Here is a 72,089-nt window from a genome sequence, read left to right as displayed (position 1 = left end):
ACAAGCTTCGGGCATTTGGCAAGATGTTATCCAGCAGCAGAGCTCATCTACAGTTCTGACAGCTGCAGCACCTGCCAAAGGATCTTCTTACCTTCACTATCTGCTGTGAGTGAACAATGCTCAAACGCTGAGGGAACTGCTTCAGTCTCCCTCATGCTGGAATTTTTCAGCTTGTTCCTGTGTTTCCTTTCTCTTTGATTAGACAGAGGAAGCCGAGGAGATAGTTTCATGGATAATGAGACAATGGACAGAGGTTTTATTTGTTTCCCAAGCTAAGGTCTCCATTGGTCTGTTGGCAGATGTGCTGAGTCTAGACTGGCAAACACACTGTCATTATCCTGCTTTTCTAATCATTAAGAGCAGACTGTTGCAGTAGATGACAGCATTGTCTTTCTATTGTCGAGAACAAGCATAACACAAAGACTTACCTCTGTACTGCTAGGTGCTATTTTTTTTTTTTTTGACTGATGCAATCTGCACACAGCTGAGGAGGTAGATGAGAAGAATTTAATTTGCTCTCCTTTCTACTTCAGTGCCTGCAAACTTAAGGTCTTATGTCTAATGCAGTTGTGACCATGATAGATAAGCCTGCATAAGTCTACAAAGCCGGCTTCAATGCATCTGAGATTAGCACATCTTCTCTATCTGGAACTTCAGCAGCAGCGGGGACGACCCTGGCCTTGGCGACAGGACAGCTGGACATAAAAGTCTTTGAGAACCCAGGCAGTTCCTCACATGAGCATGTGCCATAATTAGAGCCATAATGGCATCTGAATGCAGTGCAGGTTAATGAAACTCTGTCTCTGCGAGGGAACCAGGAGCTTTTGGGTAAAGAAAACAGCAGGGTTCTGCCAGGAGCCCGATGATAGCAATTTGCAGAGTGAGTTATGTCCTATAACCTCGAAGCAGCGAGTACTTTCAGCATGTTTTGTTCTTAAATGGGGTATAGTTTTCCATTTCCCATCCATTAATATGCATAGAACAGCTAATGAGGCTGAACCAACTAAGATAATAAGATTCTGAGGCTGCAGCACCACTGACTGCATTAATGGTGTATGACTTTGTGGTGACGCATTTATCTCTGGATGCCTTTGGACATAAGCACGAAATGGAAACCTAAAGAAACCGTGTTCAATGGCACATGGACACGATGAGGTTTTGATCTGTTTTTTGCAGTTATTGCCCTGCTGAAATGCTCCAGAAGAGAGGGCCTTTATCCATTGAGATTACATTTTAACGAGTATTAAAGGACTCATTTAATAAATTAATTTTGTTTTTACATTTTAATTTGTGCATTGCCCATGATCTGTACAAACTGTAATCATAAATTAAGTATGTCTATTGTAATTTTTTTTTGTTAATCTGAGTATACACGTATATATATATATATTGTTAGCATTATTTAGCTTTTGTGTCAAACAATCTTATTACACAACTAATGTAAATCATTTTGAAGAGATCACTTTCATCTTTTATATAACACAAAATGACCTCATCAACATCAATACACACTTACTGGATGGGGAAAAAACAGTGATTTCCATTTCCTCAAATTGCCTCTTTGTATTTGAACCTGTAGTGAGAGCGACTTTGGAGGTAGTCTAGAGGTGTATTGGCAGACTGTGGCATGTTATTAAACATAACTATAAATATAAAGAAGTGTAACGTCCTCAAAGAGGGAAAACCTATGATTTTTGCCCTCTTCCCGTCAGCAGTTTTCTGCTGTGGTGTATTAGCGTTGTCTCCTCTCAGTAAATAATGTGTCCTCATTCAGTCACAGTGAAGAGAGAGAGCATATGACTACAATGGGCTATTATTGGCTATAATAGGGATGAAGCAGACTCTCAGGAGAGACTGGGAGACTTGTGAACTGGAAATGTCTGCTGTTCATCACAGCATTTTACAGCCAACATTTTCTCTGCAAGAGCAGCATCACTGCCCCAGGATAACTTACACTGATGCCTCACTTCATTTACACAGGGCAGTTTTGCTTCTGCTTGAACAGAAACTGCTGTTAGGTGTTGGAAAAACTAGACAACTAGACCACTAGACCAGCCCCCTGTATGGATCCAAATACACCACAGAACAGAAATCTCCCTCCCCCCAAAAAAATATCAACATCTTCACCATCTTTGTGAATGAGGACTCTCATCAGTCTCTTACACTGACTGGACGTTCCTATTGTCTGCTTTTTGTACGACTTAACCCTGGAGCCATCTTCCTAATCTCTCATCTTTCTCCTCTAGCGTACCACCCAGTAAGTTAGCGTCACTCACTGTCGACCGTGTTTCATTTCTTGCGTCCTTCTTTCATCATTGAGGCCTGTCTACGTTTTCTGTCTCACTTAATGCAGCTGCGATCACAACACAACTCACCGCTGCGCCCTCTTTAGCTGTCTCTCATCCCTCCCTATTTTTGAAGCCCCCCCACCCCCACCCCCACCCTGTTACAGAACCCTCTCCCTTTCTCACCTCCCTCCCCCCATACTGACCCTCCTCTCTCCACCCCCCCTGGCTGGACCCCTCTCTCTGGTGCGGGGCCTGGCTGTCAGGCCCTCTCCTGTGAGTGCGGCTGCTGTGATTTCCTCTGGGCCATCAGGTGGGCTGCTGCTAACTAGCCAAGCCTGAGACAGGGTGACCTCAAGCCTCAACATGATGGGTCTGAATCAACAATGTGTTCGCCTAAACAGGGAGGGAGAGACCAAACAACTTAGAGGGCTGCCTGCCAGCAAGTAAACCAACAACGCTGCATCTCAAAGTTATCTACCTGCAGAAATTTTATTGTGCAAGTAAGCATTTAATTCTTTCCCTTAAGTGCCTATTGAGTCTAACTTATGGCTTTTTAGTCTATACTAAACTGTTTTCGCTTGGGTGTGTTTGCTGCAGTGTTTGTCGCAGTGGTGCCTCACAGTAGGTGTATTGTAAATCAACTGGGTGCAGCGTGAACTGTCATTATAGTGATCATTAACACTCGTGATATCATCAGCGCATGGCAGACACTTAATTATCGGATCCCTTCTTCTGTTTCAGAGGCCCTAGTGTATTTTTCTTTTTCAGAACAATTTCTGATGTCTGCAAAATCCATATAAGCCTGTCTGATTAAAACAAGCTCAGTTTAATGAGTTTCTCCTGTGCCACCGTTTCAGATGGATCTCATTAAGGGTAATCATACTGTAGTATGAGTTCTAAGGAGGACTTTATACACAAGCCAAGGCTATCTAAATTGATTTTCCCTCTCAGTATTGAGCATTTAACAGGTGAGATTCTGTTGGTCAGATGAAAAAAGTCATTCTGCTAATCAGATATAAAGACTGATGAAGTAAATGTTTCTGTCAGACTCCACTGTGCTGTGACTGTACAGAGCATTTGCTAGCATTTAGGTAATAATCAAATTTAATGATGGCATTACTGAATAGCTGAGGCTTGCTGCAATCGCTCTTTTCTCTCCTGGGCCCTTCCTCTGCTCCTCAAAATGTTTCAAACTTTTTCTCTTCCACAATTCCCTTGAGCTAGCCTCCCATCATATCTGAAATGCGCTTACAGCAGTGGCCGTCTTTTGCTTGAGAGCTCTTTGCCTTATGCTTCCATCAGAGGAGACTGAGTCTCACAGATGCACTGCTTAACAATGCCATCCCCTGCTCCCATCAGAGGGGGGAAGGTTGCAGAGCTGCGCCCCGCAGAATAAGGGGGGCAGGTCCCCTGTGATTGGCGAGAGCTGAACATCGATGCCAGCTTCCATCTGTCATGATAGCCTATCTCTGAACCTTCAATCTGTCAAAAGCTTGCTGCCTAGCTGAAGGCTCCAGGAGATTTGGCGTGCTAAACAGATTTGACAACAGGCATTATCACTGTGAGGGGCCCGGCGAAAAACGCCATCAACGTGTTAATTGTGGCTGTGGATGTAAACTGTCACTTCCCATCTCATTTAACACTTGCTTTGCCAAATTTTTCTCACCTCATTTTCTTCTCTTTAGAAAACATATGGAAATGTTTTGGCTGACACTCCAATCCTCAGATAACAATATATGCTTTATAACTTTCACTTCTAGTTTTTTTCCTCCAGGCAGTAAGGCCTAAACACCAAGCACTGTTTTGTCCTTTGGTCAGCTGAAAAGTCAAGACAGACGCTTTTACTGTTCGTTCAGAGATGTGCAGTCTGAAAACAGCTGTGATGAGTTAATGTGATGAGCAATTTAATGTAAAAACTGCTGCAGTATAACTGAGCAAGGTTAACATTTGCTAGTTAACATCAAAAGTATTGCCATTTAGGTTTCAGCTGAGCTTACATATGACCTCAAGTTAAAACACAGTCTTCATTTTTAACCTCATCAATACATACTCATTAACAGCGGAAGAGATATACTGTATAAAGATAATGACATTGTGTGCACACACTGAAGAATTACAGTTTAATAAACACATTTAGTATTTATTATGGCTCTGATATCACATGTGTCAATGAAACAGTCAAAAAGGGAAAGTTGAAAAAAATATAATTTTTATTTTTTTATTTAATGATGCTCCCCCTAAAAAGAAGATTTAAGGCAAGCTGTTAATAAAATTCTCTAATTTTTTGTTTCTCTCACACCATTTGTTGTTGTCATTATGTTAAGATTTGTCCCTTTCAGTAGTATCTCTAAAATGTCAAGCCGCTTCCTATTATCACTAATTGATTATCCTCTATCAAAGCACCTTATTATTTGTGAGTTGTAGCAATCAGCCCTATTATATGTGGGCTTTCCCCTGACAGGCCTATAATGGTGATGGTTGGTTTAACCCCCAGGCCTTGCTAATAGGATTTAGCAGCAGGTGACTGGTAACACAGACACACACACCCCTCTAACCCCTTCACCCCCAGGAATATCAGACCCTCCCACTCCCTGCTCGCTGAAAGAGGCATACAAACACTGTGCCATTGAAGCCTCGTCATTCCCTCTGAGATGAATGGTTCTGTATGCGCTGTAGCAAGGCAGGAATGTAGTGTCACTCCTGGCTCTTCGCCCTTTGTTTTGAATCTGTGGAGTCAGGATGCATGCAGCAGCAGCAGCGCAGACGTATGCAAAACCCAATGCAAATAAAGCTGAGGCAGACGCGGCGCCATCTTGGAGATGACAGACGACGACCAGACGAAAAGGCCACGGCCCCTATACTCTGGTTGTCTCATGAAAGCAATGTCATTACAAGCCACAAGGTTTGCAGTGTCTTGTGATGTACATTTTAATGTTTACTACATTTCTGGAAGCTGGAAGTAATTTATAGATTAGACAGCAAATGGATTCTAAGAGAATTCAACTATGATACAAGGGGTAATAATTATTATTAAGGAGTAATCAACATACAGTATTTCACCAGTAATTGTGTCATTAGCTGGAGACCATCAGTGGTAGTTGGCTGGTCTCAAGGGTTTCCCTGTGTATATGGCTAACAGGGCTGTCAGAAGTGCTAGTTTAGCCAGGTGAGGCCTCCGTGTCATCATAGAGCCCCTGTCCATCACGATCAGAGCTGCTAACCGAGGCAGGACCATTCTCTCAGCTTTTATCACTTTATTTGGTGTCCATCCGTCCACTGTCTGCAGACAGCAGCAGAAGCTATCCATTTCTACACAGACACTGATGGGAAGGAGGAGCGCAGGAAGCCTGGGTGGTGCCGATGTTGGCGGGGGGGGGGGGGGGGGGGGGGTAACACGAGGAGCAGCACCATGAGGAGCGAGGAGGGGATGGGTTTGTTATCCTGGTAATTAAGGACAGAGTGGCGTCCATGCCGGGTGTGCGGACAGGATGTGGCAAATTACTGGAGTCTTTGTGAAGAAAAGCTGCACCCTCTCTGCTCTGTCCATTCTCAGGGGACCTCATCATCTTCTCTAACAGTCAGGATGGGATTTTGTACCCTCTATTCCCTCACCTTCCCATTCTCTCTTTCTGTCTCTCCGTTCATTTCCTTTCACTTCCCTCTTGTCGCTTTCTTCCTGAAATGCATCTCAAAGTCTAAAGCAACATTGCACCTTCAGAATTGTAGATGAGCATGCTTATTGTGGACCTTTTGACAGAAGTGTAAAACTTCCGATAGCTAATTGTGTTAATTTTTTGAGAAAGATTTCAATTAGCCATTTTTCTAACATCATTAGACATATTTTGATAATTAACTGTGTGTGTTTCATAAGGTGATTCCCCTGACATGCAAAGGCAGATAGAAAAACAGGCAAACCAGAAATGGTAATTTATGTGCACATCTCGCTGTCACAAGCGACAGCTCACCAAACACCACTGAGACCATAACAAAAAGTGTTTTGTTACTTTGGCACCGTTGTATAATTTCTGTTAAAGAGGATATGATGCTTTTATTTTTCTCTTGACGTTTTGCTCCGGGTTCTTCAGGCTGTGGTACTCAGGTGGGGCTTGAGAAAACAGTGGCCCTCACAGCGACACACGATTGAAGCAGCCGCATGGCAAGACAGCAAGAGAACACTCTGGGGTTTAAAAGTACCCAAAGCATCCTGGGTAATTAGCCATTACGGCGCTGTCACAGAGGGTTCTGCAGTCAATACAGAGATAATTTGGGCAATGGTGAATGACAGTGCTGTCCAGGCTTTTGGGATGATCAAGGACAGATCCAGCTGCACCAGGCATCTGTCAGGCCCATGAATCACTCCTCCAGCCAGCAGCTGGGTGAGTGGAGCAGAGAGAATCGCTGGAGAGGCATGTGCAGACACACAAATAAACATGTTCCCCCTCTCTCCCCTCACCACACCGGGAAATGGCTATTAAAGGTCTGCCGTTACAGAGCACAGAGTGGAAAAGGCTTGTTACCTTCAGTGGCAAATGAATGACATTGGGAATAAGGTGAGGAATAAAAGTCAGACCAAGGGGACATTTCTCATAGTTATTTGGGCTGCATAGCTAAAACCAAGGAATGCAGTTGGCATGCAAAATTGGATCGTGAAAACGTTTTTGAACTAATATCTTTACACAAAAACAACAAGGTTTCTTATCTTGATCCGCTCCCTGCTCTGTTTGATTTACTTATTGACAGTTGAAAACAGTTACTGTATTTAGATTCCAGCAGGTAGTATGATTTTATATCTGAAGTAATATGGCACTCAAACACTTTATTGTGAGTATCGAAATCACAGAGGGCTCAGAGGTACAAAAGGGCACACTTGAAACGTCTTAAGGTGGTGTAGGTGAAGTATGTGAGACCTGATCTCACCATGTTTCAACATAATCCTAAGGATGTAGCTAAGCTAACCTGTAGATCATTACTGACATTTTACATTTGTAGTTGGAAACATTTGGTTGTGCAAGTAAATATAAACATACATACATTACACACGTTATAAAAGTCCCATTTCATACATATGACTTCTGCACAAAGCGCTGTAAATAAACTCGGATGGATGTATGTTGGATTTTTCAGGCTGTGAGGTTGTGTATTCAAAATGTGCAAAACCATTTTAGCACTTGTGTGGGATAAGAGATAGTAGTTTGCTACTATATAAATTATTCTTTGGCATCAAAATATATTTTGAACATTAATTTACCCTTCACAAAACCTTGTTCCTATTAATATCATAGTATTTATTAAAATATCTACTGAAAACTTGATATTGTATGTACATGAATATGTATACAAACTTTAAGATTGAAGGCCCAGTTCAATTGTGTGGCGCCCCCTGTGGAAATGTTGTTTCCTGCTGTCTAACTATTTACATAATTCAGTGAACTTTTTTGTACTTTGGTCAGTTATGAGCTAGCACAGCAAAAATATAACTCCATTAATATTTAGGTAGTAAACTTAATTTGGATTGGATTTTTTTTCAATTCCTGCAATTGAATTTATAGAACCTAATTTCACTGTGCTGTTCCTGTCAGTTCAGTACTCTCCATTGCTGCAATCATCAGGCTGAAAACATCTTTCAGTCGTGAGATTGTTGGACCCACAACTCCTTATTGTAAATAGATTCCCCACCTGTAACAGAGTGCTGCTTCATGTTAAGTGACTTAACTTAAGACACTTAAAACTTGCATGACATTCAAAATAATATCACTCTGGAGAAGCCAGTGTTACAGCAACTTATTTTTTTTTATGTGTGTCATTATCATGTAAGATTCACTATTGTATGTTCATTTTTATTTACTGTGTTTGTAAAATGCCTTTCAAGGGTTTGTTGAGGATTCGTCTTTGATGTATGTTGGCCAAATAAGCTCTGCACTGCATCTGTTTTATTAAAAGCGCTATAATTAGGATCTCAGAGCTCTTATACTCTTTGATTCGATATTAGCAGGAAAGATAATTTGCTGTATATAGATGCACAAGCTTCTGTCTGAGATGTAGGTCCTACCTCGGTGCAGCGTACTTAATCATAGCTGTAAAGGCTCTGCCCTGGGACCGGAGCTTCTTCTTATCATACTTTAATCAATACCTCTCTCACTATGTTAACACAAAGCAGCCCTCTCTACACTGTAGAGGTTCATTGTCTTTGTGCTGTGGATGATGAGTCTCCAGAAATACATGTGGAAATGAAATGTGATTTTGTGACCTATTCAAATGCTGGGTTATTTTATTCGTGTATATATTTTTTCAGATAGCGATGAGCTAGTTTTTAGCAGGCATTTAAACAATCAACCTCTCTGTATTCATCTTGTTGATATACAGAATATCTTTCATTTCACATTAGATGATTTCCATAGTTTAAATTGTGATTGTATATTAAAAAAAGCAACTACCTATTACAGCAAAGGTAAGCAGATTTAGAGTAAGTCACCTCCCTTCAGCATAATCACTATCATTCATCTAAGAATGGAATTAACTTCATGATAGGCGGTGAACGTACCTATCCATCTCTGATACAATGAATTCAAAGATGCACAACAGTGACAGTCAATTAAAAATGAAAGATAATCCACTCCTTCCTTTGAGTGAAATGCTTATATTCAATTTCACATATGCACTATAAATACCTGCCATGATTTTACATCAGTTTGGCTATTTATCTGTCTTTTTATTATTATGTTTTTTTCTAAAGTGGAGAACCATCACATCTGAATATTTACCTGCGTTTCTGAAGGGCTGCTAGCTTCTTGGTGACTGTTGTGACCATATTTTAGTAATCCTCAGGGATCCATTCCCGTATATATGCGCCTATAAAGGGAATTTGCAGAGAGCAAAGTGAACATGTTATGTCGGTCATTTGCTGTGCAAGGATATTCTCCTCCAAACTGCGTTTTAAATGCTATGTTTCTCCCCATTACTCTGCGCCGAGAAACATTTAAATGCCCTTTAATTAGTGTGTCCTTCCTCTCTATCGATAGGCCACTGGTAATCACTCAGAGGACTAATGACTCCTAATTGAATTGCTTTAAAGTGAAACACAATAGGTCCTGTCATCAGTACCCAAACAGCAACATTTAAGGAGTGAATCCAAAACACAGGTCATTTTGTTCAGCATTTCACTAATCGAAGTTACATGTTTTCACAGGAGCTGAGAAAAGCCCGTTGTTACTGTGGTGATGTCAGATCATGCTCTCTCAATAGAGCCCGGGGAGGGGGGAACTGGATGGGGGTGGCTTGTGGATCATCAAAATCTCAGTAGATATTGATTTGATCTTTTCGCATTGTCAAGGAGAAATCTAATCATAATAGAGCAACATAGCATGATATCTCCCTCAGACATCTTTTAACAACTATTGCGGCTCATTATCTAGTTTGCCTGCATCAGACCCTCTGATGCAGTAGGAAGTCCTGAGCAATCCAGACCTGTGTCCTTTTCATTCACATGATAATGTTAAAAAAGAAGCACAGCTTTTATCTGCCATACCTACATTTCAAAAACAAGACTACTGGATTTGCGGGATAATATAAGTGGGCAGTCTTGCAAAAGGACAAGAAGTATTCATGTATTTCTCCGGCAGGTCAAAGCAGTAATTATGCTAAATATATTCACAGGTAGTTATAAAGATAGTTAAAGTGGCTACATTCTGACATGTCTCTAAAACAGAGGTAAGGGCTGCACCTTAAGTTAAACAGAACTCGGTTGTAATGAAATGAAAAGTTGTAATGAAAAGGATGAAGCGGACGAGCAGTTTTATATAGATACACTGTACATAGAGAGATTTTATATAGAACTTAATGATCCTATTTCCTGTAGAGTGTCATTGGCATCGCAGAAACTTTCTGTCCTAATTATCCATTTCAGCCTGTCTGTTTCGCATCTCTGCAGTCCCTCATTATCCCCACAGCCACCTCACAGTCTGCTCAGTGTTACATTAGTAAAATAGAGCCTTTGATTTGTCCTCAACAGAACAGACGTTTGAAAAACAGGAAGGTATGGGAGCGAGAAAGTGAAACAAAGAAAGAGAAGAGGGGAGAAAAGTCTTCTATATTAGCCTAGACGTGGCCTTGCGGGTTGAATATATTGACTGTGTCACCCTTCGGTTTTGGGGGAGAAACTAAATTCAATGCCACACAAGGGATTTGATGCATCACAGACATAATAGGGGATATTTTGGTTTGCTCTCTGAAGTATGAGAAACATTTCCCCCTGCTCTGTTGTAGGGAGTGTGAGCTGCCGGAGGGCATTTGTAAAACAAAATACTTTACTTGACTGTGGAAACAATGAGTGCCCACACCACCCGCGGTTGTAATGATGCAGTGAAAACCAATTAAACTGTTCTTAAATCTAAACCGCCCTGATTCAGAGAGCCTCACTCTGTGATGTGACGTTCTACATGTTAACCTGTGTTTCTGAAACCAAGACGTACCACACACAAAAATATCTCTGGGCTACATTTATGGTGCACTAGCTGCCTAGGGCTCACTTGCTGTGACATTACGTCGGTCTTATTAAAGCACTCGTAGTACCTAACCGGCCATATTTCAGCACAAAAATGACAGCAATAAGAACCTGATCATGTTGGGTCACTCTGTTTGAAAGCAGCTCCTGCCTCTGCTTCCCTTAATTAAACCCATACAGCGCGCTTTCATCTTTGCATATTCCACGGCTGGGACATTGATACTCATTATTTCTTAAGTCTAAACACCAAGACTGTGTCAAGAATGCATCCATCACCGGGAGGCTGTTTGGAGTCAGCAGAAAATTTTCCACTCTGTCAGCAAATTTGGCAATTTGCAATTTTCTTACTGGGGTTCTGACATGTTTTTATCGCCGAAGATGACTTTCAAATGTAGAGATCATGAGGACGGTGTCTTGTTAGTCCTCTCTCCTAGCCCCTGCTCTAATGACAATAATTAACAAGGCCACATTAGAGAGCCACCTCAGGAAGCATCCGACTGTTCATTTGCATGCCGTTAATACAGGAGGATGCCGTGCAGTGAAAGGCTTGCCATGAGTGCAGCAGTGCAGCTCTGCCTGTTTGGCAAGCCCTCCTGTTCTTAACAGCGCCAGGGCCCGTTCTCCCATTCATTATGTGCCTAAAGCTTGAGTTATCCTCTCCTTGGTACGGGGATGAATGTTATTAAAGGCATAGCTGTCTGACACAACTCTAATGAAAAATAGGATGTTTCTGAAGGTTATGTTGCCAGCTAGCTCACAAATGCCTGCTTCATTTTCCCACCCCCGGCACAGGGCAATGTAATTCCCACCTCTTGATAGATCTTTTTTCTTAAGTTTTTTGTGGCTGTGTGCAGGAGCCTCATCATAAAGAGACCTTTATTATCTGTGTTTCTTCCTCTGTAGATGCTCAACAAAGGGCGAGGCTGGACTTTTTGGCAGATCATACAATTGTGAAAAACGACATCTATGTGTCTTAAAGTGGTGGCTGCTGCTGTGTGGGTTTAATTGAGAGGCAGTGCAGATGAGGGACTGGTTTTATTTTGCTGCGCTTTATTATCAGAATTTTTTCTTTCTTTTTAGTTCAATTCCATTTAAACTCATATGAAAATTGTAAACTGATATAAAAAGATTGTACTATACAAATTGCACGAATAGACACTATAAATAGAGTGTTATGGCGGTCTTCATTGAGATGACGCAGGCTTGTGACAGAGAGGGACGACTGCTCAGCATTTAGGGTCAGATTACACGTTTCAGAGTTCCATCGGAGGTGGCAGGTCACGCTAAAGACGACCCAAACCGCCCACGCTGACGGATCCCAGCTCTAGCCTTAAGTATAAATCCTCCCCTCCCCCTGTTGTAGCTCCCTGCCCCGGTTTGGCCTCGCCAGTCCCTTACAGCCTCAGCCACATGGGAGGCCTGTGAAAGACATGCAAGATACTGGGCTGCTCCAATTTACTCCTGTATTCAAATAAATGACTTCTCTGCAAAGTCCCCATGTCAACATCAAAGATCGAGAGTGTTGCCATTGCCATGAACAAACTCAACAGTGACGTGACAAATGTAACTTTAAATTGCACCCAGAGACATTTTATATTCCTTATTAGAAATCAATGTTGGAGATATTTCAGGGCAACAAATGCTGTTGTTGAGCCTAAACAACATAAAACCAGACTGGCTCCCTTTTCTATAAGGGTAAATGTACTTTAAAGAAATCACATATATATCTTCCTTCCTCTGATATTATCTTCTCACTATCTTAGATGTTTGAACATGTTGCAAAAACTTGAAAAACGAAAAGAAAAACTAAGCTGACAATTGTGTCACAATCTGATCAAGAATGACACTAATTGTAGTATTTTGGAAAAACACATATTAGCACTTGATTATTTATTTTGTGAATACAAATACTGTACATTGGTGTGCAAACTTTGGGGGTAGAAGATGTGGATGGCAGCAACAATCAGCATTTTTAATGGGGAACAAAACATTTTATCCCCCTTTAAAGAAAAGTTTTAAATTAACGTGCCTTGGAAATTTGGAAATTTGAAAAAATATATCAGATTTTGAGTAACAAGGACGATGCTCTGTAAATGAACAGGAAAAGTGTGTTCATGGGGAGACTGGATTACATCAAGTTAAAAAAAAAGCTCTGTAAAAAATGACATTATGAACTTTGCAACTCTGAAAACAGCATGATGAATTTTCATTATAAAATAAGGCTTGATATTAACATTCTAAGAAATATTTAAATTAGCCATTTTTTGCACCATCATTTGATCCATCATTTGATCATTGATACCTGTGAATTTTTCAAAGAAATGCTGAAACTAGGAACAATTTTTTTTAACTTTCTCACTAAAATGCTTAAGCTTAAAACCTATAAACTGAATTTTTGTCTTAAAAAAATCCATCACTCAAAACTCTTTGAGGTACTTTTCAACAAAGCCAAAAAAAATGCATCATTTCTTCACTGCCTGTGGAACCCTGGGAATATTTGCCTGTTTTGCCACAATATTACGTTAAAAAATATATAATATTCACACATTATATGTTGCTGCCATTCAAGTAATTTTTTTCAGGCTTTTTATATTGTCCTCTTAACAACAGACCCTAAACACAGATGTTTCAGGGTCAGCCAGCAAGACCTCTGACAATTGGTCACCACCTCTTACTGCGTGTAAATCACAGCCAATGTCAGTGTCCCCCCAAAACCATGGGTGTGTGGTTGTTCCCCTTGCCAAAAAGCATGAGTTATGTTGCGATAGTGGTGCCACTTTAATGCGTAATCTTTGGAACCGTAAATATTGGGGTTGTGACCCACATGAACCTTTTGTGCGTTTTGTAAATAGTACGTCCTCTGGAGTGCAAACCGGGAGTTGGTACTCATGAAATATTCAGAATTTTGTTCTAATACTGTTCATTAGCACTTTTTGGCAAACAAAGCTATAACGTTCTCATGTTAAATACCTGACTAATTTCCTTCGTTGACTTGCAACTGGCTGACATCACAGCACAATCACCTGTGGAGCATTTGAAAACATGCAATCGTCGTTGCTGTTGTCTGGCATCGTGGTTTGTTAGGGATGTTTTTGAAGCAGCGACTCGCCGTGTCAGATTATGCCACATATCCATTTGACTTTCATAAGCTGTTTACGCTTCAGAAATTGTGGCAATGGCTTCTCTCTTGTGCAAAGGCTTTTACATATGTTGTGTGTCTCAGAAATGCTGCCCCAGTTATAGCTATCAGTCTAGAAAAAAAAAACAAGCCCACAAGGTTACATGAGGCTTGTCATTTTCAGTTTTCTTTTGTTATTTGCATCTTGTTTGGTGTTTGGACCAAGCACGCAGACATAATTTTAGTGCAAAAAAAAAAAGATGAACGTAGTAATGAATTCTTGCATCCATTACTCCATGACATAACAACTAAAGGTACCTTTTTTTATTTATTTGAACTTTCTCACAATAAGCTCATGGCAGCCCCATTTTGACTCCATTCCTTAAGTAGAAACTACAGTCTTCCATTTTTGTAAGAGCGATTTCTGCAAACGTATTTATGGCTTATGTTTTACACAAAGCCTGGTAATAATGTGTTTAATGTGGACAACATTGCTTACACATGGGCTCTTATTAGCGAGTTGTAGTCTGGTCTCAGGATCAGTGGCAGTATCCTTAAGGGATGGCCTCTCTTAGGGAAGGATGAAACAAGTGCATGTGAAAAAAACCCAGCGTGAGTCCTGTTCAAAGGCGCAGACGAGTTCTGACTGGATTAACATTTATTGACCGTTCAAGCTTTCCTTCTTCTTTTTTTTTTCTCCATCCCCCTTTTTTATTTTCTTTTTCCTTTTTTTGCTCCAGGACAGAGATTCAAACTTAATTGCAGTGGCTGTTCCACCAACTGATCACCAATGTGCCAACAAAAGCCTCACTAATAGGCGCTTCATTAAGGATTAGAAAGTCTCTATTACAAAACAAATTAAGCATGCTCTGATCTTAACCTATAGGTCGAACGGCATTACAGCAAAGTTTAAGCTGTTAGATGGCTGAAAAACTTATTACGGGTTAGCGCTGAGGTAGCAGTTTGGTATTGATTTTACGATAGCTAGGTATGATGATTTATGGAGTGCTTGTGTCAGTATAACAAGCTGAAGGACACACAATATCATCTCCAACATCATTAAAATTCAGAGGTCTCCAGAGCTAGCTCATCAAGTACTGTTCACCACCTTGGAATTTGATACACACACACACACACACACACACACACACACACACACACACACACATGCAAACACATACACACACACACACACACACACACACACACATATTTATATATATATATATATATATATATATATATATAAAGTCAGAAATATCAGGATCAAGAATAAGATGTGTATTCACTCAGGCTTTTTACAGTTTTTTCTACCACTTTGGTTTAGTACTACATTTGGTTTTGGGTATATCTCTGTTGTGTTTTTAACTATTTTTTATATTTCATTTGCACCATTACAGCATGCTTATATTCTGATTTGCGCATAAGCTTGGTTAATGTTTATATCAATCGTACAGCACAACAGTTCAAAAGGTCTACCCTCAACACAATCAGTGCCTTGGTCTCTGAGCAGCCACTAACGGAGTCAGGGCAGTAAAATATGTGGTACACTAGAGCCCCCTGTGGGCACTTCAAAGTAATGCTGGCTGGTAGTAATGAGCTCTACTTACTTATATTTGGATGAGGTTTTGTTGTTGAGAATTTGTCCCAATGTTAACGGTAAACATGATCTGACTGCTGTTTTTTTCCCTTTTTTTATGATTTTCAGCAGCTCTCAATAATATTCTGCTACAATTATACACCAATCTGCATTCTTAACCTGTGACTAATTTCTCCGTTTAACTGGATACAAATCTATTTTTTTTCCTTTGAATGCTAGAAGCCACTTATTCCACTAATAAGAAATAATAATAGTCATACCTAAACTCTAAACAGACGTCAGGTACAAAGTGGTGCTGTACCTATCGCACATCGTATTTAAACTCCAAATACTTTCTGTTTATTTATAAATATGTTCCGTTCAGTCGGGCTACCTGATATCAATTTGAAATGAAAAAGAAAATCAACATTAATCTACTTTGCTAACAAAGATGTCTGTAGAATGAACAGTATAGTAATAAGGGGAGGTGATAACTCAAAAGCAAACAAATCATTTAGCTGTCATTTTAAAGCCCCCCCCCCCCCTCTCCCAAAAAAAAGAACCCCAACAAGGAGACTTCAGACTACCATATCAGTTCGGGCTGTCCGAGGATCGGCCTGTGGGATGGAGGTAAGCTTCTGGGCTTCTGTCTGTCTCTCAGATTCCTCTGGATCCACCCCCCTCCTGGATCCCAGATTCTCTCCATCATCTCCTCCAACCGTGAGGTCTAACCGGCAGGGCAGGGGCGTGTGGGCGGACATGCTGGGCGCTGGCAGCGTGCTCCGTCTGCTAGTGAGTAATGTGAGTACAGAGACGACCCCCTCCACCCTGCAGCCCCCCCCCCCCCCCCCCCCCACACACACACACACACACACACACACACATACCCTCCAAACACACACACACAGACACAAACACACACACAGTTCACACTCCTAGTAAGAGAAGGGCCATAGATGGAGAGGCAGGCACTCCTGCTGTGACTTGGCGCACCCCACTGGACAGCTGGAGACTTGGGGAAAGGAGACGCTGCCAAACATGCCTGACAGAGCAGGGGAGTGCTGGAGGTACAAGGCTGGGCGCGGCCTGAGGTGGCTCCCATACCTGCAGCTGATCACCGGCCCATCATCTGTAATTATCTGCACTTATATACCAGTGAGATAAGAACAAGGGATGGTGAACGTTTATAATCTCATTAAAAGGCTATGAAAAAAGACCAGTGACCAGCCAGTGGAAACCAATGAGTTGGGAATGAATGCCCCGTGTTATGTTACTCTGACGAGGAGATTGTATGTAGAATTATTTTTGATTGAGATAGTTGTGCAGCAGTAATAGGCATAATGGGCTCCCGCATTGTTTAGCTGATGCCAATTATATTGTATAACAACAATGCTCAAACTGTAAACAATAGTTATTACTGAACCAGAGGCAACAATGAGATCTATTACTGCTTTGTATGATTCATATTTATGCTTTGAAATGTTGACTTAGTGCTGCAACTGATAATTCTTTTCATTATCGATTAATCAAGATTTGAATGTAAAAAGTTGCCATTATAATTGGATATACTGAAGTTGCTTGTTCTATCTCAAACCCCAAAATAATCAGTTTATCATATATCACAAAGAAAAGCTTCTCAATTTGAAAAGCTTAAGCCAGAAAATGTTTAGCGTTAATCAATTTGAATCAAATGTGTTATCATATATTTTAAGAGCTCTTAAGAATTGCCTGAAGATGTCTAAGGAAATGTTCAGTGAGCCAACAGTTTACAGATTCTCCCTCTCCAGGTTAAGCAGCTTGCAAGCAACATATGCAGATTGCAACAAAGTGTTGCAATCTTGAGACACTTCATCATGATGCTGTCGGGCTGAAGCTATCTTACAACTATAGCCCCTAATGCAGGATAGATCCCTCCCCTGTAAGGAAAAATACAACTTTAATGTTATGAATTTCAAGCTAAGCCTCTTGCAATGTGGCTGTGGCCCATTTTCTCCTCCTTCATTCTCAATCTGTCTGCTTAATCTTGATTCATCAGTTACTGCGGCTTATTATGGAGCCCTGACAGCATGCTCGGGTTCTTGATAAATGACATTGCTCAGGCCAGATTTAAAATGTGAGGCTCAAGTGCCAATTATCTATGCAGACCTGGTTAATAAGGGGATCTCTTGTTAACTATCTGATCTCAGCATGTGCATCATTTGTCATGAAGGCCCGCGTTTACCTCAGAGACAGGAGTTCCCGAGACCTCCCCTGCCTAACATATGTAAAACCTGGATCTTTGTTCATTTAATAACCTTTTATTAACAACCTGACATCATGATTAAGTTTGGGTCCAAACACGTGCACAATGAGGTACACAATTACCCTCACCCACTCACAGAACTGCAGCAGATCGCAGTCAGAGAGAATAATGAATATTGAGCCGGCGTTTGATCCATCCCACATCGAAAGCCCAATTTGCTCTAGCACCTGGAGCTGCGCCGCTGCATGCAGTTTTCTGAGGTGATGATGGACTCATGGGAGCTTATTTCCATGAGCACATCTTCTCCTGATTTGTAAAGATGATAAGTGCTTTGACCTTAACTCATCATTACAGCTCATTAAAGCTTTTGTTTGTTCCAGCTTAGAAGAAGAGGCCAGCTTTAAAAACAGCTCGTTGCAAGGCATTATGGCTCTTGACTGTTAAGAAGTTGGAAATGCTGCGTGTCTGCGTTTCAGTTTTCATTTAGCAACTTCTCCGAGGTCTCAAGGTCTCAGATTAATAAACACTCGCTGTGGTCAGAAGTGCAGAGCAGCCGAGGGAGGTGAGATGCCCCCTGTCCTCTCTGAAACCCAGCATTCGCCATTCTGTCAGCCACTTCTTGATGTCTGGCTCACAGGCTCGCTCGCTCTTAGTGTGTATTCTCTTCCTGGGAAAGTAGCAAATAAAACATTTTGCAGGTCTGCATAGCCAAGGGACTTTGTCTTCCATCAAGAAACACCTCTAGCTCGTAAGTGCAGAAGTTGTAAAATACTTCCAGACAGCACTTGGAACATTCCTTTTAACCTTAGTTGTCCAGCATGAAACATAGAAAAAAAAATTATTCTTTGAAATAAATAATTAATCAGTGTGTTTTCTATTATTGCTTGGATATGGAGTCAGTAGGAAGCCAGGTGGAGCGATCAGATCTTCACAGCATCCCACTTCCTGTCCCCCACAGAATGCTAGACTGTCTAGGAAGCATCTGCTGAGGAAAATAAAGCCCCTTTTCTTCTCATGTAGAGAGGATCATTTGCATAATATCCCCCTCTGTAAGGTGAAAACAGAATAATAATTGGTTTGCCCTTTTCTCTCTGTGTGTTGTAAAACAGTTAGGAATTAATTTGAAGATAACTGTGCAATTAATTCTAAATGCTAAAGATGGTGTGGAGGGGGCTTGGATTCAAAGGAGGGGAAAGGATATACAGGCTGAGGTCATGAAACAAAGACTTTGTGTTTCTGCGGCTGATAGAACTTACTGTGTTTAAAGAGTGCACATGGGGGTCTTAGAGTATTGGGTTGACAAACAGGGGCAACTTGCATGCTCATTTACTTCTCCACATCTATTATTACTCTGCCAGTTTAGTCCCAACCTGCTGTATATACTCAGCTGTGTTTGGATATTCTTGTCTTAATGATGAATAATAGTGCTGCAGGAAAAAAACAAAAAAAGAAGGTGCATGAATACCAGGATTCATGAGTCTGTTTTTAACCTCGTTACACAATGCTGTAAATTCCACATGCATCCCCATTATAGCTAATGAGCAGCACTGTAATCAGTGCTTAACTGGGTGTTATGCTTTTTTTTTTTGCATAAGTGGTGTGTTTAGAGTGAAGGAACATGCTCCACCTTCCACAGACAGATGTCAATAACGTGTGTGTGTACACCCTTGAAGGTCAACATCGAAAAGGGTAGTTTGATCTGACAGTACAGTTGGTCTGACATCAGAATTAAGGAGATTTGACACAAAAACGTAATCTGGTGAGCTTCCATTTAGGCCAGCTGTGTGACACTGGTATGTACTTTTAGTGCTGTAGCAGTGGCCCTTGATGTGTCTCCCTTCTCTAGCTCGTCCTATTAGCAGTTGCAGCTTCATTCCTCGACTTCCACGGCAGAAAAAGAACACGCCTCGCCGTGAGTCCCAATTACACCTAATGATGGCGAAAGGATGGAGCACATGCAGATTGTGCCGCAGTTCCTTTGTCACGCCAGACACAAGGCATGATCATTTATCACACCAGTCATATCCTGCACTCCTCCCTGAGCGCAGACAATGAATCCCAGCACATCATCCATGCTGTTATTTGTGTTTAACTGCCAGGAAAAGGAAAATAAAAGCCCAGTTACAAGGCGTTGCAAGAACACGGCTGTATCCTGTTAGCAAACGTGAGAGTCTTTACCATTAGCGAGGAAATGCTGCCGTCCTCCGAATAAATCTGTCCTGACAAAGTCTACGTAGACACACACACACACACACACACACACAACCAGCCGCCTTTACCTCTTGTGTTTAGATTATTTTGTTTGTAATCAATTTTGGCTTTGAAATCCAAATGAGATGCGTGTAAGGTCTGTGTGTTACATGTTGAGAGGCGGGGAAGAGCTTAGTGTGAGATTTGGGAGATGCTGTGTGAGTACGCGTGCTGCCGAAGCAGAGAGGCGGCTTGGCGCTTGTCAGTGGCTTTCTCCTAATCCTGGCCTGATCTTTGTGTTTGATCCGCAGCATGGTCCTGAGACAGCATGAGCAGCAGCTATTGCTGTAATTTAAAGTCAATATTGTACTCATGATCCCTCTCCCCGGGCTAACCTAACAGCCTCTCACCACGATGGAGAAAGTCATCTCTGCTGCTTAGAGGGAATCCTCAGCTTGAGTAGTTCTCTTCTCTCTGATTTTCAGAAGAAACCTGAATGGTGGGTTGTGTTTGTACCCGCAGAAAGAACTATTTGGGATTATATTTTCCTCTTTGCTGGTATCTCTTTCCTGACTGCTGACATGCCATCTAAACCTTGTGCCAAGAAGTGCTTGACTCTACAAAAACAAAAAAAGATGCTGAACTGAACATTTCACATTTCTTAGTTTTTACTATCTTTCCCCGCGTCATTTCTATCATCAAACGTTTCCCAATCTTTGAGAAGCAATATGTACAAATATGTACAAATTGTACACATACATACAGTATATATACTTCAATAGACAATAGTACATTTGCTCATAAAAAGTTACTGTTTGTGACCATTCCTACAAACCCCATCAGAAATGGCTATTGACTCCAAGATCCAGCTAACAAGCCCATAGTGACATCAATAGCTTTGATGATTCATTCAGAAGCGCTTTAATAGATCTAAGATTAGAAATGGGGGTCTCATCCACAAATCTCCTCCTGTGTTATTACACTGAGAGCTAAGATATTTATCCTATGTGAATGACATGCGATATATAAGGGCGGCTCAAGGGCCCATTAAATCCATACATGTCATGATCTGCAGTGTGTTACACTAAAACTTTCGACAAAATGCGTTGCTGACAAACACTTTGATTGAGGCTGCACAGAGCTGTAAATTTAAAAGCCAGGGTCAGTGAACTCTCGATAGATGGAGGTGAAATGTCAAAAATTGATTCCTTTAGTGGCCACAATTTGTTTTGATATAGGGTGAACCTTTTATTGTGGTGCTGTTTTACTATTTGGTGTGTTGTTTCTGAAGGTTTTGGATTCAAACAAAAGGCTGCTGACTGCACCGATTACCATGTACAATCAGAGGAGGAAGGGACCAGTCATTTTAATTGTTATGGCAGTCTACATTTCAGAAAGGTTAAATCGCCGACTTAAAGACCAAATAGGGATACACCAAGTTGTTTGGGAGATTGGTTGGATGTTGACACCGTCCATGTGTTCTTGTGCTCCGTGATAGCACTTTAGCCATCACTGTGGTAGGTGATACTGACTGGCATTAGCATTAGCAACTGTATATTCTCTTAGGTGTATGATGTTTATCAGAGTGTAGACCTAGAACTAGTGTTAAATCTTAGCCCAGTATATTCTTCAGAGCTTATTGAATCTCCCTCCAGAACTCTTTCACTTTATCGCATTCCCAAACACAATTAAAAAAGGTCCACAGCCGGATCACAAGTCGGGGATAGCACTATCATACTTGTTAAGTTTTTCTGGCGTCATATGTGTCCTTATCAGCTATAATATTTTGTGTTTGTGCTTTTCATTTGTAACAATTTGAAGAAACGTTTTTGCGGGATATCATACATGGCATCTGTATCCTCAAACAACATTGAGGTCCCATTATCTAATATCATCAAATCCCCTATTTTCTTTAAACATTCTGTCAGTCCACTTCATAGAATCTTATCACATCTGCCTGGTGGGAAAAAAATGATTACTCCACATTGGGTTTAAGCTGGAGAGAGAGAGAGGGTTTTGCCAAGGTATTTTCTAACCTGATACCACACTGTAATCATATTCCTCCCAAAAGGATTTTTGTGTTCTTTTTCAAGATTGTAACTTTTGCTTTGTATAAATACTGAGGGAAAGGCAATAAGACTGAACAATTTTCAATGTACTTCCAAGAAGGAGAGGATTTGTCTGAAAAATAGAACATCATTGTCCTCAATTGGACTGCACAATAATACCAAACTTGGTTGGGGCACTTAAGTCCTTCTCTATCCTAATGGGGGGGTACAGGAGTGACAAACGTTTGAGAGTAGGTTAGTTGGAGGTGGCAAAGGGATGTTCTGAAACAAATACAGGAGCATTATGTTGCATTTGAGAATATCAATTCTTTGATACAGGCAGGGAGTGTCTATATAGGCAGTAATTGAATCCAGCATGAAAGTATAACTAACACTAATAATGTCCAGAATACATGGGGCTATCTCTATACCCAGGTATGTAAAACACTCTATCTTGAATTGAGAAACCCTTTCAGATTTTTTTTTTTGTTCCCTTGTTTTAAAGAACATTAAAGAAGATTTTGTTTGCTTCGTATCCTGATATCGGTCCAAATTAATTTATCAGATCACTCAGGGCGGGGATAGAGTTTTCCAAAATGTATAATAATAATATTGACATCATCAACAAATACATTTTTTCGGTGTTCATGTTGGCCTATAGATATACCAGTTATGTTGTGATGTGAACGTACAGCAATGGCAAATGATTCAAATGCCAGCAGAAATGATATGGGTGACAGAGGGCAACCCTGTCGACATCCATGATGTTAAATGCTTTAAATGTAGTTCCCTGCATATGTTTCATTATATAAAAGTTTACCTCATCTACTGAATTTATCTCCACATTGAAAGGGTTTTTATGTTTCAAGTCAATAAGGATTTTTTTGGTATCCAGTTACAGTAAAGCAGTGTCTGGCTCCTGGTAATGAAGAATATTCAACACCTGTCTGACACTGTGGATCCTTGTCTTCCTAACATAAATCCATTTTGGTCACCAGGTTTAGACAGCAATGTAATCAGAGCTCCTCTTAATGAGGCAGATACAGTTCCCTTTTCAAATGAATCTGACTACATACCTTAAAGAAGAGGCACATTTTTAGCCTTAAACTTCTTATGAATTTCTGCTGGCAGCCATCTGGGCCTGGGGTCTCAGCTACCTTCCTCCATAATAAATGCTGCACCTAGATCAGTGCTGATTAATTCTGGAGCACTCAGTATTTCAAGGGCATGTAGGAAGGAGTTTTGATCCTGTCCCATGTGCGTTATATATATAAGTGTGCAATTTCTGAAAAAAAAAACTCTTAAATGTTTCAATAATTCCCAGAGGATCAACAATAACCTGTCCATTACAGAGGTGAGATTTTTTTTCATCTTAAAGCTGCCAAAGGCGGCAGGCCTATAGTTTTTCCCCTTGATCATAAAATGTCTACTTAAGACGCATGAGATTTGAAGCTGCTTTGGAAGCAATAATGTCATTATAATGTGTCCTTAGAAGCAGAAGTTATTCATGTCGGCTTAATGTTCGATAATATCCCCCCTCTAGTAACTCAATCTCTGCCTCCAGCTTTTTTGACTTCTGAAAAGTGCATTTTGTCCTGAAACTTGTAAAATCTAATTATCTGGCCCCTTATGTAGGCCTTAAAGGCTCCCCTTTTAGTACAGGCTGAGGCTTAGGTTATTTGTTTCAAAATTAAATTTGATTGTCTATGAATGAGGTGAATTCTGAGTTTGTTTAAATTGCCTCCGGGGGGGGGGGGGGGGGTCTCTTCTTAATCTTAAATCCTCATAAACTCCTCTGAGTTTGGGCTATGATCATAAGTTAGGATACCATCATAGTGACAGTCTTTTATTTTACATGCCAAATTGGCAGAAACTGGAATTTCAAAATAAGAGTCCTTGATGCATTGTTTTTTGATCCATTCTTCTAACCAACCCTGTGTGCTCTCTCCAGGGTCAGAGCAGCTTGTTGTGGTCTCAGAACTCAGAGGAGGTCGGGATGGATGGGTCAAAGAAACACAAGACCTTCACCAGGTAGAAAATCCACACTGACTTATTTTAACTGGTAACATACCTGCATAACCTACGTAAGCTAGGTCAGATACGTAATGCACTTAACTAACGTGATGTACATAAGTTACATCTTACTTTCTTTATACTAACACTTATTTACTTATTTTAACCTAAACCACAATCTTTTTCTTAACCTATCTAAGTAGTTTTGTTGCCTAAACCTAACTCTATCCTGCACATTGAAAAGTAATGCCAAAGGGGTACCAGGGCCTTAAAAAAAAAGGTGACATCAAGGGTTGTGACTAAGCGACCGTATGTGAGGAGCTGGGTGTGGGAGTGTGATGGCTAGTCACACCACATGGATCATTTTGCAAAGGTGTCACAAAGATCTTTAAATCTGCACTTCTGTTAAACATCTTTTCACCTGATGTATACATTTCCTCCTCTTAAATGTAGTTTCTATTAGTTACTGTAATTATTTCCACTACCCTTTGGCACAAGGTTAACCTTTGACTTTTTCTCGATGGCAGTTTAACTTAATACCCCATTTAGCCCTTGGGAAAATCTTACCCTATAACACCTAAGTATCTAAATCAACACTAGGCTAAGTCTTGGACTGTGTCTATGAAAAACCAATCGGAGTTACTGCAGCACTAAGCTTAAACCGTATCTGTGGACACAGGCATACGCCAGTGGCCCACTTATACCTTAAATGACTAGTTTAGTTAACCTTCCTGTTTAAATCTAACGTATTGTTATGACAGCAATAGTGTACTGCATAATTTCCATGGCATTAGCATCAGTCATCAGCCAGCCTGCTATAAATACGCCTGACAGCACAACTGTTTCGGAAATGTTCTTCGCAGGATAGTGCACAGGACTCAGGAGGTGAGGTACTTTGATAGTGCTGTTCATGAAATATTTGCTGACTTCTATCACCTATGGGAGTACTGTTCTGATGGAGCCAATGATATGTGCCCCTATTAGTCTCTAAGGAGGTTTCCTAGCCCACTTTCACCCGATCCGTGCCAATTAAGTAGCAGAATTATGTATATTAGTTGGAGTCACTTGCATTTCTACGCAAAGGAATGCATATAGGGGAGGATGACAGAGGGATAGCGTTGAATAATTAGAGTGAATTTTCAGAGCCCTGGAAACTCAATCATATGCTGCCATATGCTAACTATTTTTAACCTATTCTTTCCCCCTCTTCTCCCCTCTCTTCTTCTCTTTCCTTTATATATTCCACTGCAGAAACAAAGAACAAACTCCGTCTGCACTGCTGTTACTTTGCCTGAGGTAATTGTTCAAAGTCCGTATAAGGATGGTGGAAAAATAACAGCTTTAATACCGGCCCTTTTGAATTTTTAAATCAAAATGCCCGCTTTCCTAAATTAAAACCAGTTTCAATATATTGTGAATATGAAAAAAAACGTTCATCCTCATGTCAAATTATCATTTTCCCTCCATCAGTGATAAACAAGTAAATGGATCCCAAAAGCTACGCATGAAAAAGCATTAATTGAGCTCCTCTGACTTTCTGTAAACTCATTATGTCATGCTTGGTTTGTCATCCATACAATGCTCACAGGCAATGGCTCTTTAGTCTTCTTTATGGAGCCGGGTGGTTTGTGGAAATATGGAGTGTCACAAGCAGACCTCTAATCCTCACAGACACTTCCCACAGTCATCAGTATTCTAATGACTCACCACTGCCGTCCCAGGGTGTTTATTTTTAGAGATAGAGAGATTGATGAGATGCTCAAATCATCCTTAACCACCAACTAATTAACTAATTAGGACATTCAAATGAAGACTTGCTCTGGATAATGCAGCGTGGCTTTGGCATGGGCAAACAGCTCTTGATTCTAACTGCTTGACTCAGCTTCAGGATGGGGGGGAAGGGGGTGGCTGAGTTTAGCATCACGGTGTCTTGCTTTTGGTTTGCCTCATTGGTGCCAAATAGTTCTGTTACGTTATCGATGAGGGCAGGTATCGATCAGACAAAATGATGCTGCACACCAATGGTATCAACTTAACATCTTTTCTATTCATGTATTCGTACGCTAATCAGTCTGTGTGCGTTCTTTAAAGCTTCTCACCCAGGTTTGCATGACCAGGCCTGGTGTAGATCGATGATTCGTCATCACACCGCGACCTAATCCATTCCCTTCATTGTCCAAAATATACACTCTTGTTATTCGAAAGCGCCAATGATTTTCAATCACGTTCCACTAAGGCTGACTTTGAACTTTGAACTCACCTGCTTTAGAGGTGAAAGACCTTGAAGATCTCGCTGTCTGTATTATATTTAGTTGGTTGTTTTTTTGGGGGGGGGCTTTACCATTGACTCATTCACCCTTTCACCTTGTTCTCACCATGTATACATTCTCTCTTGGCCAGACATGTATCATTATCCATCTATGTGCAGATTGTTAGCCAACCAGGAGTAATGTAACAGCATTCAGTAGATGTGGATGATGGCTTATTGCTGTTGTTAGTCAATTCCTTCAAAAAGCTAACGCCTGGACCCACCCCTGGTTCCTGATTATGATTGAAATGATGTGCGTCATTCTCAGCCTGTTTTCCTAAAGAATGCTTTTGACACTAACATTCGAGAGTTTAATCCCACATGGCTCTACTTTAAAGGTTAATAATCCTTTTAATTAAAGAATAAGCCTGGTATTGAACACAAAATGTAATCACCAACGGATTACCAGCGGGATGGATATAGCCTTAGCAATTAGTCCAATAATTAAGGTTTTAGTGCTGGACGGAGATGAAAGCGCTCTGGTGATGTGTCATAAAATTCATAGAGTTGTTAGGACGCTGTGAATATGTTGGTTGCAGCTTTACAGCAGCGCGCCTGCATGTGCACTTGGGGCGGTGGTGAAACATGGCGTCCCAGCGGATGGAGCCGCAACAGCTGTTCTTTCCTGTGCCTGGTGTTTCGCACAATATGATCGCTCCATCAGCAAGCCCACTCTCCAAACAGCCGCATCTGCATTCATCAAACACACTTATCAATAAACGGGGCCGTGCAACAAATAAATGATCTCTGAGAGGGAACAAAACAGCAAGGCTGGAAAAAAATGTCAGCCGTACACTTTAATCACTGATGTTGTTAATCAATAAAACAGCTTCATATCTTTTAATTAAAGTTTTATTCACAGCAAATGTTTGCCGAATCTTTCGGCACGTCTTTTGTTTTTTTCATTAATGGAACCAGTTGGGGCTAGGGAATGGAAGTGGCAGCTGCTGATGACCAGTCACGATGGGGCACTTGTATTTGTAATTGCATTTTGTCACCTACAGAGGGTGTTAAGAATCCTTGTTAAAAGCTGGGGGAAATCTCACAGTAACAATTATTGTAGAGCAAATTACCAGGTAGGCAATATCTAAGCTGTCAGGAAAGGTTAGGAGAAATGAGGGTAAGAAGATGGACTATTCAGACATTCATCATGGCCATAGTTGCCACTTCCAAATTGAAAATTGGAGGGAATGTATCCTTCATTTACTCAAAATTTGAATGAGTTAGTTCTGATTATTGCTGTGATTGACAGAAAGGCCTGGATAAATATATAGAATGGTAATTCATTTCTGTCTTAGATCCATTCCCACAAATCACATCTCAGTGTTCTTGGGTTAACAATAAATGATGAACGAGATGTGTCAATGTGTGCATCAGGATCAGACCGCCCGCATGAACATGTATGTGAACAAGCATGTGATAGATGCACATGAAAATGTATTAATAAATCTAATCTGGCCTTGGATGGTTTTGGGAGGATTTCTTCATTGGCACTGGCTGCTGTAGCACCATTGCAATGTGTTGCCACATGAGAGTTTCACTCTACCATCTGTCTCTTTTAACTCTGTATATTGCATTTATACCACGCGCTAGGAAATGTAGCTTCCTCATTTTAATGGGAATGTGAGGCAACCGTAAAATAAATATTCTCTCTTTCCTCTGGATGTTGCTGGAGCCAGAAGCAGCGTCCGTGTTCGTTTGCAGCAGCATTGTCCTTTGAATTCCATTTATGGCGAGCTATAAATTGAATTATTGAAAAGCTATTGTTTGTTGCATGAAATCAGTGAAGCATTAAAGGGGTTAAAGTCAAAGAGTCATAAAAACAATAAGCAAGAGTGTGTAAAAAAATCTACTCCAATCAGGATTGGGTCAATATTTAGCCCCTCACCATATCACGGGATTTAATAGGACATGCTCCATGCTTATTTATGGATTGCAGACAACTGCTGAAAATGGGAAAAGGTTTAAGCGTTATTGATTTTGAACTTTAAAAGTTTTACTCAGTAATACATAGGTAACTTTAAATTTTGTGGGGGGAAAGAATTTCGGGACATGATCCAGTTTGGTAGAAAAAGTAAGCCTGAGTGTGAGATAAACTCCCGCTAGTTCTGTTGTGTGACAGCTCGAAGTTTAAGTAATTGCTACGACAGCGACACTAGTCTTGTTTTCGGCTTGTGAGTTTGTGTGTGTGTGTGTGTGTGTGTGTGTGTGTGCGTGTGTTATCATGGCAAGATGTGGTGCTGCAGACACCTACTGTTGGGGGAACTAACACAGAGGCGGTTTTGAGTACTTTACTAGTTATTTCTATGTATGTCTGTCACTCTGTCTGTCTGTCTGTCTGTCTGTCTGTGGGCCAACAGAGCTCACAGATCATGACAGCAGAAACCAGCACTGTCGTAGCCTCTTTGGAGGGACGTGCTAATCACAACTCCACCAAGGCCCTCTACCTTGGTAAAATAACCCATCTCCGCTGCTCTCTGGTCGTCGAAAACAGTCCACTTGTGTGTTTCTTTCTTTCCTTGTTTTCCTCTTTTTCAGTTCACTTCAGATTAGGACTAGTGATAGAGCCTTAGCTTTTTACCCCTGGATAAAACGAACAACTTGGTCACTAGTTAAATGCTTTTCTTTCTTTTTTTTGACAAAATCTTTAATCACGATATAGGTGATTTTGTATCTCGATAACGATATATATCACAATATTATATATACTATATATTCTGGTAATTCAATTAATAGACATTCATGGAACAACATGTTAGTGTCTATTTTTATATACTCCTGTGTGGGAATTTAATTTTTGACAAATGAAAAGTACTGAGTATTTTCTCATTTTATTAAGAACTTTAGTCGTCTGTCAGAGCGTCAAGTGTCGTCCAAATTATGTGACTATTGCAATAACGAAGTTGGGCCGCTGGTTTTTCGACATCGCTATAGAAACGATACAGAAAAATATATATGTTAGCATTTTTCTATTGTTTTACAATATATATCATCATATCCCCCAGCTCTATTAAAACATTTTTTTTTTTAAAGTATGATATTTGTACAGTTTAGAGCCCAAACAATTAGCTAATTGACCTAAAATCAATCTGCAAATATTTTTATAATCACTTAAATAATCTTTTTAGCAGAAATGGCAGTAAGTTATACGTTTTCAAATATGAATATTTGCAGATTTCTTAGTCTTCTGTGACATTGGACTGAATATTTTGGGCGTTTTAATTGTTGCTCAGACAAAACAGAAAATTTAAAGACGTCAACTGGGCCTGTGGGAAATTGTGATGGCCATTTTTTGTACTATTTCCTGGCATTTTATGTACTAAATAATTAGTTGATTGATTGAGAATCAGATTTGGAGGAAGTACTTAGATCCTTAATTAAAAGTAAAAAATACTCTACTACAAGTAAAAGTCCTGAATTCAAAGTACAAGTACAGAAGTCAATGAGCAAAATGTACTCATTGTGCAGAACTGCTCCTTTAACAGTGTTATGTTATTAAAGTGTATTTTATTATTCTGCTTGTATCACTAACAAATTCATGCAAGAGCATTTTAATGTTGGCGTTCATCAATGCGGCGCTAATTTGAGACACTTTGTATATTACTGGGTAGATTAATAGCATAGTACTGTATCAAATCATATTTCTTTTATTAAGTAAAAAGTATCTGAGTGTCAAATAAATGTAGTGAAGTAAAAAGTACATTATTTAAATGTGGTGAGAAGAAGGATATGGCAGCATCCAATGGAAGTACCTCAAACAGTGCTTAAGTAAATGCACTTAGCTACACCCCACCACTGGCCTTTACAGGGTAAATCATCTGCAGATAAATTGATAATGAAAATAATTGTTAGTTGCATCTAGTACAGTATATTCGTGTATGTAGCTGCTTAGAAATATCTCATATCTGTTTTGTGATTTGCAGGCTGTGACCACTGTTGATTCAAGGTGAGACCTGATATTATTGTCATGTAGGCTTGTGTTTTTATTGTTGTTATTTTCAAGAATGGGCCCATTTTGTCATTTAATTGAGGCTCATGGGCTTGGCTGTGAAACTGCACACAGGGGAATAAGACGTCAAGTGGCTGAATTTCCACAACCATTAACCGTTCCACACTCAATTAGAATGCATAGGATCCTGACATTCCATAACTTATGGGTCTCCAGGCTGATATAACCCCCACGCTATAAAAGACGCCACATTCTGAAGACACAGAGCCAGATACTTACAGCCTCTTTGAGATTTAAGCGATTGTGAATTTTTGCAGTGCAGAATCGAGGCTGTTTAAAAGACATGCATGACGTGATAAAAAATCTTCCAGGGGGCTCTGGTGTTATTACTGCTGTTTCGGGGTTGGTGCGGCGTAAACATATCGTGCTGCTTTGCACGGTGGATGCCACAGATGACTCTTTAGAAGCTACGCGTTCTCTAACTATCAATTAAATCCACTTTCATTCTCATGGTTCCAGATCGAATAAATCACGATGCATACCAGAAATAAGGTGTGCAGGTTACATGTATGACGCTGTTGTGATGAATATGAAATATGAATGGCAGCAAATTGAGCCACAGAACTAGGATTTGTTGTGCTGCTCTGAGCCATCTAAGGTGATCCTGACAATCAGAATTATGATGATAGAAATGTACTTTGATTGCTGTTTAATTTTCTTTGGTGATCTCTCACCACCACTATAACTCAGTTTGAAAACAGACAGGTCCTATTTGCCAGGTAATTAATAACAGGCCGCTGAGGCAAGATTTAGCCATTATTTCTAATATGTTGTGTGATTGTCAAAAGCACCTTTTCCAACAGTACGACTGCATTCATTTATATCTTGTTATTTTGTAAATGCTTTTCCAGAGCTTTAATTTATACAAAGTGAAGGCAAATTTTCAGCACAAGCATCAGTAATATAATTTAAAAAGAATTCTCTGCTATCTGAAGGGTTACCAATTAATTCAAATTGATTGCCTGTATAATTTAGTATATTACAAAGCACAGTATTAAGCTTTCATTGTGCTGGGCGTTTGGCTGTTTGCTCCTTTGAGTTTATTGAGTTTATTTTTCATCATAACACGTTAAAATAAGAAAGCCAGTCTGATACTTAATCACTCAAATCATGAAACCAGCACGTAATGTGGAGGTGATGAGTTTTAAGAGCGTCACTGCTAATCATAAAGTACCTAACATGGATTAGGAGCAAAGCAAAATTGAAGTCAGAGGTGGGGCAATAGATCAAGCTTTCTTGGGGTTCTCCGTTGGTGGCAAAACCAATAAACTTAAAATAGGTGAGGCCCTCTGCCATGAACAACAAAGCGCCATCAGCCGTGCCTCCAAGGTGGAGCCTCCTATAGGTCACCGCTGCTGTGACTCCTGACAATATGACAGATTAACGACAACAGGTTGAGCCCTGCACTTTCGGCCGCCCACAATCTCAATTATGTCTGTCTTAATGTACACTGAACAGCCACAATCGTAGGGCCATGGACAGGGTAAACACACTTGCAGGAAGCAGACTAGTGACAGGATAATAAAGTGCCATGATTGATTCAGCTTGCTGTTTGCCAGATCAGTTTATTGTGTGGGAGGAGTGGTACCAGATTGTGTAGGTTTCTGTGGTGTGGTATCTGTTTTCTTGGTTCAAGAGTGGAGCTGAGGAAGGCTGAGGTTTCCTGTAGATGTTGTGTTGTGTGCGTGTGGTGCATTTTGTTTTTATTTTTCTCTTCACTACATCGATAAGCCTGAATACTCATTTTATATTATGAAACGTATTCTGACAATGTTGGAGGAAGTATCCAGATCATTTTACTTAAGTAAAAGTATCAATCTCACTGTCCAATGAAAATGTTTCTTGAGTAAAAGTGCATTTTAAGTGTTTAAGTTTAAGTATTTTTGGCACAATGTACTTTAAGTTTAAAAAATAAAATTACTTGATGCAGAAAACTGCCCCCTGAGAGTGTTATAATATTAGATATCAAAGCATTTAACGATTATACTGATGCATGCACGTTTAAGTAGCATTTTATTGTTGTAGTTCAAAATTGAACAATTAAAAGTAGGTTATGTGGATTCATCTGTAACTATGTATTATATTTCCAAGTGAATTCACTTTATGCAAAACTGTAAGTAACTAATTACTAGTAATAGTTTTTAAATACATATACCTGAGTTTACGGTATTTTAGGGCTGCAACAAAGTAATTAACCTCACATATTCTGTATATTATAATATATGAAGTACAAAAGCATCAAATGGTTTTCATTTTAGAAGCTGAAAAAAGTTTGGCATTTTGGTTGGATTCATTTTCTGTTGATTGGCTAATGGATTAGTTGTTTCAGCTCAACAATATTTCCACAATATTTAAGTATAAAATAGCATAAATATAGGCAACTCAAGTAAAGTACACATACATCAAATTTGTACTTAAGTACAGCACTTGAGTAAATGCACTGTTACATTCCACTACTGTATTTTGACATAAACTTAATTCCATTTCAGTTCTACACCCTTTTTATTTTATATTTATATTATATTTTATACACTACAATAGTTTTTTATGATGCCAAAATTCATTATGTGCTAGAAAAGGTTCAGAATAAAAATCTGTTACCTGGCTGGTGGCCAGCGGTGACTGTTTGTCTGTGCTCATACATTGGAAAGAGTTAATACATATTAATGGGGCCTGTAAAAGCAACTAATTGAGCATTCCGGATCTTGCTGAGTTGGGGATCTGTGAGTGACATTGTGCAGGACCAGGACCTCCACCAGACTGCCTTTATTAGCTCTCTGAACTGGGATGTAGGTCAGGCCATTAAAAGCAGGAAGGGCTTTTCCACTAAATATTGCTGCGACAGCCTCATATTTGACACCCCAATCTGTGAGCAGCGCTTAGGAGATATTTGCAGCAGCCGTGTGGTGAACAGCTCTGAATAAGGACACGTTATATAATGGATTGCCGCTCCAGAAAGTTAATCCTAGTTTAAAGCGATTTAATTGAGCACAGTAAAAGGCAGCCATATGCATCCCATAAAAATCAAGTGTTCCATTTGAGTGCCAAGTAAACATGCCTTGAAAATCACTTTATGTGTAACAAGTCTCATATCCAAGTGTTGCCAATGTAATTTTGTTAATGATTGAAACAAAGCCTGCTTTTATTTTTTGCTTGTATGGTAAATTCTTTGGGGATATTCACATTAGTTAAAGAGTGACGTGGAAAATAAGCTTTGGGGTTACGTATTATGAACTCATCATTATTTTAAAGTACAGATTTGTTTTGTCTACCAAAAAAACACAGCTTTAAAAAGCCTGCAATGTGTATTTAGCCGCATAATACTATTTAAATTAAAAGTTCCCGCGTTATATTTCGGAGCTCCGACTGAAATAAACCAAAGTAGACATAATACACTTACTCCCCATCTAAAACAGTAAGTAGTAGGCCAATAATATTTCAATAGGGGGCAGCACACTGCTATTACAGATTGGCCTTTAAATCACATTTAATTGCTCTTATGTGTAGTAGTCTATAACTGCAGTTTGACTGGAGCTTGAAACACACCGTTCCTTTAATCTACTACACTGTGTGCACCGTATACTGTCTGTCTATCAAATCCACTCTCCATATGCCGTCCTTAACAACCTTCTGTCTGCTGAAACTAACGTGCACATCTTTGTTGGGTGTTATAATAAAAAACAAGGCAACAGCACATCCTAGTAATGGATCACAGTATGAGGTCAAGAGATTCCTCTAATGTGGCCGGGCTCGTTTTCTTTTCCTGTCATCAGCTTTGTGTGGCTTTTTGCTAAAGTGTCATAAGCCATTTCATTGTAAATCTCAGTGACCTTGAAGTCACTAGAGAAAGCACAGATCCGTAAACCAATCATCGCACGGCTGCCCCTGTCAGCCACGCTCCTGTTCACACAGTCACTGCCTGAATTTCCTGATGTTAAACAAAGGAAGGAAAGAGGAATAAAGCGCAGTTCATGCTAGTGTTTGTAAGAATATGTCGGTTTTAAACTTTATTTAAAATCCAGCCAATATTGGCATCACAGTGCTGCTGTAAGGGAATTGTTTAATAAAATCACTGTTCAGTTGAACATCCCTAAGCACAGGGCGTCCAGTGGATATAGAGGTGTTACAAACTTAGCTTAAAAAGTCAGGATAAAGACTAATGATACTGCAAGCCTCAGCATTTCTTAGACCACTTCCAACTGCACTGCTCACCAGCTGCACAAAGATCAGTGTTATTATCGATTTGTTGAAAAATCAATTTTGTGAATGCTAATGTCCTTTATATCTTTCAGAGATAGAGAACGCTCGGTGCATTTCTGTGGGATGATTTCCAGCAGTATGAGAGATCTGCCTGTCTACTCTTACTGTGGATTATTGGACCAGCTGCTTGAAGGCTGTCTGCACTCTCAATGAAACACTTTCTCAGGTTCTCTGTATGACCCACGCAGGTTAAAGAATCCACAAGCCGAGGCTTTGCAGAGCTGCGGTTTGTACTGTATGCGGGTCTTTAAAACAAAGTGACCTGGATTCAGTTTCCACCTGATTTTCCACCTGTTCTACCGTTTGCTCAGGGAATATCACTGCAACTTATCATTGTGTACCATTATCACTGTTGTAATTTTTTAACTGTGCCACCCAGGAGAAATGGCACCATCATATTATTTAGCTTCACTGGCTATTTAGAAATAGCTTTCTCATGATCATTTAATTTTCAGTAAAGTCTACTATTCCTGTCTCTCACCCTCAGAAAATCTGGAATTGATAAAATAATAATATAGAGCATATAGTAGAACAAATAACATATTATACATAGCCTGCTGATCATTTTCTTGTTCACAATAGAAGTAAATTCCTTCACATTGGGATCATGTATGTACTTGGAATGTAAATAAGTTGCCATATTGCCAAAAAAACATCAAGATAGAGCTTGTTTATATTTAAAAAAAAGTGCCACAGGAGGTTCACCAGGACCCCCCACCAGAGGTCTGGGCTGAGCCCCAAATGTCCTCCAATCCTAGAAAAGCCCCTGTGTACACCTGACCACAGTTAATTTGAAAATTGAGTTATAGACCTTTTAATGCTTATTCATTTTATCTGATAAATATTATCAATTTTTGTATACTAACTGGCACTCAACCCCCTGTCATTTTGCAAAAGTGGCCCCTGGGCACAGCAAGTTGCGTATCACTGCTTTATGCCATATTGAGGAGGAATTCAAATTGCACTGGCAGGGACAAGCGGTTGAAGATGAATGATGATGATGATGATGAAGTTTCTGAGCCTTAAGCCTACTGTACATGTTTGGAACATAATTAGGACTCCAAGTATCGGAACTGCCACTCTGTCAAGAAAGGGAAGGTTATGTGTTAACTGTTCATGAGGAAACATGTAACTGGGACCACGAATCCAAAAAATCCTGTTTTCATTAATATGATGCATACTTAAGTGAGTGTAGTTAGTGTGTGTGTGTGTGTGTGTGTGTGTGTGTGGTGACTTGTTTGTAATGCAAAAAAAGTTTTGATCTCATCAAGACTTGGCTGGAATATCTTACAACCTAAATAAATGGAAAGGAGGCTTTTCAGTCTGTCAAGAACATAGTACTTGTATACAAAGTCATCCTGAGTCAAAGCTGCAGCAGTTTTTGGTGAAAAGTGAATTTAGATGTCATCATTTTCTGTACTTCAGGCCTACCTTTTATATTACCAAAACAGTCAACAAGTATCTTTCTGTTCCCTCAATCAGATTTAAGAAGGTTCTATAGCTTTATTTGCGTTTAATACAGACAACGTGTAATAAAAGCTCCGCCAGATGTTCCCATACGTGGCTATCCAATTTATATATTACCTTTAGGTAATACTTTTAAGAGAGGCCTTAAGTGATGTACGTAAGAGTTAGAATTCAGAGATGGAGCACAGACAAACTGTAGCCCCACAGGCTGTGTATCCTCGCTCTTGACAAAGAAAGGATCCTCAGTAGTTTCTTGCAGCATCCAGGAATGGAGATTAGCATGGAGCCATCAGCAGCGCTGCAGTCCCTCCCTACCCTGCTTCTCCTGTCAGACCGCCTCCTCCCTGCTTGTCAGGAGCTCCGACGAGGAGCTGTAAAAACCTTTTCCCCTCTCCTTAACAACTGCAAAACAACACGCACACACCCTGGCTGAGGTGCCTGCTTTTCTGAGGCCTCTGACAGGACGTGCTGCAGGCACAAATTGTAATTCATAAAGGTTAAGGGGGTCAATGCCTTTTATTACCAGTCTGAGTGCATCCAGCTTGATGGGGCGGGCATGCAAATGGAATGTCTCAGAGTGTTCTATGCAAGAACTCAGACAGCGAGTGCGTGCGTGCCTCTGAATGGGAGGAAGTAAGAGGTGGTGGGGGGTACGTGAGATCGGCTGCTCTCTCCACCTTCCACAGCCATGTAGGACCACACAGCCGCTGCCCGGTTAATTAGACAGTATGACATTGACCCCAGGTAGTTAACGGCCACTTTGATATGTGCTGTCTTGCAATTAATATACTGTAAATCTTCATGTTTTATCATACTGACCTATAAGTGTCTGCATTACACTTGGACCTACACTATATTTTACATTTTACATTTGCATTAACAGAAATACAATATCAAGAATGTAAAATAACAGATATGTCATATGATAGTTGTGTTTTCAAAGCCCTCTCTTTCTGCATGCACATAGCTTAATTAACAGGAAGATTCAGAGGTTTAGACCAAACCAGGTACAGTTATATCAGAAAAAATGGGATACAAGTATTTAATCAATGGGATGGTCACTGAGATTTAAATCAAGTAGAGAAAATGTTGTCCTCTATCTTCCAGGGAATTTTAGAACAATGTTGTTGTGTACAGTCTGTTTCTTATATCTTTTGTGCAGATACCATGATCCCAGCAACAAAGGCTGTTGTCATATCAGACCCTATTGCACCCTCTGCTGGACTTTTCAGAAATGACCTTGTCCTTGCGACACGTTCAAGCTTGTCTCATGATGACTGCAATAACAGGTTTGTGACTTTACGATTAAATAATTACTGGACATGAGACGCAGTTTTACGGCATTATGTGATGCTTTTTTCTGGTGTTACGACGCACTTTGGTTTGAGCATTACACAGGTTATCACTAACCCATGAGGATGAATTTAATCATGGGATATAGGCCGTTAAAAAGTTGACACAACTACTACAGCAAAGTGAACAAACTCAACATAAACACTTAAGATACTCCAACGCAACAATATAACAGAAAATAGAATAGAACCAAATAGGATAAAAAGATAGAACAGAAAATAATATGATGGAACAGAATACAACAGAATAAAGTAGAACAAAATAGAATGAATCAGGAAATACTATACTGAAATAGACCATAATAGATAGGATATGATAGAATAGAATAGGTTGTTAAAAAATAAGTTATACCAGAATTGATCAGAAGATAATAGAACAGAAGACAGGACGTCATAACAGAATACAACAGAATAGAATAGAAGACGAATTGATTTGTGTTCAGCTGTTCTCCTACAATTCTTGTACATACATATGATCTATTGACTGTATGAATCTGTGGCTTCATGTTGGCTGTAAAACCGGAAAGATCATACCTGAGGCACCACTGAGGCATTCCTCTCTTAAAGCCAGCATGCAGCGAAAGGCAGACTCCCTGTGCTCATTACCTTTCCATCACAGACCAGCTGCTGTGGAGTCATTCATCACGATTACAAATCCGCCCCGGCGTTGGTAGCCTACAGCTCCACCATCAGCCGGTGAGATGCACAGGCAAGGCCCTGAGCCATCGGTCCCTCTGGGAAGAGTGTTAAATTCACACCCCAACAGGTGATAGTAGTGGACAGTGGGAGGCAGCTTTTGTTTTGAGGGGGAAAAAATCATTTTGAAGTTCTGCTTCTCTTGAAGCCACAGGATGGATACCACTTGACCAAATAATTGTGTCTTTTAGAAGTTGTGCTTGTGTCTAATGCTAATGCTACTTACAGTATTATTTAGAACAAGAATTGATATCTTAATGATAACGGTTCAACATTACAGAAAGACTTTGCCACTTCTTTGGAATTCAGATTCTTTGAATAATGTAATGTCTTCAGACATTTATTTAGAATTTATGTTTTAGAAGTAGGCTATATACATATTTGTTTTCATTAACACTACATACATACAGAAAAAAAGCAACTGGACTGTAACAAGATCCCTCTAAAGTCTGTTGAATTCAGACCAAACTTACTGGATGCAGCTTTAAAAGACCTATATAACATCCACATTTTCCCTTTTATTTTCCCATTTATGTAACTGTAAAGTTAAAAAAACAACTATATCTATTCAACACTTTTTGACAATATTACATTTGTATATTCTGGGTGGTGCTTTCACTAACTCCAAGTTTTTTATGGCTGGACCATTCCCTCAAATGGAAATATTTTACATGCATATGATTTAAAACACATATCCCCAGAATTTACATATCTGGTATCATTGGACACTGGGATCTCCACTAGAACTTATAGCGAAAAATAGAGAGACCAGGTGTGCGCACATCCAGTCAAAAGTAGTGCAAGAGAGAGTTCCCTACAGTTTTTGCAGAAAATAGACACAACTCCAAATTAATCTGCAGGGTTCCAGTTTGAAGCCTCTGTGGAGCTGTTCTCGTTGCTAGTGCACATAGGCTCAAAGCTTAACATAACCAAGACTGGATTACCAACCTGCCCCAGAGCCCCAGACACTCATGAGCCCCAGAGGAAGGAGATTCTTTGTGTGTCAGATGAGTTGTGGTAGTTTGATTAATTGCAGATTTGGTTGGAAATATGCACTAGTAAAGCACGATATGAAATAAAATATAAAAATATTATTCTATATATTCTATATTTTTATTATTGTCAACAAATCCCACAAAAATCCCACAACCAACAATGTTGTTTTCTATATGTCAGTTCTTTCCCACTCCCCTGTCTTTGTCATTATTAACTCATTATTCATTTCTACTAAAGGTGTGCATCTTTTAAACCGGGTCACAACTAGAAACCATCTTGTGTAGGATCACACCTGCCATGACACCAGGCATTGGGCGATGACCGCTTTCCTACTTTCTAGCCCACTACTTCAGTGCCATTGCTCGGACCACACCCTTCTTTCAAATATATTAATTTGATCTCAACTACGCACCTGTAACATTTCATGAATTTCTCTCACAGTTGCGACGCTATTGCTGTGACAAAATCTATCAGACAGAAATATAAACACCTTGCTTAATACTCAGGACTTCCTCTGTGGTAGTTCCCGTACAGTAAGTGTTCCCATTTTGCACACAGACAGGCTCACAAGGTGAAAATACCAGTGGTGCTGGTAAAAAAAATATATAGTGTCATGTTTTTAAAATTGCCAAATGATTTACTGAAACAGCTTGGCACTGTAGGTTTTCGATGATGTCACTTGAACAGGAGTAAATGGTTTATTTTGGGGCTGCTAAATTAAAGTGATGAACACATTCATGCATCAGTAATGGTATAAGAAAATTATAAATAATTAAATAGATGCTTAAATAAATTCCTTACATTTATTTCTGCATTTCTGTTCACATTTTTTATTTATCTCTATATTTCTGTGTCCATATGTTCATGAGGTAGGAGGTCCCATTTATTTATGTATTCATTTATTTATGCATTTATTTATGTATTCCTGTATTTATTTATACATTTAGTTATGAGACTTAAGTCATGTTTAGTCCTCCATACATATAGCTATAAATAATATAATGACACCATCAACAAACATTAGTTTTTTGAATGAACTGGAATGAACATTGTCATTGTGATAATGTTAAATAAAGTTTTTGTGAAATGACCTTCCACTGTCATCATCCGGGTCTCTGCGTACGTCACACCGCGCATGCGCACTCTTCCACTGTGGTTCGACCTCTGCAGTCGGTAAGTGTGTGCAATGGCAGTTTGAATGAGAAGCCTCTCTTTATAAATCTCTTTTCATCCTCTCTCGTAACTTCACATTGCAGCGCACAAGTGAGGACAGCATGCAGAATGGATGTGAATGTACATTTGAGTGGCTTTATTTTCTCTGTGGAGCATTTTTACACCCGTTTGACCTTAATTCTCTCCGGTCTTTCCCTCCTCAGAGAGACCCGGGCTTCAACCAGATTTGACCGAACCGGTTAAAACAACCTAAAGTAGAAAATGTACGCCTGTGCAAAGTTCGTCTCCACGCCGGCTCTGGTAAGTTTTCTGTATTTGGTGTGTTTTCATGCTGTGGATTTCAGTCGTGCTCTCTTAATATCATGAATAAATGCGATGGGCCTGTGGTTGAACTTGACTGCAGCTGACTGGCAAGGGTATATGAGCAGTGTAGGCCAACAGGCTAGGTAGCTAAAGGCTAAAGCACACAATGAAAGACCATTTCAACGGTAGCTGTGTAGTGCTATTATTCATGAATAAGGTGCATGCAAGTTATGTTTAAAAAATGCCACTGCCTTTGCTTTAGCTTGTAGGGGACATGTTCAGATATAGCCGTTAGCTAAGGTCATTACAAGCCTCTGTTAGCCGAATTTAGTGCAGAGTTAACCTAGAAACCCATAAACAGGGCTGTGCAATTGATAAACAAACTTTCGCCTTGTGTATTTGAACATTGTTAACTCCTAAATAAATGTAGACCTATGTTGGCTACTCTTCCAAGGTCATATTTCTGTTTCTATTAGCTGTAGCTGGCTAACCAGTTTGAATTACAATAGGCTAATGTGTTAAGCTTGCAATTAATGTTCATTGTGTAGTTCACACAGCATCACAGCTGAACAATATACTTATAATATACCAGAAGTTACTTTGACAGCACAGACTGTACTCTCAAATCTTTAAAGGCCACGGGTCACAAAGTGTTTGCACTGCAGTGAATGACACTGTGATTTACGGTGACACTGAAGGTGCCTTCCACCTGCTGCATTATGTTTTAATGTGTTGTTTTACAACTTTTGTATCTGTGCTGCTGCAGGTCCGTGCTGGTTCCCGGGCCCTTTACAGACCTCTCTCTGCCTCTGTGCTTTCCAGGCCAGAGCTTAAAACAGAGGTAAGAAGAAAGTCTTTCTCCTGTCATTCTACCATTTACTGACTTTTTTTTTTCGACATTACTTCTAGTCATTTGCTCTATAAAATGTCAGAAATTATGCCAAATGTTCAGACCCTAATGTGACAGTTTGAAACTAGTCTGACAACCAAAAAACACTCAATTTCAAATCACTATCCACCTACTAGCTTTTCACAGTACTGCATTTATTTTTTTATTTATATACTTTGTAAAGGATAACTTGGACAATGGTTGGGTGTTGGTACTTAAGAAAATCCTTACAACCGATCATGAGAATTGTAATTAAGTCATTGTTTAATCAGTTATTAGCACCATGTTTGTTTCGGCATTGCTTTTGTATGTCAACTGAGTGCATCATATGAAATGGCAGTTGCTTTTAAAGGTGAAATTTATATTTTTTTGTCTTTCTGCTCCAGAGCAGTGTTGCTGTGATGCCACAGAGCCCCCTCACCCAGGTCACACTGAGGGGCTTCCAGACCAGCGCGATCAGCAGGGACATTGACACCGCTGCCAAGTTCATTGGAGCTGGAGCTGCCACAGTCGGAGTAGCTGGATCCGGAGCTGGAATTGGGACTGTGTTTGGCAGTCTCATTATCGGCTATGCTAGGTTTGTTCTCACAGGCATACATCCTGAAAAAACTTAAAGTTTGTGTGGCTTGATATATTTCTGGTGTGTGCGCTTTTTTTTTTTTTTCCATTGAGAGTTTGTTCTTGTTTGCAGGAACCCATCTCTGAAGCAGCAGCTGTTCTCTTATGCCATCCTGGGATTTGCCCTGTCTGAAGCCATGGGACTGTTCTGTTTGATGGTCGCTTTCCTTATCCTGTTTGCTATGTAAAACTCTGCTGTCATACAACACTTTCATTACAGATGTGACTACATATTTTATTGTGGCTACCAAAATTGTTCCGTGTTGCTGTCATGGAAATGTACATTTTCAAGTCTTTCAGACACTGTCGAAATACACAAAGCATGTATTGTACAAATGTAAGAAATTACGTGATTAAAATACATGTATTTGACTATTTAACATTGGCAGTAACTTTTGTCTGGAATGTAATGCTACCACAACAAAAAGCAGTAAGCTTTCTTGAATGTCATCTTTTCTTTTTAAGCAGCTGCTTAGACTTGCCATCAATCCGCCTTGTTATCTCTGCACATCACATGCAAGCTTTTTGGGGTCCACCTTAATGAATTCTTGGGTCAGATGCGGTTAAAAAGTACTGTGATTAGGTAGCAAGTGAGCACTTGCTTTTGTAAATGACATAAATAAATCTAGATGATTTTAATTGTGTTATATAACGGGTTTTGACTTATTTGAATGTCATTAATGAAAGTTCCTGCTGGGTTGTCTTTAAAACACGGACTCCTTGTAGTCCATGGGCCTTTTTGTAATTTAAGCTGCTTGGAGAGCACTAAATGTAGTAGAAACAAACAGTTTAGTGTTTAAAATTTTTAGTTATTGCTTACTGTTAAGTCACTTTACGCCAAAAATGTCTGCTGGTTCGTTCCAGCTTCCCCAAAGGGCGAATCTGCTGCTTAGATTTTGGGGAGTTGGCAGATAAAATCAGTTTGAATGTGTCACCTTGGGCATTGGGAACTGATTTGTATGTTTTATAGACTATTATTTATCAAAACCTAAACTTAAATTAAAGACAAACGGGTAAATGCCAAGTTAGAGTGATCTTGCTATCCCTTGAGGATGTTCGATTAAGTTGGTAGCAACTATACATACAGTACCAGTCAAAGGTTTGGACACCCTTTTCCATTCAAGTGAATAAAAGTGTCCAAACTTGACTTGTACTGTGCAATAACCCTAAATAGTAGCTTTCTGAAAATGTTATTGAACATCTTTAATTGTTTAACTAATACTGTATGTAGTAAAACAACCAGGGATATTATCTAGTAAAAGTGAACACAGGCTACCACAATGCATTTATTTTAAGTGAAATATATCAACACATGAGTTGTATTAAGAACCTTCAAGGTGCACTGAAACCAAACTATCAAGGAGCAAATATAGGTGATGTGGCAACTTGAAGCCTCCAAAACATCCCTGGAGGACACTTGTGGAAAAAACACAAATGATTAAAGAGTATTTGTACATGTCTTAAAATGTGTCTGAAGGGGGTGTTAAATAAAATTCCTGAATATGTGCTCAAAAAATGACTGAGGATCAAACATAACAAGTGCACGAAACAGATCCTGACTGCTCTGTCCGTGTGTGACGTTGACGGAAGAGCCCATGTTGCTCTCGCGATACTTGGGCACAACCGTGGGATTTTGGAAATCGAGGGTTGTGGCTCAGAGGGGTAAGTGTCCACTTTAAACTGTAAGCGAGCGGGGTAAAAAGCTGTGGTAAAAGGCATCATTTCTGTCACTACGAGGGACTTGTGCTCCGGTACAATGAAACCACCTCGAAATAACGTTGACATCTCCTGTCACAGTGTTATTTAGGTCCAAACATGGCGACGGTTGTTATGTTAACGTAGGTCTCGGGCTAACGTTATTTCTTGGAAGCAACGGGAGCCGATAATCGTAACATTAATGCTCTGTAATAACGCCGTTGTTTGTGTTACGCCTTTTCGTGTCATTTTGCACAATAAAGCGGAGAAGTGTCAGTGGAGGATACCCTCAACGTCCTGCTTAGCCGCGTATTTGGAGCAAAATAAACGGACCGTGTTGTGTGAGGACACTGAGGTGTAAACAAGCAAAGAAACCGCCCATCATCGATATGCTTTGTCCAATTTTTACAGCTGTCCTCTCTCAGCGCTTTGACCTGTACACTGACACTCAAATCGTCCCAGTACATTTGCTGACATTCTTTTTTCGCTATAGCCATAATGTTTATTCTACACCTTGAAGGACCAATAGTGTTATATTTGAACGGCACATCTTTAAGCCTGGTATTAAACTCCTGCTTGTTTTTTTCTGTTTTATTTCAGGGCGATAGCCTACAACAGGAATTCCTTAATATGAGTGATGATAAACCTTTCCAATGTACTGCTCCTGGGTGTGGACAGGTATGTATGTCATCTCTGTTATCACAAATGTTACTTTGTGATACTGTGTCAAATTACCCAGACAGGCCTATGGATTTTAACGCAGGGCTCCTTTGAAATCTAAGAAGAAGAAGAATTACTTTATTTATCCCGCAACGGGGAAATTTAATTTTTTCACTCTAATTATTAATCATGTTACACACACAGGCCCGAAATACACACACATGCACAGACAGGACCTTTACATGCAATTAAGGAGAGATGTTAGAGCGAGGGGGCTGCCAGTGACCAGTGCACCGAGCCTTGCTCAACAGCACCTCAGCAGTGCCCAGGAGATGAACTGGGACCTCTCCAGCCACCAGTCCACACAGGGACTTGAACCAGCCACCCTACGGTTCCCAGCCAAGTCACCTATGGACTGAGCTACTGCCGCCCCATAGGGCCACAGGATTATATGATAATGCTAGACCCTACTGATTTGATTTTGCACTGTAGTGTTGCAGACAGACACATTTCTATTAACATTTAATAAACACACTCGTCCTTCTAAATTATATTCACACAATGAAGGTGTATCCATCAATAAACACAGACTGTTTGAGTAGAGTTAGATGATAGAGTTGAGTCAATTAATCCACTTATCAATTGGTTGACTACTATTAATATGACAACTATTTTGATAATCGATTAATCGTTATAGTAAATGCCGCTTTTAGCTTTTCTCTGTATTATATCATATTAAACTGAATATCTTTGTGTTTTGGACTGACAAAACCGTATTTAATGACATCACCTTTGACATCGAGAAACTGGGATGAACATTTTTTTCAAGTATTTTCTGACATTTTATAGACCAAACGTTTAAGTGATTAATTGAGGAAATAATCGTAAGATTAGTCGATAATGAAAATAATTGTTAGTAACAGCCCTAATTCTGACGTCATAAGTCCAAGCAGTCAACCCCTAAAACCTCCAAGATAATTCTGAAGAGACATGAACAAAGTCTGGAAATAATTTCTGCTAATTTGCATATTTAACCATTTTGAACCAATTCTGATCCTATACGGTTGTTATATTTTAAATTTTATATTAATTTCAAAACAGTTGCATGTGTCAGAGTTTCCTTATGTGATGGTTTATAAAGGAGTTTTTCCATATGACCAGAAATCAAATTCTGGAGGAGAATTGTTGTATATGTATTTTCTTGGCCTAAAAGGCAACACATTCAAGTGTAGTAGTTGCTGGTATGATTGTTTGAAAAACTTACATTTATAAACCCTATAAGTTTGTTCTATGAATAAAACTGAACTTCAGGTCACCAAACTCGAAGAAACAACAGACCTGCCGCTAAAATCCCAAATTCATGAAGACTACAATGTACAGATTTGTTGAAACTGTTTGGAGATGTGTCTTTATCTTTAACTCAGCCCTTAATAGGCTACCGTGGAAATGTGGACAACATGTCTTAAAATGTAAAAGTAAAACCGTTTAAATTGTCCGCTTACAAGGAGACATGAGGTTTATTGGTTTCTGTGCTTAAACAGGTGCACCTTGTCCATACAGATCCTGTTCCATTGTCCCGTCTGTTTTCTTTTTTGATCGTACATAGAGATTTACAAATGAGGATCACTTGGCTGTCCACAAACACAAACATGAGATGACCCTCAAGTTTGGGCCAGCGAGGAATGACAGTGTCATCATTGCTGGTAAGTGATCTTAACGTTCAGATATCTTGCTGTAATTGACTACGTTACAGTCTTTGCACTGAAAGTTATCCTCTTTCGCAGACCAAACACCTACACCCACTCGCTTTTTGAAGAACTGCGAGGAGGTTGGACTCTTTAATGAACTTGCAAGTCCGTTCGACCACGACTTCAAAAAAGCGGCCGAAGATGACATTAAAAAGGTTGTTTTCGTTGTCAAATGCCTCTGTTTGTCCTGGGGTTTGCATTTATATCACTGATCTGTTTGACTGAGATGATTTATTTGTATTTTTCTGTAGTTACCATTGGATTTGTCACCGCTTGCGACACCTATCATACGCAACAAAACGGAGCAACCCACAGCTATAGAGGCACATCGAGATAGCCCTCTGCCTCACCCTGAATCTACTACGAATGACGACAAGGTAAAGCTTTGGAATAAGCTGTTTCTAGTGTTTGAGCTAATCAAAGAGAGTTAACAAGACTGTCATGAAAAGTGAATAACAAATCTGTTTCTGTGCTCTTGGTAATTTACTCTGGAATTACAGATCCATTGGTATAAATATTAATATGATGAGTGATATTCGCTTGTTTCAGTTTGCCTTTGTCTCAACTTTCAATTATAAAACTTCCATGAAAAATTGCTAACAGTATTGCACAAACTATCTCAAGAAGTTCATTAGAGAGATATTAGATGACTCTAACTTATAATCATTTTTGTTAAGCTCTTTTCTTCCTAATATTGATACGAATACAGTGACCTCTGGCCTTTATCACAAGAAGCAATTAACTTAAAAATCTGGTGCACTTCCTGCAGCTAAGGTGTTGTATGATGTTTTCAGGATTTATCTTTGCAGCCAGCCTCACTGCCAACATCCACTATAGTCCATCCTGCATCCCTCCAAGTTCCCAATGTACTTCTAGCAACCTCAGAGGCTAGTGTTGTAATACAGCAAGCTCTTCCATCGCCAACATCTAGCTCTGTTATTACCCAAGTCCCATCCACTAATAGGCCTATAGTGTAAGTAACTCGAAATGTCCATTTTTTTCTAAAATCATAGTTTTATTAAGTCATCTTTTTTTTCTTAATTCATTTATATATGTGCAGTTTTGTCTTGGTGAGTTCATATTCCATGAGACATGTGCTTGTTTTGATTTGTTTTTGATTTATTTGCACTCTGCAGACATTTTTATTTTTTGGCTGTAGACCTCATAAGTCCCGTCTTCAAGAACAACCTCAGCATTGCTCAAATATGGACATATAGCTCCAGTTAAATTTCTAAGTGGCGGAAACAATGAAAGGGGTTCCATGTAATAATCCCAATGACTTTATTAGGCCCTTATACAGGATTGTGTAGTTTATGTGCCTCTTTTTATTTGAACAAAGATACAATAAGATAGGATTCTTGTTGTAGAACACAAGCACAAACTAGCCAGAGCTATCCAGATGAATGCGTATACATCTGAAATATCCAAAATAATCATCCATTGCTTGTGGAAGCCAGCTACAGTATTTTTCAGAGGTCAAAGTTGAGATAAATTGGGCTTGTTAAAAATCTGTCTGAACAATCTTGTTTGCAGTGCCACACAGAGAAGGATTAGCTTGTCATTATGATCATTCTAAATCTGTTTTAGCCAAGTCTCCTTTGGGCCCATACTTCAGCAAATAAGCTGGTTGTGTTATTTGTAGCAGAACCCACTGAAATAATAGGCAATGATTAATACATTTCTTGTATTTAAATAAATATTGGTAAAGTCAGTCAAAGCTGATTTTGTGGAAACCCCATGTGTTTAACCAAACCAGAAGTCCATATCTGGGCAACACTGATGTCATTTTTGGGGTCTAATGTGATAGCAAAATGTTTATTATAATAATATTGCTTTAACCTGTTATGCAACAGGCTAGTTTTTGAGTTGGATTTAGTTTTGGTTTTCCTTTATTTCCCTAAGTTGTTGCCTGATTATGACATAATATTGGTGTAGTAGCCACCCTTGTTTTTAATTTGGAACAGATTCTGTTGTGGGTTTTAATCACAACATTGTTTGCTAATTTCCTCACTGAGATTTCTTTTCTCTCCCCCTTCAGCCCGGTGTCTGGCACCTTCCCTGTGCTCTTACAGCTGCCTAATGGCCAGACCATGCCAGTTGCTATACCTGCGTCTATTACAACCTCAAGTGTACATATTCCAACTACAATCCCTGTGAGTGTGCTGCTGGTTATATTATGTTATTGTTGAGTTTGTGTGTTTTTGAGTTAAAACAGAATTTTGAAATGAGACTTTTTTTTTTATAATAAAACTTATCTTTCTACTATAACTACTTACTTAACAAATAGGGATGTTACTAACAAGTGTTTGTTGACAAAACAACCTTCAGTCAAGGTCCATTCACTGTACTAGTCGTTCTGGAGCTTTTGTCTTGGAACTGTAGATGTTGTTCCATGGGTACAATACAGCATCTACCGAGAGCGGCCATGCGGAGTGGACGGAGCGACCGTTGCACCCAGTGCTGCTGTTGGCCACCAGCTCACTGTTTGGCTTATTTTCTATAACCAGTGCAGCGTGAAAGCAGGATAAAACCAGCAAGCCATCCAACCAACCAGCAGATGGCTGGCTAGCTAGCTAGCTTGCTAACTAACTTCTCCATGCCCCCACGCACTGCTGTGAAAACAAGCCAGAAAACAAGCAGAAAACAGAAAACAAGCCAAACTAAGATTTCACTGATCTTGTGTTAGCAAAGTGCTTCCCTATGCTGTGATAAGAGTGTGTGGATGAAGCATTGAGGTTGTAAATTTTACTCAATTAGCAGCTGGCCGTAACTGCAAAACATCACTTCTGCGACTTGCCACAAGTCAGTTCTATGGAAGTTTATGGCCATCCTGCTATGTTGAATTGGAATGTCCTTTCTACCCATTATACATTATGTGTTACCATATCACTGAGCACTTAAAGGACCTCTCATTCATATTGGCTTCAAAGTTGAGCTCTAGAATGAAAACAGCATATGACAAAACAATCCCCCATTAAGGTACAATTAGTGGCCGTTGTGGAACTTTCTATCCCCTCACAAAGCTCCAGAACAACCACCAGAAGAGCCTTGAGGTGAGAATGTGTTGTCAACTGCTGTTTCCAAGGACAAGAATGAACTAACGTATGAACAAATTTTCTCAAGCAGGTTCATTTTTAATTTTAGATTACTGTATTGTCATGCAGTATAGAATAACAAAATCACTGGACTGTGTTGAATTACTTGATGCTTTGCTTGGAGCAAGTTAACTGTTTGTTACTCCCATTCTCGTTTGTTGTATGTTCAATTGTTCATGTTCACATCAATGAAATTGAAGTCCCTCCAAAATTGACATTCAGACTACACTTGTGCTGTAGCGATACATTAATAGCACATATTTCCTTTGCTCTACTTGGACAGAGGGACTATTTTCGACTTTGGCACCTCAGATTTGGCACTGAATTCTGAGCTGTAGCGGATGAGTGAAATAATGGACTTTAGAGTACAACTGTTTGTCACTGGCAAAGACACAGGATTTGGCTGAGGCACAACGGGCTCCAGTCCAGGATACTTCACTGCTAGGTGTCCTTGTACAATTAGAATCAACGCGCTTGATTTCTGGCAGAGCAGATAGATGATACTACTAATGTGTTTTGCAAACCAATTATAATTACAACCCATGACAGTGTATCATATAGGAAACATGTTCTAAATGGAGGTCTTGTTGGTATTTTTTTTTTAAACTCCCCCATGTGAAAGCTTGTCTTATTCACTTTAGTCCTGATTGTCTGTGTGGAACACTGAGCAGCAGATGATTATCTCCTGATAGCAGCACAGCAGGGAAAAAAACTCTATTTTCCCAGTCTGTGGGGACTGGGATAACCGTTGACAAGTAAAGGAGGGCAAAAGGAGATGAAGAACTGGAGCCACCAGTGGGCCTCGCTTTCACTCGATCATCCCTCCACCCCCTTTTCCTGTCTCCCTCTCGAGCTCTCCCCACTTCCCTCTATCTCATTGTCAGTGGCTGTAAGAGGCCAGGCTCTGGCCTTCCGACTCGTCTCTCTCCATCCTCTCCTCAGCCTCCCTGCCCATATGCTCTCACGCAGGCAGGCAGAGGTTCATTAGCGTGCACACTGCATCTCCATGTGGCGCTCCCTCCACAAAATAACAGGCCATCCAACCTAATGAGGCTGAGATATGAGGAAACTCCGAGAGCCTGCCGTGTGTGTGTGTGTGTGTGTGTGTGTGTGTGTGTGTGTGTGTGTGTGTGTGTGTGTGTGTGTGTGTGTGTGTGTGTGTGTGTGTGTGTGTGTGTGTGTGTGTGTGTGTGTGTGTGTGTGTGTGTGTGTGTGTGTGTGTGTGTGTCTTTTCACTGCCTAAGACTAATTCTCCCTTTGCTGATCTGTCTCTGTGTCTCTGCCGTCAGCTTGTCAGACCTGTCACCGTAGTGCCTAACGTCCCCGGGATCCCAGGACCTCCCTCGCCACAACCACAACCACAGCCCGTCCAATCAGAAGCAAAGCTGGTATTAATTATCTCTTCTTCTGCATCAAATATCATTTTCATGTTGAGTCTGTTATTTCCCATCTGAGAGATATAATAACATCCAAATTAATGAGAGAACTGGATGGTAAGCAACCTTTAATTGACCAGATGAGGGCGCAAGTGACAGGCTCTGAAGTATTATCCATTATTAAGCTATTTAAGCAAAATACCAAACATTTGCTTGTTCTGGCTCCACTAATAATAATGATAATGATGACAATATTAATAACTGCATTTGTATAGCACCTTTAGTGCAAAGATGCATTGCGTTATAAAACCGGATTAGAAAGTGTTATTCCAAAATTGAAATTAAGGATTACAATAAATAAAACTGTTGATAACTAGAAATGCACTCAGAGAGCACAGATCTCCGCCAAGACCATGCCCTATCTCGCAGTATTAACAAAAGTGAAAAATAGTTTATGTTTCCGCTCCAAAATGTAAAGTGATACTACACCCTTCCACCAAGTTTCATGAAATCTGGCCAGTAGTTTTCCTGTTATCCTGCTGACAAACAGACAAACAAACTGAAAACATAACTTGCTTGGCGGAGGTAACAATAACAATAAATAAAAGGTAAGTAACAATTCACTGTTCATCTGTGTCATACATGATACTGATGATTGTCTTTGGGTTTCGGACTGATGGTCGGATAAAACAAAACATTTAAAGACATTAAAATGAGCCGTTTTAACTGTTTTCTGGCATTTTATAGACAATGATTATTGGCATTAGTAAGAAAATGTATAGAAAATTAATCGATAATAATAACAAATTTAAAAAAAAACACAGAAGTATTTATCTGTTGGGAGAGGATGGTCATAGCAGTCTTGCAACTCAATACTCCTGTATACAAAGTTCTAGTTGAAGGGCAGGGATATGAAGTGCTGAGACGGAGATCAGTGGCAATGTGATGAAGCACGGATCACAGAACCTGTAAGTGTTCGCAGCATGCTCTGCCTGTGGAAATTAACAGATAAACTGCGGAGAGGAGGTGTGTGTGTGTTGGGAGGGTGGGATTGATCCTGACTGGCGACGAAGGAGTGAAGGGAGGGGTAGGGAAAGGGGTTGTCGGGGATCATGGGCTATGGAGATGACAAACGCGGAGACAGCGTTGTGCTCAGCACGCCGTCACCGGGGCCAAACTGAGGGGGGCTACCAGCGAAAGCCAGCTGGGGGCATCCTGGCACACGCTCAGTGAGGCACATTAAGTCGGCCTCACCCTGCATGGAACCTTTTGTTCAGCAGAATCCTGCCTGACCTGCACCCCCACTCCTCTCACTCCCGACGCCTCCCACCACACTCAGCTCATCAGCAAACACCTAATGAGCCCGCGTCAAGAAAACAGACCCCCGCTCAACCTGCCTGCTCCCCGCCCCCACCGGCCTCTCAGGGGGCGCAAAGACGGCACTTTACAAGGACTGATGATGCTGCAAAGACCACAATAATGATAATTAACTTGCTGAATTTAGAAGATTATGCTGTTAATTAGTTGCAAAATAAAGATAAGTAATATAGTAGCAGATGGTTGAATAACACCCATGAGATGGAGGGTTATTACACTGATGAGGTTTCCATGGCAGAGATGAAATATGAATCTGACTGGCTTTTCCCTCTTTCTATGGGCCATTCCAGGAGAATAATATCTTGTTTCTGCCAGAAGAGCTTCTGGAAGGGTATTACACGATAAACTAATTTGGTAGATAGATTGGTCTGGCAAAGGTAGTTGTTAGAATAATGTGGTCCTCTGTTTTCTCATGTAAATGTATTCCCCCTCACTTTGTTATTGCTTCGAAAGGCTCATTCACTTTCACCTTGTTTGCTCAGTGTTTGATACTAGAGGAATTGGCCTGTGAATCATGGACACCAATCTGCAGAGAAATAGTTTATGTGAATGGGCCCTGTTTTTGTGTGGCATATGCAGTACCTGTTAATGTTCAAAAAAAGTACATTTTTTGATAGTTTGGGTCTCATTATGTGCCCTGGATGTCCATCAACTATCCAGATAAGATTACCTAAACATATGCACGATACATGAGGCGGGCGCTTCACCAGACAGTGCAGTCTTTGCCTTGTGTCTTTGCAAGTTCATTTAAATTCTACTTTTTGAAATGTGTTTAATTTTTTCATTTCCTTACAATTTCAAGATTTTTTTTTTCTTAGTTTTAGTTATTCTGGATTTCTTAGAATTTTTTTTAATCCTATTTTCTAACCCTCATTTTTGTACTTGGAATAGGTTTGTAGAATAATAGTCTAGTAAACATCGTTGATAAAGATGTCAGCACTGTGACACCTCTCTTCTTTTTCTCTGCTAACTAGTGTAAACTCAGTAAATTGATCCGTCAAAGACGTATGATTTGTGTAATTCAATGACTCGTGTCCACAGTCTCAAATGTGCGTTTCAACATTAGTTAGGCTGAGTAGACCTGTGCTATGATCTCATCTTGTGGATTTACCTCTGGGCTGCTGGACATGGCTTTTTGATAATACAAGGGTAGTTAAGACACATTTATTTTTATTTTAAATTAGTCTTTATTAATTATGATAACTTTGTTTGTGACAACTTGCCTTATTGTTAAACCTTCGCTCAAAAGAAGGTATTACAGGTGAAAATCATCATAACTGCCAGTAAAACTACGCTTTGATTACACAGTGTAAATCAGAATCTCTGTGATTTGGGGTCATATTGGCTGCATTGGCAATTATAAATAAAAGTTTTGATAGAGCCTGGGCAATAATCCAGGTATAAGACCAGTTAATTTGAGTAAAGTACAGGCTTTTCTAATGCAACAATGGGGCAATCGGGGAAAGAAATGCTACTGTCACAACCTGGTTTTTACAGTTAACATACTGAATACAGTTATCCTGCCAACCATTTCTCTGCATTAACATTTCATGACTGTTTTCCCCGTACCGAATTCTCTTGCCAGAAACTGAAAGCCACGTTAAGCCAGCAGCTCCCTCAGGTGACCAACGGAAATGGTGGTGAAGTCCAGAACAGCGCCGTAACACACACTGCTGCTCCCACTTCTCCTGCTCCAACCCCAACTCCAACTCCAAGTCCAGCCCCGATCGCAGTCCTAACTCCTGCTCCGGCTCCTCACCTGCCCACAACTGAGGAACCTTCTCCCCATTCCCTTCAGCAGCCGGCCACCTCCACCACAGAGACACCTGTAAGTTTCTGCAACTGCAGTATACAGCATTGACAAATTTCTGCGGGCTGCGACCGCCTTATAACACTTTCCCTCATTGAACGACCGCCTTATTGACGAGAGGCGGTGAGTGCTGAGATCCCCTTTTACAGTAGGGATGCATGTTGAACTTAAGTATATTTTTGGTTCTGCCCAAAATGTACCTGTTACATCAAAAACTATCAAGTACCGAAAGGTGACGTCAAATGTCTGGTCAGATTTGTAATCATACAATTTTTTCAGATCAGATTCAAGTCAAATTTCTTACAGTTTTAGCTTTTTTCTTTGAAAAACGTGTTTTGTAGAAAAATATCTCCAAATATGGTATCAGAAAAAGTATGTTTTTGCTGTTTGTTATATGTGCGATACTGTGCTAGATAGCGTTCTCACTCATAGCTTTTAGCTAACTCTGAGAATCATTCCTACCTATTCAGTATAATATGGCAGTTGTTAAAACATGAAGTTAAGATGACCTGAAACTGGATTTGATATGTTACATTTTTCTGTGTAAACTGACATGTCAGATGTATTACTACAGTTAATTCAGTATTTTATGAGCCTGACCAGTTCAGTTACTCACTATGTAATCTCTATAAACAGATTCTGCATATGAATACTGTAAATGTTGAGGCAATATTTGAGCAGTGGAGGTGACATGCTTTCCATTTGTAGTCTTTGTAGTATTAACCAATCACATTTGAACAGGCTTTGGTTGCATGCATTTAAACAGTCTTTATGGAGAGCAGAATATGCGGAATGTATTGGTCAAAATGAAATCTAAAAACCCATCAGCTATCTTCTCATAATGATACAGCTGTAATTTGTTGTTATTAATCTGCATTCCTATGCAAATATCTTTTTATAAAGACGCCGTCTCCATTCTCACATCTCAAATTGCGAATTGGACCCTAAACAAGGAAGTCCTGGCTGGAATATCAGCTGGCTACACCGAAAAGACAAAATATTGGCCGTTGCCCCATAGGCTAAATCGACGTCAGCGCTGGATTCCGAGATTGCTCAGTATGCATGATGTCAGCAGTGATGACAGATGTGATGGTAGTTTTGTTCTGCCAGTTATGGTTTTGTGTTATTATCATTATTATTGTTGTTGTTCAGGCTTCCCCAGCGCCCCCTGTGCAAAACCCCCCAAGCACAGGAGGTCGGCGGCGCAGAACCACAAGTGAAAACCCTGATGAAAAACGTCGCAAGTTCCTGGAGCGTAACAGGGCTGCAGCCTCTCGCTGTAGGCAGAAGAGGAAAGTGTGGGTCCAGTCTCTGGAGAAGAAGGCTGATGACCTCAACTCCATGAATGGACAACTACAGGTGCTCTTTACCTTTTCCCCTCAACTACTGCATGTAACATTAGCTACTTCATCTGTCTTTGTTTTCCTGCTCTTAGTGTATTAATGTGTCAGTTTGGGCATGTTTGTATGTATGCATGTGTCTGTTTATCACCATGTGCTGTTGGTGTAAGTGTACACACAGACTTTTCCCTTCTGTGGTGATGAAGTCATTAAAGCCGATTAGAGCTGGCGTGTGACAGCAGCGATGTGTGAGCCCTTTACATCGATATGTCCCTGTCAATAAAGATGTATCCTCCAGATGTCAGCCGCGCACAAGCGTGTCTTCGCTTCTGTCTCAGCAGTTTACTGAATGGCCTCAAAAATCTCCTAGGGAAAGGTGTCTTTTTGAACCTTCATTTTGCTGGAAGCAATTAGGATCTGATGCTGACAAGTTCGAAACAGTTCATGTGTCTGCTGTCTCTGTTGATAAGTGTGAGCCGGGGGTGCGGCACATCGGTGTTCCAAACAATTAAATGAGATGTGGTGTTTATTTGCTCACTGTCTTATTTTTCTATAAAAGCAGAGTAAGATGTGGAAGGTGGAGGAGGGGATTGACAGCTAATATAAAGAAATAGGTTCATGTTGTTAATTTCCAGTTAAAAAAAAACAGTTATCACCACTTGTCATGAGTGTGCTTTTAGAGCTTATATTTAAATAAAGGTAGATGAAACGGGAAGGGATGGGGTTATAAACAGAGCATCACTGTTAACTACAAAGAAGAGAACAACATGTGGCAGAGAATAAAAGGGCGCTTTATATGAACGCATTAATCAGCAGTGCAGTTTTTGTAAAAACCCCATGCTGACACGGCCCAGCTGATCAGTGAAACTGCCTCTAATGATGCACAATTATTTTAACATCATTCTTAACTGGCTTTTTAATGAGGTGTCAGACCAGGCAGCTCACAGGGCTTGCAGCATCACCAAAGGCCCATTTGCTCAATTTGGATTATTTCACAAAGTTAAAAACAAGTCAATACTCCAAAGTCCAGTTTAGATAAAACTCCAGGTAAGATGCAGTTTGACGTTGGTATAAGTCGAGCGCCAATGGCAGTATTACTGTCATGGGTACACCTTCTGTGTAAACGTCTAGGGAAATACAAAGTATAATCAACCAAACACTTTGCATTTTCACTGCTTAAACTGGAATTTATTTATTTTTTTAATATCAAGCTAATAAAAACAGCATTTATTATTGTTATCAGTGTTAGCATTTCTGAGTTTTGACTATAAGTCTATCTGCTATGCTTCCCACAGCAGAGTGGAGAGAGGGCTGCTGCCATTTGCAGCAGTCACGGTGGAAGTGCAGTAAATATGGCTTTGGCGACATGTGATACATACGTTCCTTCCAGCTGTGTTTAAATCTGTCTTACAATAGCTCAGCCCTGCCAACACCAGCAAGACTAAACAGATGGAATCAAATAAATTGGCTGCTTTTAGACTAATAGATTAAGCTACCCATAGTCCTTTTAAAGGAGTAGAGAAAGAGCTTAAATCTGCCATTGGGTGTTGTGCGGGCCCCCGGCCGCTCTAAATCCAGTTAAAGTCACCTTCAGCGTAATGTGGCCCTCTTTTACGACATGCAGAAATCCTCAGCTCCTCTGGGAGCTGTAACGACACGAGAGTGTAAATCTCAACAGCATCTACAAAGTTGCACTGACAATCCGAACAGCTTACCTCTGACAAATGTGCGGGTCGGTTGCCAGTGAAGGCCCAATTATTGTGCAGGAAAAACATAAATGAAGAAGCACTACATACTTTATTCGAGATTCATTCATTGCATTGTTAAGTTCCCCTGTGATTATAGTCTGCAGTGGTCATGTACCCTTACTGTACAAAGCAGATTTTGAGAATTTAACCCTGTGATCCCATTAATAGCTGGCATTCAAATCACCAATGGTGGATAAGAGATATGGTGAGTCATGTAGAGGGGGCACAAAGCCACATTCACGCAGCAGTTTGAAGTATCTACGCATTGAGCATTTACTGAATAAATGCATGTTTTTGGTTCAGACTAAAGCAAGACTGATGGGACAGATGTCTCATATATTTGCAGATTCTCTTTTTCTGTTTTGCAGATATATCAGTATCTGCTTAAATGTGGGTCAAATGGTAACAAGAACAGTACTGAAAGGCTAAAGAAATGTTTGAAATAATAAAGAACCAGCGTCATCATTACACAGTTTGTCCACCAGAGAGCACCAAAATGTTTATATGTTCACTATAAAATGCACCGCTCAGAACGTATCTCGGTCACTATATATAAATTATATATAAAAAATATAAATATAAGTGGTATTTGTGCAAAATGTTTGTGTTACATATCTGCTATATGTTTTTGTAAGAAAAAAAGGACTAGTCGACGATGCATGCTATCGGACTTTCAGTAGTGGCCTCGAAAATAAAGTATGTTTCAGACTCTAGTTCAAACATAAGGTTAAAACTGTATAAGTAAAAGAAGAAAGGCTCTTTATTGTATTTTAGTTAACTGAAATCTAGAGGTTGTGGGTATCGACCGATACTGATTATCCAATCGGATACCAGATTAATGAATAAGCTGTATGCCTCACTGAATGGAAGTGACTGGGAAGTAAACATCAGGCTCGACTTAAACACTGCCTCTTAACTTTGTAAAACAAAGTCTAACAAAAAAAAGACGTAGATTGACATTTACTGAGTGTTTTTTTAATTATTTTTTTTAAATGATAAACTATGCACCAGCATCTTGGTAAACAAAAAAAGGTGTAAACCTTTTTAAGTGCAGATTGGTTACACATTGGTCAAAACTTAAACAGGAAATAAAAATTCCAATATATTATGTATATGGTGTATAAACATTGAATTGAATAGATCAGCACCAATACCAGATCAAGCTATTGGACTCAGTATCGGCCAAATATTGGTATCAGATCTGTGCATCCCTATGAAAATATGACCTTTTCTGGTTTTGAAAAATCATTTTACACATTTGAACTATCTGCAGATGTTGTCTCTTTGTCTTCATGTCGTAATCTCATATATTGTATGCTCCAGAGTGACCATTTTATTGAGTGCTGTTGTTGTGTCTCCTCTCTTTCAAAGAATGAAGTCACCCTGCTGAGAAACGAAGTGGCTCAGCTGAAGCAGCTTCTTCTGGCTCATAAAGATTGCCCTGTAACCGCCATGCAGAAGAAATCTGGCTATCACAGTGAGTAATGCTCCATTATTCTCAGCCCGAAGCTTCCAGTGGAACACTTCTAAAAATGAGCTCCAGCTAACCACTACAAAGACATGTCTTACTTATGGCCAAACAGAAAGAGCTATCGGATATAAGACCCCACTTTTTTTTTAACTTTGCCAAAGTTAAGATATTTATGGACAGTGTGGTTTCAGACAAATTCTCGCAGGCGGTTTTGTCTGAGGCCACAGGTGGTAGCAACAAGAAACCAATTGTTTCCTCCTCGTTTGGCACCTAAATATACATTTGTCAGATGAAATCTAAATGTCCACAGGAAGGACTAAATGCTTGGGTTGTCAATAAATGGATAAGTAAGCATGATCTCTGTTTTTTAACACCTAAACCATACAACAATCATGAATATTTGAGAAGATTCTGCCATTTGCAGCCTCTTCATTTAAACGTCCTGTTGTCAGCCTGTGCAGTGTCGTCTTCATGCCAGCTCTTGTTCATTGCATGGTCTCATTTAGAAATATATCACCAATATTTCTTCGTTTCCCGAGACCAGGGCTCTGTCATTCTGATTTTCCGGTCATAACTCACCTTCCCTCACAGATGAACCAGTATGCAACAAGACCAAGTGGCGCTCCAAGCCACTTCTCCACTGTGCTTTAAACGCCTCCGCTCACTTGTATTGACAATGATTGCCTCTGAAATGAGTCCATTAAAGCAGCAAGCTTGACAAGACTGCAGAGCATTCTCATTGCGGGATGTCCACCAAGCTAGGCTGTTCATTATGCATCCCTTATTGCTAACCATCCCACTGACACACGTCATGTGCATTATGGGACTGATGGTTTCCAGGCTACAGTGAGCTGTCAGAGCCAGGTCTCATTTGGTATCATCTGGATTGTTTTTTTTTTGTTTTTGTTAGAAAGATTCACAGATGAATTAGGTCATCTTTCTCATGTGTTTGCTGAGGACGTCTGTCCTATGTTTCCAGACCTTTTGTGAAGGATGACATTTATAACATCTTTTACCCTGTTTGGGAAGATATAACCTCATCCAAATACTTCAGTTCATCCGTTTGGATCTTGATGACAGGTGGGTAGATTTTAGACAAGCCAAGAATGAAAGCCAACTAATGAGAGAATGAGAATGAAAAATATACGTCTGGTAGAATGACAGAAGGAAATAATCACTGTGGTTCCCAACCTTCTTTGTCTGATGTACCTCCACAGACCTATTTATCCAATAGTTTCAGCTAACAATTTCAACTTTTTATCCATTACTCTGAGCCATATATTTAAGGGTCCCATATTATGCTCAGGTTCAGGGTCATACTTGTGTTTTGTCTTTCTGCTAGAACTGTCTGTCTGTCTATACCGGTATTCATACGCTGTCTGAAATGCTCTGTCTCTTTAAGGCCAGAAAAAAATCCAGTCTGCTCTGATTGGTCAGTGTTTCTGGTAAACTTGCCACAGTAGTCGGTTTTACACGATGTTTGGGCATACCTCGATTACATAACTTGCCCAAAACCCCCACTGTAGTTTTGCTTTGTTTATGGAAATAAACCTAATTAGTTCATGTTTGCGAATCAGTGCCCCTGTGAAAGTGTCTGCTCTGCCCCATACAGAAGCAGACTCGCAGCGCAGATTAGCAGGAGTCATATTTTACTTATCACATGACGAGACCAACAAGATGATGGCGGAGGATTTGGTGTCAAAGTGAAAGGCAAAAATGTAAAATCAGATCATTTATATCGTAGTTTTCTCGCCAGAAATTGTGGCTTGCAGGGAAAATAAATCCTAAACTAGATTGCGAGCACCGCTATGGTCTGAAAAGCCCTTTTGGTTAACATCATATTTAAATACAGTCTACTTTTACTGTCGCTATCTTTTTCATCCATTTTTCCAATACTTTTAGTTAAGGGTTCAGATATCTCTGCTTGCTACAATAACTACTTTTCATGCACTCTCCATCGCAACATTTGATTTACAGGTGTTACGACTGATTCAATATTTTTAAATGAAATCCTAATTTTCTAATTTTTTTCTTTTTTTTTATTAGTTGAGCTACTCCTCAATCTTTCATGCAACCCCTGGCAATTGCATGAGTACACCCTGAGGCATGAGTACCCCTTGTTGGGAATCACTGAAATAATCGATCTTGCTAATTAGTGAAGCACATTATTTGATTCTGATTCGTAGTCCCCTTCTCTCATGTGAAGGCCTCATCAAGCCCCCCCTTTTCTCAGTGTTACATATCCCATAAGGCTACACTGCCCCCCAGACCTGGTAATACCCTTCATCGTCCTGCCCAGGCGTAGCCATGGCAGGTGGAAGGAAATTACCCAGACTGCCCCACAAACAAGCCAGGACATGCTATCACTTGGCACCCAAAGCTGTCCATCTGCTTACAGCGAACCCCACTTCAGAAACCAAGAGAGCAGAAAGAAGCTCTGGCGCCCAGGGAACCAGAATTTCTGAGTATTATGATATATCAGACAGCCACCCCTTTATGTCGTTAGGAGTAATAATGCTCACTTGAACATGGAACAAAACCACCAAGCTGATTTATTCCGAGGTTGACCTTCTGCATAGTAAAACAGCAAGAGAGTTTATAGCGCTTTGACATTCACTTGCACTAAATCACACGGTCAGAGTCCAGTCAAGAAGGCAGATGAAACCTCTAATGTGAAGACATTTGTATTGCACTTTAATTGCTCCTTCTTGCTATGGAATCTGTATTTTACATTCTCAAAAAACGAAACCCAGTCATTAATTACAAAGTGCCATAACAAGTGACTTCATATCATTAACAATATTAATTATCAGTGTGCTCCTTATTCCTTTACGAAACAGAGCATGAGAGTAGAGGTTTTTTTTCCATCAGGAGCCAATTAATTCAATGCAACTGCCTAACAGCTGGTGGCATTTCGACTCCAAGTCTTCTCTACTCTCCAGTGTGAGCATCATTAAAATCAGGTGCTGTAATCATCTGTCGCTGCAGTAGTTGGCAAGGTAACAAAAAACAAATGAGAATGCAGTTAGGGATGGGAAACACTGCCACATGCCCCAGAACGTAATGTACCCTTATGATGTGGGTTTAAATTGACATTGGAGCTTTAATTAAAGGAAAGGGTGCAGAAGTAGCATTATGGGGATTAATGAAAGAGTTTGCACACACCACATGCAAATAGCTGTTTAACATCTGATTAGGCCTACCTAACAAAGCTTTCCAGAGCCTTTTTGGAGTATCAAGTAAATATTGCAGGTAAACGGTAGTGTGAGATAATCACAATGTTACAATCGTACGAGCTTCCTCAGCGGTTATTTTGTCGTCTTTTCCAACATAGTCTCTGACAAAGATGAGAGCTGCGAGGAGATGTCCATCCCCAGCAGCCCCCAGAACGAGGCCATCCAGCACAGCTCCATCAGCACCTCCAACGGGGTCAGCTCCTCCTCCACGACCCCGGCCGTCTCCGCCCCGTCCGTCGCCACCACCACCTCATCAAACCAGAGCACAGAGGAGACCCAGTCTCAGCCTTCGGGGAGTTGATCATCCCAAACTGTGGCCGAGCGTCGACGCTGGAGCGCTGTTGCCTCCTTGATTTCTCTGACAAAACAGAGAAAAGGGATTCTCTCTCAGCTTCAGTTTGGATCGTGCTGTTTTGAATTTATTCTTGATGCTTTTGTTTATGTTTGGTCCATTTTGTCCTTCGTTGACAATGCTTTTTAAAAATGCAAATGTTTTCTCTGGAATTGATGAAGACAAAACAACAGGCACTTTAGGTGTAAGATGTAAAACATGTGGTTCTCAAATGTGTTTGTGTTAATTGTGCGATTTATTTATTACTTTGTGAATATTTTTTATTTAAAGCTGATCAGCCTGAAGTTTTGATCAGCGGATTTTGTTAGAGACCAAAGTGTGTTGTGGTTCATTTGTAGTTAGTTTGCTTGTGTGTTTTCATGACTTTTATGAGCACTATCTTTATGATGAAGTGACATAAAAAGAAGTCACTTTGTTTCATAATTTACTTTTATCCATTTTGCACATTTTGACAGTTTTACCTTTTTTAGAGTTTGATAGTCCACACGTTAAGTGCTGGCAGCTTTTTTGGAAGTAGATTTGAATTCTGTCCATTACACAAATGTAAACGGCTGAATCCGATTTTAGATTTTACAATTTTTCTGTAGTCGCATCGTGCAGTTTGAATGTTTGAGCTCACCTCTGCTCGTAAAAATAGTCTAAAGGAGGTGAGCGGGTTAGAAATGTGTGTTATTTCATTAACATTCCACCTGTGGTCTGATTGTTCCCGAAGCAGTGATTGTAGGATTGCAGTATCTTTTCCATTACTCAATCTTAGTGATGTTGACTTCATTCAGTGCCATTAATGTTTTTGTATGAACTACTTCAGTACATTTGTAATGCAGATTAGCTTGCTGTTCTCTCAGTTTAAGGGTCTCTTGAACATAGTTTCTCATTAAGGAAATATCTTTATAAGTGACTGTCTATGGCTTTAATGCGCAACACTTATTAGGACATTATGTTGGTTTCATGATCGCAATTCTCTATGACATTTTTAGAAAACATTGTAAATAACATCAGTGATGCATTATATGTGATCTTTCTCCGTGTTGTGTCTTTGTTTTTTTACAGAATAGTCTGGGTAGAGTAGCTGAGCCCTGTTGATCACATGATCTTAACAATGTTTCAATCATTAGGATAAGCCTCATGTCCTGTACAAATGAAAGCATTCAGATGTGAACTGGAATCACATCATGTATATTAGAGTAACAATACTGTATACCACCTGTATGAATTGTGAGCATTTCATCATTGAAATAATAGTAGGAAAGAAATCACACCATGAAGTCAATTTGCCTTTTCTCTTAGTCTGTACTGGCTTACTACTGTGTAGTTTTATGAGAAGCTAACACGTTGTTTTCTTTGATTTTTAAAAAAAAAACCTTTTACTGTCATGTGCTATCTGCATGAGATAATAATTCTCCGCGAGAATTTAACTATTTATCAATAATGTCTCAGTCAGATTGATATAATTAAACAAGTTATTTTAACTTGAGTCGTGGCTCTAAGTTTATTCAAACTTTCATCGTTTGTTTTTACCTTGGCTTAACTGCAAAAAAAAGTGTGATACTGTGTTGGAAGTGTACTTGTAACTTGTGAAGGTTCTGTTTCAAATTTGATTGATAAGTTGTTGTAATAAACCTTTTAATATCTCTTTAACATCCAGTTTTGTTTCCGTTTAATTCTCTAGATTGGAAGAAACTAACAAGAAATAAGCACTATGTTGTACATTATGTTTCTAACGTTAAGATGATGTCAATAGTAGACAAGCCCAGTCCTCTGTTATAACAGGATACTGTATCATTGTAGCTTTCACACAAAAACACCGTATTGCATTGATTTGAGGTGAGGTCCTGCTGTCAGAGCTGTTGCTGGTGCACAAAACCTTTCTTGCAGTGTATTCTGCCACCTTGTGGAAGATCCAGAGATAACCAAATCATTAAAGAAATATCACTCATTAGTCAAGTAAAGATAGCCTACTGATTGTGTGTTTCATGATAATTCTCGAGCAACAATGCTTCAGAATATTATACATCAATTACAGTGAACCTTCCGTATCATGGAGATTGCTCGAGGACGTTAGTTTAAACAGTGGAAGAAGCGCTCACATCTAAAACCACCACCATATAAACATACACCTGTTAAAAGCAAAAGCATTGCATTAAAACAAAACAAAAGTGAAATAAATATTATCATAACAATGTATTTGAATTTACATTCACAACGTGGATAGATTAATTGAAACACTGCATTCGTTTATACTTTGTCTTTAAAATCTTTATCTGCACAATAACTTCAGATAAATGTGAAGTAAACTTTACAATATGTGTGGTAGTGTAGAGTCCTAATTTGTAAATATTGAAATGAAGTACCACTACTGTACCTCGCAGCGAGACTTAAGTACAATATTTGAGTAAATGTCCTTGGTTACTTTCCATTACACTGAAATATGGAGGTAGCTGATTGTCAGTGATGCAATATTTCAGACCAGCCAATGAACTTGTACTTCTTGAATGTTTTCTATTCATGAAACCTTTATATTTTGTTCCAGACTACATCTAGTGATTAAGAAATAACATTCAAAATATGATCAATCAAGCTCTGCCCAAACACTCAGTTATTTTAAATCAAAGTTTAGGACATTTTACTGAGTTTGGAAATCTTGCAATGCTCTAGGCGATGTATTTTGTTTCATTTTTATGTTTCTTCAGTTTGTTCTTTTTGAATCATGCTGTATGTCTTTTGAAATGTCGTATCTTGTCTTCAGGCCTCTGTATGCCGTATGCAAAGCATTTTAAAATGCCTTGTTGTTGAAAGGCGCTACTCAAACAAACTTTCCTGACTGAGCCAACACTGAGCTGCCATTTGTCTTTGAGTACACTGTACACAAAGCAGCTAAATGAAGTGATGCTGACGTAACCAGGATATAAAGTTGTTCCCCGTAACTGAAGCTTTAAAGAGATTGGCAACACAGTAACTGCTGTGCTGGCAAAAGTGGCTCTCCTGTCAATGTGTGGTCTATTAACATGGGATGATGTGGGTTTAGAATAGAATAGAATAGACTTTATTGATCCCACAGCGGGGAAATTCACGTGAGCAGTAGCTTACAACACAGACACAGACAACACAGACCCTTAGTTTACATAAGGTAAACAAAGATAATTAAAAATAAAATAGAAGATAAAAATAAAAAATAAGAATAGAAAATATACTATATACAATATACAACAATTTACACTATGTGTCATAAATATGAAGTGGAAAAACTACAGTGGATGGAAATCCACTGTAGGTGGATTAGGTGAAACGAGATGAAAAGAGTTACCTATTAAAGCCACTGAAATGTCCTTGCATGCATCTATCATTCTCAAGTTACAATCCCATGTATCAGTCAGACTGATTCTGTAAAAAATGAAAAAGCGAGAGAAAGATTTTTAAATCCAAGAAAATCCTGTCATACAAGGGCAGGTATTGTGTTTACACTGTAAACGTACAAGAAGACTTTCAGTCAGAAGGATAAATGGCTCCATGTTTTTGTCTATGCCAAAGTACACGCAGCTCAAATATGATCTGAACAGATTTCTGTACACCCAGAATTAATATAATATTAATACTGTACTTGACAATATTTGTTTGTGATATTTGCTCATATAATCGAGCAAACATAAAACCTGAGCAAAAGATGATTTGCATATGGCACAACTGCAGGTTTCTCTGATGAATCCACCAGCACCAGCAGAGAGAGTCCAGCAGGCGGCGATACATCCAAACAAACGCCTCAAACAGAGGTGCCTGACTTATTGTGTGTCTGCATTAACATTATTCAAATCGCTGCGAGGTGAACTCACAAAGACGTAAACAAACGAGCTTCTCACAGTGAAGATTTATTCAAACACAAAGTGGATTCAGTCCTTTAAAAAAACCAAAATCAATTTATAGGATGGCAATTTGTGATTTTAAAGTTTCTATAAAATGACAATGATATAAATAATGTATTTTCTGTCACTCAGTTTTAGGATTTACAGGAACTGTATATTGCCTGCCAGTACACTGACGCAACATAACAGTGGTTAAGTGGGGCAGCCTTGATTAGCTGCTGATCACAGAGGGCAGAATTGTAAATGTTACTATGTAGGTCACAGCATTCACGACTAACTCCATGCTGAATATTTACAAAGCTGGAACCGAATGATGCTACAGTATGGCTCCGCATCTTTGAAGTTAAATCAAAGGGGAGAGAAAAAGCAGAGCATCACAGTGATATTTTTCTATTCTTTTTCACCTCCATGTGCACACAATTAATTTTGATTGTTTGATTAATTAACTCCCCCTGGCAAACAGCTCTGCCTTATTCTTTATTCATTCTGTAATGATTTTGATGTTATTGTGATGAGGTTTGCCATTAATGAATGCATGTTTAGAGTCATCACCCAGTTTCTGGAGCTGCTGCAGTAGGAAGAGAAGCTTCCAGACAGACAGCAGTGTCCTGTGTGGTGAACACGACCCACACATTGTGAAATAAAAACCTTCTTCAATGAACAGCAAGCAACAGCCTCCATCTTTCACACAATTATGAGCCACTCATGGTTGTTGAGCCATCACATACGGCAGAGCCTAATTGGGAAAGAATGGCGACAGAAATAAAGATGGCCAACGCACGAGTTGGGAGTGTCTCTGTTTTACCCTCTCGATAAATGAGCAGGATTATAATGTGGAGCTGATCTGCTGACAGGCAGGCTGCTCCAGCTGTTCCCATAATTCGACAGGTATTACGTTTGGCCCTTAGTGGTCTGCCTCAGCAGACTGGCACTTAATTAGGCAAGGATTAAGGCCAAACAGCCTCATTTACGTGAATTGTATCATAAATACAAACTGGCTAGCCTTTTCCTTCAGGGGGCATCGGGGTAAACTGGAAAAACGCAGAGGTTTGCTGAAAAGAAGGTGCTCCAGGCCTTAAACTCCAGATTTCTCAACAATGAAGAGTCCCTCCCCCTGCTGAGGGGTGCTGTTTTGAGCACACGCTTTAACCCCTCAAATCCAGGGAGACCTTCCAGAGATGAAACAGCTTGATTTACATTTAATTCAGATTATGTAAATATACTGGTCGTGTCCCAAATCAAACATGGGGCACAATGCAAGCTGCCTGCAGCACCCAGCAAAGATGGCCTCTATTGTTATTCAAATGTAAGGAATAAAGTCTTTCTTTTATACATGGTCTGGCCATTTAATTGAACTCTTGATGTGCTATAATATGTTCTCTCTACAAATACTGATAACCACTCATTATTTTTACTTGGCAACCTCTGCATCCTACTGAGTCTGTTTGCTTTTGCTCTTGATTGGAGGGCGACTTGGCATGGCATCTGGCTCTGCCACCAGGGATGTGCATCTATTTAATACTATTATAGCCGTGTATCAGCTCAGCTATCACTGAGTGCACTGCACGGGTGGAGCAAAACCCCAGTGGGCATGTGCACATACATCGAGTGAGCTCGAGTCTGCCAATCCCTCCCTTGGGCGTTCCCCGGTATGTCCGGAGGCACCAGGACGTCTCCTCCATTAGCCTCTGCTGACATTAGCATGCATGAGGTCTATTCATGGCAGTAGGCCTGTGACTCTGTGTGCATGTATACAGTGCTTGCAAGTCGCAAGTCTATGTTGAATTTGTTTATTTTGTTATTAATATTTTATAGTGGTCCACTCCACTCTCTATGCTGCATGGAGGAATTATTAAACCCCTGAGCAAGACACCCAGGGACCACTCAGTTGTTTCCATTTGTAGTTATTTTTGCATTTCTTCACTTTGGTTGTTTCTCATCTCTTTGTGGTTGTTTTGCGTCTCTGTGTTTTTTTGTGATTGTTTTTTGGTTGTTTTGCATCTCTTTGTGGTTGTTTTGCGTCTCTTCGTGGTTGTTTTGCGTCTCTTTGTGGTTGTTTTGTGGTTGTTTTGCGTCTCTTTGTGTTTTTTTGTGATTGTTTTTTGGTTGTTTTGCATCTCTTTGTGGTTGTTTTGCGTCCCGTTGTGGTTGTTTTGCATCTCTTTGGTGTTGTTTTGTGGTTGTTTTGCGTCTTGTTGGGGTTGTTTTGCGTCTCTTTGTGTTTTTTTTTGTGATTGTTTTTTGGTTGTTTTGCATCTCTTTGTGGTTGTTTTGTATCTCTCTGTGGTTGTTTTGTAGTTGTTTTGCATCTCTGTGGGTTTTTTTTGATTGTTTGTGGTTGTTTTGCATCTGTTTGTGGTTGATTTGCGTCCCTTTGTGGTTGTTTTGTGGTTGTTTTGCGTCTCTTTGTGGTTGTTTTGTGGTTTTGCATCTCTTTGTGTTTTTTTGTGATTGTTTTGTGGTTGTTTTGCATCTCTGTGGTTGTATTGCATCTCTTTGTGTTTTTTTTGCGTCCCTTTGTGGTTGTTTTGCATCTCTTTGTGGTTGTTTTGCGTCCCTTTTTGGTTGTTTTGCATCTCTTTGTGGTTGTTTTGTATCTCTTTGTGGTTGTTTTGTATCTCTCTGTGGTTGTTTTGTAGTTGTTTTGCATCGCTGTGGTTTGTTTTTTTATTGTTTGTGGTTGTTTTGCATCTCTTTGTGGTTGTTTTGCGTCCCTTTGTGGTTGTTTTGTGGTTTTGCATCTCTTTGTGTTTTTTTTGTGGTTGTTTTGTGGTTTTGCATCTCTTTGTGTTTTTTTGTGATTGTTTTGTGGTTGTTTTGCATCTCTTTGTGGTTGTTTTGAATCTCTTTGTGGTTGTTTTGCATCTCTTTGTGGTTGTTTTGAATCTCTTTGTGGTTGTTTTGCATCTCTTTGTGGTTGTTTTGCATCTCTTTGTGGTTGTTTCGCATCCCTTTGTGGTTGTTTTGCATCTCGTTGTGGTTGTTTTGTATCCCTTTGTGGTTGTTTTGTGGTTGTTTTGCATCTCGTTGTGGTTGTTTTGCATCTCTTTGTGGTTGTTTTGCATCCCTTTGTGGTTGTTTTGTGGTTGTTTTGCATCTCATTGTGGTTGTTTTGCATCTCTTTGTGGTTGTTTCGCATCCCTTTGTGGTTGTTTTGCATCTCGTTGTGGTTGTTATGTGTCTCTTTGTGGTTGTTTTCTGTTTGTTCTGCATCTCTGTGTTTTTTTGTGGTTGTTTAGCATCTCTTTGACAATGACAGTGGTTTACTGTATGTTGTCTGCACCATGTTGAGAAGAAAACTGCCTGGTTTTTCACTACATCTACCGTCCTGCGGCTTCTTGGTAAGTGACTATAAAATGATCGATAACTTCCAGAGCTGTACATGTCCTGACACCAGCTGACATTTGAGAGGTGTTATCCTCTCCCTGTATGTGCTGTATGTCTCATATGTGATCCACGTCTGCCAGCTGCTCTGATATATCTCCTAATGAGGTGTTTGGTGGGAACGTTTCCCGATTTCGATTAAGAATAGAAGGTTGAGGGATGTTATTTTGAGCTGATGAACTGAGGATTGATTTCCCATTCTCAAGACGTTTCATTCGAATATTTTTAAGCGCTTGATGTGGAGGAACTATACAGTATGTTGCACGAAAAAGGCAAAGATTAGAGAAAAATCCACTAAAATATAATTTAAAACATACACTTGTTTAGCAGAATTTAATTATTTTGTATTTCCTCCACCGGAAATCCTCTTGTGCCGCCTTCAATTCATCTCACTGTACTGGTGCACCAAATGTATATTAATCCGCAGCTGAAAATAGTCCTGAATAAATACATTTACCCCTGTTTCACTAAAATTTGATAAAACCTACAGTGCCCACCCGTTTCAGGAGACTGCTGAACCTTTTATGGAAATTAAGTTTGGGACATTCTTTAAAGATTTATGTTTTTGGAGGAACAAATGTGCTTGAGAGTGAGAGATTGAGAAAGTATTGAGAGATGGAATAAAGCAATGTTGATTTTGGTATTAGCATTAAATTTTCTGACAATAAGAAAAATATAGAATAGCGCCATCCTCATCTTTTAATTTAAACTGTCCACACGTTCTGTGCTCTAGCTTTTATTCTCAAGATGAGGCTGATGTCCTCTCCATTTGCATTTCACTTTCTCTGTTCGTGACAAAGGTATTTTTGTTTCTTTTTCACAATTCATAAACATCGATCCACTGACGATAACAGCGGCGAAGTTGTCTACTGATCTCAGCTTTATTTTCTTTAAATGATTTCAAAATGTGCTGTCGCGGTGCCCCCTCAGATGTCTCTCAACTGAGGCGCCCGGCTGACCTTTTCGCTTCAACATGCTTACACGAGGGAATCTTCCTCGCTAACTGCTGATCAGCGCAAAGTCTTATCGATTGTCAGACACTTCAGGATTGATTTCTTCTAGAGAGCTGTCAACAGGAATTCATATTAATTGCAACAATTACCATATTTATGAGGATTCATTTTTACTGAATTGTTTTATGATTACATTTGAGAATAAGTCATATTCTGCATGAAAAACCAAGCTTTGCACTTTCAGAAGCCATAAAACATCATCCATGTGCTCTTGACATTGACTTGCGGCGTCGGTCCTGTGTCTGCCCCCCTCCCCCCTCAGTCCTTCAATACACCACACCACCCCTCCCCCCCTCTGCTCCCTGACCAGTGTTACTTATTGCTCCTGTATCATTGTAGGCACAGTTGTGTTGATTTATTGGCTCTGCAACGATCTTGATCCCCCTCATTAGCTCCTTCATTACGCCGTCGATCATTTCATCGTGGGCCATATTGTACACCAGGTTTTATTGAGCCAGCTCTGAGAACATTCTTGTGCTTTGTGGTAATTATAATACATTCTTTATTTTCTCACATTTAAGCTTCAGTTTTTAGTCAATGTTTTGTCTAAAATAAGTAAAAAACAGTTAAAGTAGCTTAAGATTTACCTCAGTTTACATTCTAGGCATGTATTTCCCTTAAACATTTTTGTTTATTAAAGTGCAACAAATTGTGCGTGCGCAGTGCGCCTGCCGAATGACAATGGCAGAGGAGACGCACAGGCAGGACACTGTCAGGAATGTGTATTTGACATGGATATGAGACCCAAACAAATAAGCTCAGCAAGACAATTTTGAAGTATTCCAAAGGTAATCCAAAAATATTTAGAATACGTTAGTAAATTTTAGTGATCTATTGGAATACGTTACGCATTATGAGACAAACACTTTGTTTCTCTGATATAAGTACAATTGCAAGTGTATTTAACACTGCTATCAGACACGTAAACCACAATTTCATTACCTCGGTTGCAATTTCTTTGCAAATCATTTCACCATCTTTGTCTCCTCACTGCATTTGTATAAATAAACTTTATAGTATCTGTGTTGAGTTTATAGTCTGTACTTGGTTCTATGCTGCATTTAGTACAGTTGTTCATAATGAATACTTCAGTTTTTTAAAGTTACTAATCTAGCATCTGTTCTTGTACTTTCGCTTAAGTTTTTTTTTTTCTTAGCTCTAATAACAAACCCATCACAGAACATCAGGAAGTGTTTGATAAATCCTGCTCAACTAATTGTTAGACATCATATTGAGGGGGTGGGGGGGGGGGTGTTGGTTTATAATTTGGTGTGATGCACAAAGTAAGCAGCTTTAAAAACACCTGCATATAAACGCTGCTCTGCTGCTCTGCTGCTCTGTTTATTTGTTCACTATTTATCAACGCACACTGTACACCAAATTCAAGGTTATATACAACACATTGCTGCCTGGTTAAACCTTTTTTATTGTAGATATCTTAAAGAAACATATTGGTTTCTAAATGATGCTTTGCGCCGTTGTCTCTAAGTGCAGTCTCAGGTTTGACCGTGAACAGACCTTGGAGTTTTTACAGTAGGTAAGAATTTCACACGTACAGTATGCAAAGCATCAATTTTCTGCTGTCACTCTGAATTAAATCAATCAAGACACTCTCTGCTGTTTTATTTTCCACTAAATTGTATTTTATGAAGTTAATCAATCTTTTTTTCCCCATCAATAACCATAATGAGTCAGGCATCCATCTATACACAGTCTCTTGTCCACCGTCTATTTTTGTGCTACTGCAATTTTATATTCATCAGGAGCTATAAAAAAAAATGAGCCAAGTCCATTTTGTCACAACAGCTGTATCTTCCAATTTCTTCAGCACTAGCTCAAGTCAGTCACCCTTTAATGGGATTTCCATAAATCTACTAA

At 39.7% G+C, this 72,089-nt stretch overlaps 2 protein-coding genes across 4 annotated transcripts; both read left to right on the top strand.

Annotated features, from left to right (window-relative positions):
• Positions 1-40,183: 40,183 nt before the first annotated feature.
• atp5mc3a (ATP synthase membrane subunit c locus 3a) lies at positions 40,184-42,691 on the top strand. Of its 2 annotated transcripts, none has more exons than XM_083922269.1 (5): positions 40,184-40,239; positions 40,443-40,539; positions 41,309-41,383; positions 41,818-42,008; positions 42,123-42,691. In XM_083922269.1, the coding sequence occupies exons 2-5, from the start codon at positions 40,501-40,503 to the stop codon at positions 42,235-42,237; spliced, it is 420 nt and encodes a 139-aa protein (XP_083778395.1). In that variant the 5' UTR covers positions 40,184-40,239; positions 40,443-40,500; the 3' UTR covers positions 42,238-42,691. The 2 variants fall into 2 exon arrangements, with proteins under 2 accessions (XP_083778395.1, XP_083778396.1); XM_083922270.1 differs by having other exon boundaries at positions 40,222-40,329.
• Positions 42,692-43,682: 991 nt separating this feature from the next.
• Positions 43,683-62,047, top strand: atf2 (activating transcription factor 2). 2 transcript variants are annotated; one of them, XR_014593385.1, is made up of 7 exons: positions 43,683-43,711; positions 44,345-44,422; positions 46,011-46,107; positions 46,189-46,307; positions 46,404-46,529; positions 48,191-48,305; positions 50,537-50,618. XR_014593385.1 is itself a non-coding variant. In XM_083921862.1 (7 exons), the coding sequence occupies exons 1-7, from the start codon at positions 46,519-46,521 to the stop codon at positions 61,904-61,906; spliced, it is 984 nt and encodes a 327-aa protein (XP_083777988.1). In that variant the 5' UTR covers positions 46,402-46,518; the 3' UTR covers positions 61,907-62,047. The 2 variants fall into 2 exon arrangements, 1 of the variants encoding a protein (XP_083777988.1); XM_083921862.1 differs by lacking the exons at positions 43,683-43,711; positions 44,345-44,422; positions 46,011-46,107; positions 46,189-46,307 and adding exons at positions 53,586-53,828; positions 54,963-55,169; positions 58,270-58,375; positions 61,704-62,047 and having other exon boundaries at positions 46,402-46,529; positions 50,537-50,635.
• Positions 62,048-72,089: the final 10,042 nt, after the last annotated feature.

Source organism: Echiichthys vipera (assembly GCF_963691815.1).
Source record: "Echiichthys vipera genome assembly, chromosome: 10".
Taxonomy (NCBI): domain Eukaryota; kingdom Metazoa; phylum Chordata; class Actinopteri; order Perciformes; family Trachinidae; genus Echiichthys; species Echiichthys vipera.
The sequence above is the reverse complement of the archived record's forward strand: the minus strand, read 5'-3'. Positions and strand labels throughout refer to the sequence as shown.

What these genes read in the sequence shown, in the direction of transcription:
- atp5mc3a (XM_083922269.1), top strand. Translation starts at nt 40,501, where the DNA reads ATGTACGCCTGTGCAAAGTTCGTCTCCACGCCGGCTCTG. An exon ending in TCGTCTCCACGCCGGCTCTG is followed by an intron (nt 40,540 to 41,308) that starts GTAAGTTTTCTG and finishes GTGCTGCTGCAG; the next exon opens with GTCCGTGCTGGTTCCCGGGC. An exon ending in CTCATTATCGGCTATGCTAG is followed by an intron (nt 42,009 to 42,122) that starts GTTTGTTCTCAC and finishes TCTTGTTTGCAG; the next exon opens with GAACCCATCTCTGAAGCAGC.
- atf2 (XM_083921862.1), top strand. An exon ending in CCATGAATGGACAACTACAG is followed by an intron (nt 55,170 to 58,269) that starts GTGCTCTTTACC and finishes TCTCTTTCAAAG; the next exon opens with AATGAAGTCACCCTGCTGAG. An exon ending in GAAGAAATCTGGCTATCACA is followed by an intron (nt 58,376 to 61,703) that starts GTGAGTAATGCT and finishes TTTCCAACATAG; the next exon opens with TCTCTGACAAAGATGAGAGC.